Source organism: Malania oleifera, chromosome 11 (assembly GCF_029873635.1).
Source record: "Malania oleifera isolate guangnan ecotype guangnan chromosome 11, ASM2987363v1, whole genome shotgun sequence".
In the NCBI taxonomy this organism is placed as follows: domain Eukaryota; kingdom Viridiplantae; phylum Streptophyta; class Magnoliopsida; order Santalales; family Ximeniaceae; genus Malania; species Malania oleifera.
Genome location: NC_080427.1, coordinates 17,646,123 through 17,718,211, shown reverse-complemented (window position 1 = coordinate 17,718,211; position 72,089 = coordinate 17,646,123). Strand labels below are relative to the sequence as shown.

Below are 72,089 nucleotides of genomic sequence, written 5' to 3'. Positions count from 1 at the left end.
TACATATTTTCGAAGGATGAAAAAAATAATTTCTTTGAATGGTTGAAATCAATGAAGTTTGCTAATGGATATGCATCTAACATATCTCAATGCATAAGTACGAAGGAAGGTAAGATGTTAGGAATGAAAAGTCATGACTGTCATGTCCTACTTCAACGGGTTCTACTAGTCGTCCTTTATGAATACTTGACTAACAATATTTGCTCAACGCTGATTGAGTTGGAAATTTCTTTTTCTACAGTTGTGCTCAAAGAAATTAAGCTTAAACATACTTGAATGGTTAGAGAAGGACATTGTAATCATACTATGCAATCTTGAGAAAATATTTCCATCACCATTCTTCGATCTTATGGTCCACCTAACCGTCCATTTACCAAGGGAGGTCATCATTGCAGGACCAGTGCAATATCGTTGGATGTATCCAACTGAGAGGTAATTTTTATTATGCAACAATGTTCACATGATTTCCTCTGTTTATTTATATACGTCACTAATGCTATGTAAAATGTACAAGTTCTTGTCAACTTTAAAGCGTTATGTGCACAATAAGGCATGACCGGAAGGTTCAACCATTGAGGTATATATTGACAATGAATGTCTTGCATTTTGCTCAATGTATCTATGTGATATTGACACAAGGTTCAATCATGATGAGCAAAATGCAAACATTCATTGTAATGGTGAAGATGAAGAACCCATTAGCCTTGTATTTCGAGCAAATGTTCGACTATTGGGTGGATGGCTATGTGATTTCATTGATATAGAGGACCTACTAAAGGCGCATTTTTACGACCTCAATAATTGTGATGAAATAATTTCAGATATCGAGTACGTGATTTCTTAATCCATTCTTTGCACTTTATATATAGTTAGTTGACATTAACATGTACTATTGTTGCATATAGTGAACATAAAGTCAAACTTCTAAAGGAAAGGAATGTTGATGAAAGACATAAAAAAGAATTTGTCAACTTTTTTGGGAGCCGTGTAAGTAACAAATTTTATGTTAGTTTGAAGCAATGTAAAGTTTTTATATTGGTACGGTTAACTCATCTAAACTTCTTTTTACTAGATGAAAGTCATGTATTATAATAAAGAACCAACGACAGGTAAAGATTTGTACGCGTTGCCATGTGGTCTCGATCAACGAGTTAACCACTACAATAGTTGCATTGTCAATGGATTAAGATTTCATACGAAGTCTCTTGAACAGCATAGAAGAACCCAAAATTGTGGAATTTATGTGATAAGTACAAAAGGAGACGAGGATATTGACTACTTTGGTATCTTAAATTATATTATTGAGCTGAACTATGGAGTCAATAGACTCGTCAACTTGTTCAAGTGTGACTGGTGGGACATGGGCAATAAAAATAGTAGGATAAATATGGATGCCTACTTTATCAATGTCAATTTTAGTAGGACATGGTATCAAAATGACCCTTTTGTGCTAGCAATGCAGGCAAAACAAGTGTTCTACCTTAAGGACACAAAATTGAAGGGTGGATGACATGTGACACAAAAAATTTAGCTCAGAAGTTTGTATGATATTATAGAAGTTCCAAATGGGGATAAGAATGTCTTCGAGGATGTTTTCAAACAAGTTGAGCCATCTTTCAGTGCAACAACTCAATATGATTCCTGTGTGGCATCACGTAGTGACAATTATGTTGGTAAGGAAGGAGTTGATCCTATACCATTGAATAGAGTTGTTGCCACGACAGAACACGTAGGGACTGTTGACATGGGAATTGATGATGTACATGTTGACTTCATCAACAATGATGAAATTGATATCGAAGATGAAACAATGGTGGATTACTATACTGAAGAGGATGAGATACTAGAAAGTGATGATGATACTGATATGGAGGATTTGTAATCATACTACATTTCTTAGGGGGTAAGCATGTTATGTTATCATATTACATTCTATATATCTCATTTGTATAAGTAAGTGAAAATATATTTACTATAATTCTATTTAATATGCAATTATCTTATTCAATGTTGTGTATAATATTGCAGACATGGCACTAGGAGGCCTTCGAGGGCTGAGGCGTAGGCTATCCATGTAAAGACCTGGAAAATAATAGTAATTAAATAAAGAGGAAAAGGAAAATTTAAAGGAGGTAAAGCTGGGTTCGTCGATGAATGTCTTGGATTCGTCGACGAACTCCCTTATACGATTCGTGGATGAAGTTTAATGTTTCGTCGATGAAGAGATACCAAAAGGGGTGTTTTGGACCTAATGGTTCGCCGACGATATTCTTACCCGTCGACGAACTGCCTTCTTTGTCTCGTCGACGAAGCCACGTGTCAAGTCACCTATATATATATATATATATATATATATATATGCAAAAACCGGATTTCAGCAAGGAAATCAAATCCTCTTTTTTCTCTCTCTCTAGAAAAACATTTGCTCTGACTTCTCTCTACAAATCCGGACCCGTTTCTCCTCGGTTCAATTATCAAAAACTACCATCATGATCTTGGCGAGATTCTCTACAACTTAATCAGAGCAAAATTTCGATTTGAGAGGTTTGGGAACCATCCCAAAATCAGGGTAAGTAAGTTATTTAAGGGTTATTTGGTTTGTAGGTTTTTCTAAACCCATATTTGGTTTTAAATGTTGTTATACTGGTATTTGGGATGATTAAATTTGGGTGTTGTGAATTCAAGATTTTGGGGCTTATATTGTAGGCAGGTTAGAGAACCTAGTGGGTGTTCTCAGGAATTTAGGTAAATGATAAATAGTTTATAAATTCAGGAAATATGAGTATGGAAATTATTTTGAAAATTCAGTTGATTAACAGGGAAATATGTACGTGCATAATTTCAGGATTGTGAAATTATGAACGCTTTGGGCGTAAGTTAGAAATCAGTAAATGAGCCTAGTTTGTCAGGTAAGGAAAATATGTTATGCTAGGAATTTTAGAAATCTTATCAATAATATATATATGTTCGGGGAAATTTCTACAAAGTATAAATTATCTTCATTATCAGAAAATATATATTTCAGTATAGGGATTTTTGTTTATTTTGTTGTGTGGCATGAGTTAATATTAGAACAGTTCAGAATTTATACAGTTTTTTAGAATATCATGATTTACAATATTTTTGCATAGAAATATGTTTTACCAGATTTTACAGAATTATGAATTACAGTATATATACAGACAGATATTTTACAGACAGATTTTTTACAATATTTACAGAATATCATGATTTTCATAATTTTAAAACGATAACACTTATATATTACAATTTATTCAATTCAGATATTATAGATAAGATATTTTAGTTTATTTAGTTAAGATATTATAGATCAAATATTAAAATTATTTCAGTAAGATATTACAGTATTTTCAGATCACTTATATAGTATTATGGTTATTTTGAAATCATGATGAAACAGTAAGATAATTATATATACTAGTACAATACAGTATCCGACCTTGATGAATTATTTCAGTCAAATTTAGTCAGGAGAGCACGATATCGTTGCTATTTCAGATTAGAGTGCAACCACATATCTCATATAGTGTGTGGAATTTATGTCAACCATTCCTTTAAAGGGATTGCAGGCCCCCCTAGAAATCTGGGTTTAGGTGGCTGGTTTGACAAGAGAGATCAGTTACCGTGCCTGGAGGGATTGCAAGCTCCCTAGTATTTTGAGTTGAGCAGGCTGGTCTGATGATTGATAGAGTTTCAGTTGACTTATCCTAGTGTGTCACGCCCCGAACCCGAAAATGGGACCCAGGGGTGAAAATGTAATCTAACCTGTCTCTGTATCATACAAAACATCCAAAGATACATGACAAAGGATGAGGGTTCGACCTCGTGGGGTTCCCAGCCACCCTAAACAAATCCAAACACAATCATAGTACCATCCCAGAGTCTATACAAGAGCAAAAACAGACTATAACATACAACGTACAACTGGGTGCCCAACACATCCCAAAAAGGCAACCCACAAAAATACAATCCTAGCACTTACCTAAGCGCTAATCGCAGTACACCGGACACTACGCTCCCTACACCAGGATGCTAGTTCTGGTTACTCGAAGGACCTGTAAAAATGTACGTACAGTAAGGGTGAGACACCTCTCAGTAAGGAAGAATGCAGGTTATATCGGTGTGTGGCATATGAGTCTTATCATGACATACTACTATGCATATAATTCAACCGTCGAAACAATCAAAACCAATTCAAGTATTTTCACAAAACAAGCAATACAATCTGGTGTCGCCACACCCTTCGGCTTGAAGCCGGACTGTCTAGTGGTATTTCACACCCTTTGGTAAAAACTGGTGATCTGGTGATATTTCACACCCTTTAGCAACCGCCGGCAGTCTGGTGATATTTCACACCCTTTGGCGAACGCCAGTGCCCCTGGTGACCTGGTATAGCATCAGCGTTGAATCGGTGCAGATTTGGTGTTCACACACCCTTCGGCTTGAAAGCTGGCCGATCTTGTGGTACTGCGCACTCTTTAGCAAACTCCGGATTTTCAATCCTGGAACAATTCGGAACCTCGTTCCTATTTCACCAAAATACAACACATGCATGCTCATATAACCAAACAAAAACACACCCATTTGGTAATCTAAAATCATGGTTTTCCAAACATATACAGTTTAAACAAGTCAAGGCATGGCCATCCCCCATAACATAGTATAAATGAACATATACGCTCGGTTTTCAACAAAACCCAGGGATACAGCCCATTGCCCCACTTTTTCCCAAAACTATAATCATGAAAAACTCATAGTTTTCCCTATTAGATACCCCCAAATGAGTAGCCAAAACACACACAGGACCGTGAACCACAGTTTCATCGAGTCCGATTTCAAAAATAATCGATATAAACACAATTCTCCTTACCTTTTCCTCGAATAGCAAATCCCAAACTCCAAGGCCCCTAAACAGCGAACCGAGTTCCAAAACCTACAAAGCACAGTACAAAATATACTCACAAGACTGTTCTCTACTAAACTACCAGATCAGAATTGAAAATCGAGCCTTACCTTGATTTTTCGCCAACATCCAAAAATCTCCAAAACGAGATTTCAATCCGTAGAACTTGTAGAGAATCCTTCCATGATCCTCATGGTAACCTCAGATTCACGATTCTAATGACGATCGGCAAAGAAATCTAGAGAGAGGAAGTGTAGGGAGAGTTCTAGAGAGAGAGAGAGAAGATATTTGAGTTTCTTAATGGTTAAGCAATAAAATTTCTATTTATTGCCCCTTTGACTCGGGCAAACTCGTCGATGAGATGGTGTCCTTGTCGACGAGGCTCTATAGTCCTCTCGTCAACGAGACGGAGGATTCGTCGACGAATCCTGATATCATCGGTTTCCCAAAACTCCTCAGCTTCTCCTCGTCGACGAGCCTCTGAACTTCGTCAATGAGAGATGCATGGCCTTCGTCGACGAACTCTGGCTTCGTCGACGAAGCCTGTTCAAATACTAATTTTACCCCTCTCTTAATTATTTAAACCCATCTATCATAGTTCGGATTCTTACAATCTCCCCTCCTTACAAAAATTTCGTCCTCGAAATTTATCATCTCTCATTTACAACTCATACCACTGAATACACATACAACATTCTAAGAAGAAAACTGGCGACTACTACAGTGTAGCCCCCTCATACACATACACATATATACCCTCACTTATGGCGGAGGAATACCATGGTTACATATACAACCATCTCAAGAGTTCACAATACACACACTCCTGACGACTACCCCCCTACGCCAACCCAAAGTAGGTTAGCATACAAGTGCTCAAAATAACTGTGGATACTTCCGGTGTATTTCTGTTTCCAATTCCCAAGAAGCTTCCTCAACCTCATGGTTCCGCCACAATACCTTCACTAACGGTATTTCCTTAGTACGAAACTTCTTAACTTTACGGTCCATAACCTGAATAGGTATCTCCTTATACGCTAAAGTATCCTGAATTTCCAACTCATCGTAGCTGATAATATGTGAAGGATCCAACACATACCTTCTCAACATGGATACGTGAAACACATCGTGGACCCTCGAAAGTACTGGAGGTAATGCAATCCTGTAGGCTACCGGACCCACTCGCTCAAGAACCTCGAATGGTCTGAGATACCTCGGGCTCAACTTGCCTTTCCTCCCAAATCTCATCACCCTTTTTATCGGAGCGATACGCAGAAATACCTTACCCCCCACCTCGAACTCTAAATCACGGCGGTGAACATTTGCATAACTCTTATGTCGACTCTGGGCTTATCTAATCCTCTCTAGGATCAAACCCACCTTCTTAGACGCCTACTGTACAAGTTCAGGTCCTAATACCTGACGTTCACCAACCTTATCCCAACACAAAGGCGATCGACACCTCCGACCATACAAAGCCTCGAACGATGCCATCCCGATACTAGACCGGAAGCTGTTATTATAAGCGAACTCTACAAATCGCATAATCTATATCCAGCTACCACCGAAGTCTAACACACAAGCTCACAACATATCTTCCAATATCTGTATCGTCCTCTCTGACTATCCATCAATCTGGGTGAAAGTAAGCTTCATCCCAAATGCCTCCTGCAAGTTCATCCAAAATTGAGAAGTAAACCTCGGATCTCAATCTGATACAATGGACACCGGTACTCCGTGCATTCTCACAATCTCATCCACGTACATATCAGCTAGCCTACTCAAAGGATATCCAACCTTCATCGGTAAGAAATGAGCAGATTTTGTCAATCTATCCACGATCACCCAAATAGCATTCTGCCCGTGAAGTGCTGGTGGCAATCCAATCACAAAATCCATGGAAATATGCTCCTATTTCCACACCGGAATAGGCAAAAGCTGCAACGGCCCTACCGGCCTCTGATGTTCAGCTTTTACCTGTCGACACGTCATAAATTGCTCCACAAACTGAGCAATCTGCCTCTTCATACCAGACCACCAGAAGGTCTCGCGCAAGTCCCGATACATCGTTGTACTACCCGGATGTACCATATACAAAGAACGATGCACTTACTCCAGAATCGTCCTTCTGATCTCATCATCATTCGGAACACATAAACTGGTCCCAAACCTCAGCATACCTCCCTCAGAGATGTTAAACCCTGTAGCCAGTCCCTGCTGTGCCTTTTCCATAACCGATGTCAACTCTGCATCACTAGCCTACGCAGCTTTTATACGCTCAAATAAAATCGGCTGGACCACCAAACTAGTAAAGAAAGCCTGATGATCCCCGGATACCAATTCTATATCCGAGCTCTCCAGATCTCGTCTGATGTGACACTGAGTTACAACCACAAACACAATCGCAGGTCCTAACTTCCTACTCAACGCATCAGCCACCACATTAGCTTTCCCTGGGTGATAACTGATCGTGCAATCATAGTCTTTGATCAACTCTAGCCACTGCCTTTACCTCATATTCAACTCCTTCTGCATGAAGAAATACCCGAGGCTCTTATGGTCAGTGAAGATCTCACACTACACACCATACAGATAGTTTCGCCAAATCTTCAGTGCATATACAACAGCAGCCAATTCCAGATCATGCGTAGGGTAATTTTTCTCATACTCTTTCAATTGCTGAGAAGCATAAGCTACTACATTACCCTGCTGTATAAGCATACATCCCAAGCCCTTCAGAGACGCATCGCTATAGATCACAAACCCACCATCCCCCAAAGGAATGGTCAAAATCGGTGTAGTAACCAACCGATGCTTCAACTCCTGAAAGCACTGCTCGTAATCACTGGTCTACTCAAACTGTACTCCCTTCCTGGTCAATCGAGTCAGAGGCCTAGTCAGTTTAGAGAACCCCTCCACGAATCGATGATAATAACCCGCCAGTCTTAGAAAACTCCGAACCTCCTACACATTCTTCGGCCTCACCCAATCGACCACAGCATCAATCTTGCTAGGATCAACTGAGATACCATCACCAGTCACCACATGGCCTAAGAACGCAATCTGACTTAACCAGAATTCACATTTCTTCAATTTAGCATACAACTTCTTCTCCCGCAGAATTTATAATACTAACCTCAAATGATCCTCATGCTCTTCCGAACTCCTCGAGTATACCAGAATATCATCAACGAATACCACTACGAACTGATCAAGATACTCATGGAAAACCCTGTTCATCATATCTATGAACACCGTTGGAGCATTCGTCAACCCAAAAGGCATGACCAAGAACTCATAATGGCCATATCTGGTTCGAAAAGCCGTCTTCGCTACATCCTCCGATTTGACCCTCACCTGATGATATCCTAACCATAAGTCGATCTTTGAAAAGACCCACGTCCCGTGCAACTGGTCAAAGAGATCATCTATACGAGGTAAATGATAGCGATTGTTCACAGTTACCTTGTTAATCTCACGGTAATCAATGCACATCTGCATCGACCCGTCCTTCTTCTTCACAAACAATACTGGAGCTCCCCAGGGCAAAACACTAGGTCGAATGAAACCCCTGTTCAGTAATTCCTGCAACTACTCCTTCAACTCCCGAAGTTCCGCTGGAGCCATCCGACACGGAGCCTTAGAGATCGGTGCCTTGTCAAGCAATAACTCTATCGCAAACTCCACCTCACGATCCGGAGGTAAACCGAGTAAATCATCTGGAAACACATCCAGGAACTCGTTGACTACCCGAATGTCCTCGAGTCTCTACTCATCCCGCGACGGTTCCTGCACACAAGCTAGGTACCCCTGACACCCGTCCAAGAGTAACCTCCTCGCCTGCACTACCGACAGAATCTGTGGCGTTGAATGCACACACGATCCCACGAATTCATAATTTTGCCACCCAGGAGGTTTGAAAACTACTACCTTCCTACGACAGTTGATCACAGCATAACTGGAGAACAACCAATCCATCCCTAGAATGATATCGAACCCCGACATGTCATATACCACAAGATTCGCTGGTAGCAGCTTCCCCTAAATTACCACTGGGCAATTTACCAACATCTTCCCATAGAATGATACACTCCCAAATGGCGTAGTAACAGATAACACCTCATTTATGACTCGGGTCTCAACCCCACACCGTCCAACAAAATTCACAGATATAAAAGAATGGGTTGCACCCAAATCAAACAAAATAGAAGCCTTATTCAAAAACAATAATAAGGTACCTATCATCATGTTCCCTATATGCTTAGCGTCTACTGGAGTAAGAGAATATACTCTGGCGGGAGCTGTACTCATCTGAACGGTTCCCCAAGGTATCTGGTTGCTTCCTTGGTTTATACTGGATGTAGCCACGTCTCACTTTGGTGCATGACAATCACAAAACTTGTGACCTGGCTGGCCATAGTTATAGCAGTTACCCTCAAATGACCAACACTCACCCTCATACTATTTGTGACATTTGGTACAACAACCCCTAGTCTGGCTTATCTGAGAATCCTGATGCTCGGTATTCTGGCGGTAGCCTGAGCCCTTGTTCCTTTTCTTCCATGATCCCTAACGAGATCCTGTCTGAGAACCCGAAGGTACTATCCTCTTCCTCGATTCCTGATCCATCCCATCCTTTTGGATACTTGTCTCAATCATCGTGGCTTTATCCACCAACATTGGAAACCCGCGGATTTGAAGCATACCCACCAGTCTGCAGATACCCTTCCTCAAGCCTTTCTCGAACCTCCGAGTCTTCTTATACTCGCTCGAGATCAAACACGGAGCAAATTGAGACAGCTCTATAGCCGCATACCCCTGCACCGTCATACTCCCTGAGCCAGAGCGAAAAACTCAATCGCCTTTGCATCATGTATAGAAGCCGGGAAGTATCTATCGAAGAACACCTCCTTGAAACGGCTCCATGACATCTCCTCAGGACCACCCCTCTGCTTCTGTAGTAGATTCATCATAGTCCACCATCGACTGCCTCCCTAGATAGTTGGAAGGTAGTATAGAGGACTCGCTTCCTATCCGTGCAGTGTAGGACTTCCAGAATCCTCTTAGTTTTCTCCCCCCAGTCCTCTGTTATCGTTAGGTCAAGTCCTCCAGAGAACGTTGGAGGATGCATGTGTGTGAACCTCTCAATGGTGCACCTCACAGCAGTAGGAGAACGCTCGTGTCTTCTCACACTCCACCCGATCTCTCGTAACACCTGCCTCGTCAAACCTCGAGGCACAGAAGGGGACTCATCACTTGCAATCTCCTCGGAGCCACTTCCTCGGTCATTATCCTTGGGCTCCATTCTGTAGCACAATAGGAATCTATCAATATCCCTACAACACATACAATTAACACAATGATCTACAATAATTGTGTTAAATACTCCCTGCTAGGTTTAGGTCTTTCCTATCACACCGACACGAAAGTCATCAATGATCTGCCTTGCTTTTAATGGAATTGTCATTCCAGGAAAAACACGAAATATCATCGATAATTCCCGATCTATCAACCGAACGACCCTCAACCAACTCTACCCATGTCCAACATCCTATACCCTGGTATGTACTCTCAGCTAAGCCTAACCAAGTCTACAAGACTTAACAACCTGGTTGGCTCTAATACCAAGCTGTCACACCCCGAACCCGAAAATGGGACCCAGGGGTGAAAATGTAATCTAACATGTCCCTGTATCATACAAAACATCCAAAGATACAGGACAAAAGATGAGGGTCCGAACCCATGGGGTTCCTAGGCACCCTAAACACATCCAAACACAATCATATATACGTAGCGAAAAAAAGGTCTTACTATATACATATAGTACCATACCAGAGTCTATACAAGAGCAGAAACAGGCTCTAACATACAATGTATAACTGGGTGCCCAACACATCCCAAAAAAGCAACCCACCAAAATACAGTCCTAGCACTTACCTAAGCACTAATCGCAGTACACTGGCCACTACGCTCCCTACACCAGGACGCTAGTTTCGGTTACTCAAAGGACTTGTTAAAATGTACGTACAGTAAGGGTAAGACACCTCTCAGTAAGGAAGAATACAGGTTATATCGGTGTGTGGCATATGAGTGTTATCATGACATACTAACATGCATAGTTCAACCATAAAAGCAATCAAAACCAGTTCCAGTATTTTCACAAAACAAGCAATACAATCTGGTGTCGTCACACCCTTCGGCTCGAAGTCGGATTGTCTAGTGGTATTTCACACCCTTCGGTAAAAATCGGTGATCTAGTGACATTTCAAACCCTTCGGTAAACCGCCAACAGTCTGGTGATATTTCACACCCTTCAGTAAATGCCGGTGCCCTCGGTAACATAGCATCAGCGTTGAACCGGTGTAGATCTGGTGTTCACACACCCTTCGGCTCGAAAGTTGGCTGATCTAGTGGTATTGCGCACTCTTCGGCAAACGCCGAATTTTCAAACCTGGAACAATTCAGAACCTCATTCCTATTTCACCAAAATACAACACATGCATGCTCACATAACCAAAAAAAACCACACCCATTTGGTAATCTAAAATCATGGTTTTCCAAACATATATAGTTTAAACAAGTCAAGGCACATCCATCACCCATAACACAATATAAATCAAAATATACGCTCGGTTTTCAACAAAACCCAAGGATACAGCCCGTCACCCCACTTTTTCCCAAAACTGTAATTATGAAAAACCCATAGTTTTCCCCGTTAGATCCCCCCAAATGAGTAGCCAAAACATACATAGGACCGTGAACCACCGTTCCACTGAGTCTGATTTAAAAAAAAAACCGATATAAACACAATTCCCCTTACCTTTTCCTCGAATAACAAATCCCAAACTCCAAGGCCCCTAAACAGGGAACCTAGTTCCAAAACCTATAAATCACAGTACAAAATATGCTCACAAGACTGTTCTCTACTAAACTATCGGATCAAAATTAAAAATTGAGCCTTACCTCAATTTTTCGCCAAAACCCAAAAATCTCTGAAACGAGATTCCAACCCGTAGAACTTGTAGAGAATCGTTCCACGATCCTTGTGGTAACCTCAGATTCACGATTCTAATGACGATCGGTGAAGAAATCTAGAGAGTGGAAGTGTAGGGAGAGTTCTAGAGAGAGAGAGAGAGAAGATATTTGAGTTTCTTAATGGTTAAGCAATTCAATTTTTATTTATAACCCCTTTGACCCTGGCAAACTCGTCGACAAGATGGTGTCCCCATCGACGAGGCTCTATAGTCCTCTCGTCGACGAGATGGAGGATTCGTCAACGAATCCTGATATCACCAGTTTCCCGAAACTCCTCGGCTTCTCCTCATCGATGAGCCTCTAAACTTTGTTGACGAGAGATGCATGGCCTTCTTCGACAAACTCTGGCTTCGTTGACGAAGCCTGTTCAAATACCAATTTTACCCTCTCTTAATTATTTAAACCCATCTATCACGGTTCGGGTTCTTACATGGTGGGCCAACAAGAGTTAAGTTCCGCCAAAGGGCTGCACAACCCTGTCATGAGGGGTTAGATCATGATATACAGTTTTCCAAGGTAGTTTTCACACACACACACACACACACACACACATATATATATATATATATATATATATAGATTTACAGGATAACAACAGATATATTATACTTCTAGAAGTATGATTAAATAGAAAGCTAAGATATTACAGATATATTTTTCAAGCCACATAGGTGTGAATTATATTGTGTATTATTTTATAGGCTATCTCAGTTTCAGTTATTTATCATTAAATTATTTATGTAAACTCAGTTGCCACACACTAGTAATAGCATATTTCTTCTTACTGAGAGTTGTCTCAATCTAGTAAATTAACATTTTTCAGGTGATCCAACTAGATGAGTAGATGAGGCTTGAAGATAGGGAGGTCGGTTGCACTGCCCTATTTGTAGGGTAAATATTTTTAAGGAGAAGTATTTTTGGGTAGAATCCAGGAGTTTTGATAGATGAGATTGGAAAGATATGTATTTATGTACATATATTTTGGAGAAATACTGAATTGTGGTATTGTGTATATAGATTATACAGTATTATGTTTTCTACTGCATAGGTGTTTCCCAGTAATCATTACAAGGGTATCAGAGTTCATGATTATTGAAAGTAGAATAGGGATCCCAAGAGGGGGGTGAATTGGGTTATTAAAATTTCTTTTAAATTCTTTTATGAATTCTTAACCTTTTATAATTCTTTCAAAGATTTCTTGACATCTTTTAGAAATCACACAAAGGCTTAAGTTTTTTATTCAATCCACACCCACAACACAAATAAACAATCAATCAACTACTTCAACCAATCAACCACAATATAAGTAACCAATCAATATATGATATTTAGCTTGATTGTTTGCAGCCCTATGTATATGAATATGTAAGCCCTATTGAGAATGCAATTTGCCTTTCAATTGACAATCAATATAACATCCAATCACTCTTTTGAAAATCAGAATTCAAACAAACCTTTAGTTAATAGGTTTTGGGTTGTTAACCAATCAACGTACTCCCTTACGGTTTTCGCAAAATATTGATTAACCAACGTACTCCATTTCGGTTTCCACAAGCCCAAGAACAAATTAAGCTTTGGTTTATTTAATTTCCAATACACGTTGTTTTTATGATTGAGAGAATTATAGCATCCACACAGTTTATATTTTTCCTAGAATTTAAAGAGAATAAGGGAAAGAGAGTGACACCATTGTTTTTACGAGGTTCGGCTTATCCCCAACCTACATCCTCGCCTTAGGCAAACCACCTAAAGATTCTACTTTACTTGTTCCTTTCTGAGTGGAACAAAACCATTACAAATAACCTATTTTTCAGGAAGAGAAATCTCTCCAAGCGACAGCCCACGCTTGGTCCAACGATCAAAATCAATCTTGAATCGTCAAAGAACTACTAAACAAAAGTAAGAATCTGCGTACAACAACACTCTCAAAACAGAGCAAATTTGTACAAGTTAGAACACTTAATATACTTCAAAGCAAATAGTAAATAGAAAATACGAAACTCAAGGTTTAGATGTCACCAAAGGTTCTTTCTTATAGATAGAGAAAACTTAGTTGCAAAATAAGAACCAAGGCTTTTAATCAACCAGCAATTTCATAGAGTTCTCCCAGAAAGAGTGTAATCACGTACAGATTTAGGAGAGTATGAACGTAGAATGCTTTGTATATTTCTTAAGCGTATATTTTCATTGAGCAAGGGAGGTATTTATAGACTCTTTTGTGAAATAGTTTCCTTATTTACCAAGTTGACTTGGAGTGTTTGGTCAATTTCACAAAAGATTTGAAATCCTAGAATTAATTTTGAAAAGCCCTTTTAGTTTGAGTTTCAAAATTTCCTTGGAGTCAGTCGACTGACTCACTTAACTGGGACAAATTTTATGCAAGTCAGTTGGCTAGACATGCGGCTAATAGCATTCTATCTGTCCAAAAAATTATTTCAATAAATAGTCAGTCGGCTGACTGAACACAATTTAAAAATGGTCAATCGGCTGGATAGACTAGGGTGTTAGTTAGCTGACTAATCCTAGTTCAAATTTGTCAGTCAACTGGGTAGGTTTTTCATTCTTTATGTTTGTCAGTCGGCTGACTGAATTTAGTTCAAACATGGTCAGTCGGCTAGACAAACCATTCTTTTTCAAATATTTTCATTTTTGATTTTTAAACTCTAGTTTATTTATAAAAACTCAAATACAACTTTTTCAAAATCATTTTCAAGGATTTGTTTAAGAGATGGTCTCTAAGTCTTTTGATCCTAAAGAGCTTTATATATCTAAATAGTATTGGATAGAAGTACTTACAAATATCTTTCTAAGCATGAACTCATTTAGCTCTAAGTCTTCAAGTCTCTTAAAGGTCAACTTTACTTCAAGTCTCACTTAACCTTTAAGCTCTTCATTTATCTTTTATTGCTTCAATATTTTGAGAAGTTTTTTTTAATTTCCAATTTGCTTCCATGATCATGAGTGTGATTTTATTTAATCCTGAAATAAAGTCACTCAACAACACATGTTAAAATATCCTTAATTTGTTATCATCAAAACAAGATTGAAAAGTCTTGTTAGACCAATAATCTCCCCCTTTTTTATGATGACAAACGAGGAGCAAAGATGAATGTTTCTTTGAAAAAGCCCCCCCTCACTATAAGTATATTGGACCATTTGAGATTCTAGAACGAGTGGCTCCGGTGGCCTATGGGATTGCACTACCACTTGCGCTCTCAAGGATCCATGATGTATTTCACATATCCATGTTGAGGAGGTAAGTGCCGATTCCATCGCATGTTATTAGTTACGAGTCCTTGGAGATTAGGGATGCTTTGGCATATAGAGAAATACCAATTCAGATTCTTTCAGAAGCTGCATACCAAGGAGATACCGCTAGTGAAGGTTTTGTGGCAAAGTCACGTGGTTGAGGAAGCTTCTTGGGAATTAGAAAGGAAAATACGCCGGAAGTATTCGCAATTGTTCTAAGTAGTAGTTAGATAGCAGGGTCGGTATAGGTATGTATGTATGTATGTATGTAGTACTCTGTTATCGTAGTAGTATTGTGTGGTTAGTCTCTAGAAAAGTCTTATATTATTGTGAGCTCCCGAGATCGTGTACGTATGTAATCACGGTATTCCTCCGTCATAAGTGAGGGAATGTATGTATCGTAACGGGGCTGCGTATAAATTGCCGCCGGTTCTTCTTAAAGTGTGTATGTAAAGCAGTATAAAAGAGTTCGTAATGAGGGATTGCAAATTTTAAGGACAATTTTTTTGTAAAGAAGGGAGGTTGTAAGAACCTGAACCGGGCTATATGGATTAAATATATGAAAGAAGGGTAAATTGGTAATTTGGGTAGGCTTCATCGACGAAGCCAGAGTTCATCGACGAAGTCTCTTCTGTTCTCAGTGATGAAATTTAGGCTTGTCGACGAAGAGATGCCAAGGGATTTTAGAAAATCTGGAATCTAAGGCTCATCAACGAGGCCATCGCCACATCGACGAAATTTCTGGTGGACTCATCGACGAGGACGTCGTCTCGTCAATGAGGTTGGCCGAGTCAAGGGTGCTTTAAAATATCATTGGGGTTGCTTTGGGAGTAAGAAAACAAATTCCTCTCTCTCTCTCTCTCTCTCTCTCTCTCTCTCTCTCTCTCTCTCTCTCTCCCTAGAATTCGAAGGTTCTCTCTCTCTCTCTCTCTTCAATTTCTTCACGGTTCGTCGCCTGATTCGTTAATCCGACGTTACTGCGAGGATCAAGGAAGGATTCTCTTCGAGAATAGCGGATCGGAATCTCGTTTCGAGTATTTTCGGGTTTTGGCCCAAAATTGAGGTAAGGCTCGATTTTTATTTCTGTTTTGAAATATGTGTAGTAGTACAAATTGTAAGGAAGTATTGTTTTGCGTTGTTTAGGTTTTGGTGTCTCGGTTCGTAGTTTTGGGTGCCGTAGAGTTCGTGGTTTGATTTTAGGTTAAGGTAAGGGGATTCAGTTTATATCAGTTATTTTTGAAATCGGGATCAGTAAACCTGTAGGTTACGATCGTATGTATGTTTTGGGTACTTATTTGGGAAAATCTATCAGGTAAAATGCGAGATTTTCGGGTTACAGTTTTTAGGAAAATTTGGGGGTTTCGAGTAGCATCTCTATTTTGTTTAGAAAATCGTATGTTGTATTTTAACTGTACTATTGAGATGACCGTACCTATATTTGTATTAAACTGTATGCTTCTATTGGAAAACGATATGATTTACGGTATACCAAATAAGTGTGAAATGTATGGTTATATGTAATTGTTCCAGGTATTTTGTAAAACAGCTAGTGGCAACTAATTACCGTACGCTAATAAGTATAGGAATGTGAGTTCCAAAATGATTTCAGGTTTTGTGAAATCAACTAGTGGCGGCTAATTACTATATGCTGAAACAGCTATGTTGCGGCTAATTACCGTACGCTGCGCCATGTCTCGGCTAATTACCATGGGTGAAAGTGTCCGACTCTATATCTTAGGGTGTGAAATATCTCCTGTGTGTTCCGGCTGGTCATCGATGGGTGTGAGCTACACCGTACTAGCAACAATACCACTGTGAGGCTTCAATTATTGCAGGGTAGTGCTTGAGTGTGATGACACTAATCGTATGTTTGGGTATCGTATGTACTGGAATGGATTTGTGAAAATATTGGAACTGTATGGAAATGTTTCAAACTGTATTGTATTGCATGGCGTTATGATTTATGTAAAATAACACAGGTATGCCACACACTGATATAACCTATTTTCTTCCTTACTAAGAGGTGTCTCACCCCGAATGTATATACAAATGTTTTCAGGTCCTTCAGGTAGTCGAAACTAGCATCCTAGCATCCGGAAGCGGGGGTGTCGTTTAGCTACATTTGGTGCCTGATTAGGTACGAGTTTGTAACTGGATTGTCGTGATGGTTTTTGTAGACACCCCGGGTGTGTTTTGTAGTTATGGGAACGTATATCCTAGTGTTGTATAGACTCTGGTATGGTATGTTACATGGATAGAATGAATATTTTCCACTGCGTATTTCATGAGTATGGATGTGTATTCGTATGTTTTAGGGTAACCGTGTACCCCACGGGGCTGGACCCTCATTCAGTATTGTATCATGTATGTTTTAATTGATACAGAGACATGTTAGGTTACTTTATTCACACTTGGGACCCATCCGCGGGTTCGGGGCATGACATATTGCATTAGAAATTAATTTTTATTTGCATTTGTGTTTGATTGAGTTTATTTTAAAGTTGCATGTTTGAATTGCGTACTAAGGTTTTGATCTTTGAGCTTGTGTCCAAAATTTTAAGCGTAGGATTTCCGTTTCTCAGTGTTAATTTCATGTGCATTAGGATTTAGAATTTAAATTGCATGTAATTTTAATTTGTCAAAAGAAAATCTCAAACAATCCAGAGAACTCGAATCTGAACTATGTTCAGTGCCCTTTTGTTTCTTATTTTCTGATTGGAATTACGTAAAATTTGAGATTAAACTACATTCCCTGAGGACACAATCTAGCCTTTGGGCTAAATATTATATGATAGAATTCCTATACTTGTGATAGCTTCCGAGCTGTTCATTTTTTTGAGTGAGTCATACACAGTAGCTTTGTGTGGGCCACGTACTAAGAATGATAAGGAGGGATTCTCAGTACACAGTGAGGAGGCTGGATAGTAAAAGGTGTGATGTGGAGATGTGCATTTCAATTATAGATGTGCGTGCGTGAATGTGAATTGAATGTATGGCAACTGTGATGTGATGCGGTAGACATGCATGCAGATTATGGGATTAGTTTCACGTTGAATGTGTGTGAGCTTATGTTCGTGAATTCAATTACACAAATAACTAGAGCGAGGTAAAACTCTCCGCTCGAGGACTTACTGAGTAAGGTGAGTGCCCTGGTATGTATCAGTTGTAACCGCACCCAAATTAAATCAGGTAAGGTTACAAACAATATCAGAGCAAAGGGACGTTACATGTATGGGCGTGTAATCTCCCCAATCCTCAGGAACCTTAGTTGACAAATAATGTTTGCAAAATTGTGAGTACAATCTGCTTGTGTTTTGTTAGTTGCTCTTGATTAACAAACAACTATATTTTGTATTTACTAAACTCTTCTGCCATACATTATTATAGTTTATTCCATCCTTATTGATAAGTGTCTCACCCCAGCAAATTAATCAATTTTCAGGTTCTTCTGGTGATCGAGCTTAGAAAGCTCTAGGGGCAAGGTTTAGTTTTGTGTATGTGAGTGGTTGTAAGAACTGTTATATGTATAGTTTATGCTTTAAATACTAGTTGTGTATTGTGGAGTGAATGGATGCACTTTTTGGGATGTATAGAATATAACTTTGGTATTTTATTTGTGGTAGTTATTTATTATTTTCCGTTGTGTGATTGATATTATGGTATCAAAGACGTGTGAATGATCACATAACACCCTGGGCCCCACCTGGTGGGTCGGGGGTGTTACAAAGTGGTATTAGAGCTTTAGGTTGTTAGGTCCTGCAGACTTTAAGAGGATTAATACTAGAGTATAGGTTCGAGCTAGGATAAGGATAGGAAACAGGTAGATTAGGATATTGTAAGGACTTTTGAGTTTTTGTTTTGTAAGCTTGGGGGCAAAAATTCCTTGATGGTCCTCTATGTTTTTCTGAAGCAGTAGCTAGCTTCAGAAAATCACTGTAAATCCATCAACGGTGATGCTTCCGAGCAGAGAGACTAGAACTTGAAATTAGAATTCGAAGGTTAGGATGGTTGATTTATGAAGATGAGCCTTTGAAAGAGAATTTTGATACTTTAAGTGTTGTGATTCGATGATTGAGGTTAATTGGGTGTTTGATGTTTGATTAAGGATTTGAATATTAAACTGGTTTCTTTGCTTTATAACTGTAGCAATTATATTAAGATGTGGAAATTCTAAACTCGCCTCTATACTATCTTTAGGATGAAGGCCAGAGGTAAAGACGTGGATGCTGGAGGGGAGAATGAGTTGGGAGCTTCCAACGGGGATGATATTGAAATCTCCAGACTACTGCGAGGATTAGCTCGGTAGGTTAGGGAAGAGATTAGGCAAGACCCCAAGGGATTGAGCTGCCCATCTATGAACCATGGTTGTTCGATTGATCAATTCACCCACCTAAAACCCTTTGCTTTTTTGGGTGGCACTGACCCAATCATGGCCGAGACTTGGGTGCAGGAGATGGAGAAGATACTAATAGTGCTGAATTGCACTGAGGAACAGAAGGTTTCGTCACCTTCAAGCTGACAGGAGAGGTCGAGCGATGATGGCAAGTGGTGAAGCTACTAGAAGAGCAGCGAGCAGTACCCACGGTTATGACCTGGGGATGTTTCAATGAGGTCTTCTATGACCAGTATTTCCCTGCCACTACCAGGAATGTGAAGGCGGAGGAATTTTTCAACCTGACTCAGGGGCACCTCACTGTTCAGCAGTACGCTGCTAGGTTCGTGGAGCTTTCTCGCTTCGCTCCTTTCATAGTCCCTGATGAATACCAAAAGGCAAGGAGGTTTGAAAGAGGACTGGAACAAAGGATCCATGAGCATGTGGCATGCTTGCAGATACAGGACTTCTCAGAACTAGTGGATAAAGCCACCGTAGTAGAGTCGAGTCTGTAGAGATGTGCAAAAGTGTCAGAGCGGAGGAAGAGACTCATGTCTCCCAACTTCCATGTAAATGTAAAACAGGGTTCAAAAAGGGGAGACAGAGATACTGGGGGTTAGAGGCTAGTTAGGGGTGATCAAGGCTATCGGGGTAACTCAACACCCTCTTACTATGCGAGGTGTCATCAAAGGCATTGGGGAGAATGCCGGGGTAAGGGTCCTATGTCTTACCGGTGCGGCAAGTATGGCCACATGGCTCAATATTGTTGTGAGCCGCTGGGCAATGCACCCACTTCTAATCAAAACTAGGGACCATCAAATAATGCACCTGCTCCTGAACAGAATTGAAGGAACAATCTGGTGCCACGTAGCGGACCGGCACGTGTTTATACACTTGCCCCAGCTGAGACAAACACTGCTAGAGGCGCAGGTAATTTTTTTATGTTTCAAATAAATAATAAGTTTCATTTAATTCTGAGTGATGCAATTGTTCACATGCTAGAATAAATTGAAATGTGTGAAATGTGGTTAGTTAACTTCTAAGTATGTGAAAAATGATTAATTAACGAATTTTGAGGACGAAATTTTGTAAGGGGTGAGAATATAGTAACTTGAATCCAAAAAATAAAAGAAAATAAATAAAATAAAAGGGAAAATAAATAAAGGAAAGGAAAAAAAAATAAGAAAAAGGATGAAGATGGTTTGGTTCAGCACCAAACCATCGACGATTTGAGGGCTTCTCAGAAAAACAATGGACGATTTAGTCTTCTTAAGGCATTTTAAAAGCCAAATGTCAACGATTTCGTCAAACACAGAAAAACCGTTGACAATTTCTTGCGGGGCAGCTCACCTCTAAATAGAAGTTCACTCATTTTTTTTAGGAAAATCATTCCTCTCTCTCAGCTCCGAACTCCTCTCTCTCTCTCTCTCTCTCTCTCTCATCCCTCACGTGACTCTCTCTCATATCTACATGCACTCGAAGTTACCCTCGCTCCCAGATCACCTCTCTCTTCTCTCTCGGGTTGCCGGATCAGTTTCGACGGCAAGTGCAAAAAGCTAGGGTTTTGCTTTCCCATTCATTTTGGGTCGTTTTCAGAAAAAACATGTAAGGGGGAATAAATTATAACAACTTTTTATTAAATTTGAACTGGTTAATTTCGAGTATATGAGCCGTATAATTATAATATGATTTTTTGAATGGTTAAGCATTTGAAAATGATGGGTTTTGAATATAATTCATATTTAGGGAAAAACCGTGTGGCATGAGATTAACCTTTCATAATTAACTGGTTGTAATACTGTTTGGTTGTGGATACTATTTGGTGGTGAATACTATTTGGTTATGAATACTGCCTAGTGATGAATATTGTATGGTTGTGAACATAAATGTGCATGTGAGGTTTGTTTGTGAAAGCTTTGTGAGAAGTACGCAGTAGCTCTGTGTGGGCCACGTATTGTGAAGTACGCAGTAGCCCTGTGTGGGCCATGTACTGGGTACTACATAGTAGCTCTGTGTGGGCCACATATTGAGAAGTACATAGTGTCCTGTGTAGGCCACATACTGAGAATGATAGAGAGGAATGTTTAGTACGCAGCGAGGAGGCCGGATAGTAAAAGGTGTGATGTAGATATGTGCATTTCAATTATGAATGTGTGTGCGTGAATGTGAATTGAATGTATGGTAACTGTGATGTGATGGGGTAGACATGCATGTAGATTTTGTGATAGGTTTCACGTTGAATGTGTGTGAGCTTATGTTCATGAATTCAATTGCACAAATAACTAGATCGAGGTAAAATTTTCTATCCAAGGGCTTACTGACTAAGGTGAGTGCCCTGATATGTATTAGTTGTAACCGCACCCGAATTAAATCGGGCAAGGTTACAAACAGTATCAGAGTAAAGGGGTGTTACATGTATGTGCATGTAATCTCCCCAATCCTCGGGAACCTTCGCTGTTAAATAATGCTTGCAAAATTGTGATTACAGTCTACTTGTGTTTTGTCAGTTGCTCTTGATTAACAAACAACTATGTTTTTTATTTACTAAACTCTTCTGCCACATAGTGTTATAGTTTATTCCATCCTTACTGAGAATGTCTCACCCTAGCGAATTATTCTTTTTTTATGTCCTTCTAGTGATCGAGCTTAGAAAGCTCTAGGGGCAGGGTTTAGTTTTGTGTATGTGAGTGGTTGTAAGAATTGTTATATGTACAGTTTATGCTTTAAATTTGGTTGTGTATTGTGGAGTGAATGGATGCACTTTTTGGGATGTACATAATAGAACTCTAGTATTTTATTTGAGGTAGTTATTTATTATTTTCCTCTATGTGATTGATATTATGATATCAAAGATGTGTGAATGATCACATAACACCTCGGGCCCCGCCTGGCGGGTTGGAGGCGTTATAGGCGATTGTTGTGTTCTTGTTTACAACTCAGAGAAAAACTAATTTGATATTTTGTAACTCAATCTCTTAATCAGTTCTTGTGATATACTTTGAGCTTCAACTTTCATATTGTTATTTTGAAGTATTATTTTTGAATCTAACAATTACTAATCTGCTCATTTGAGGAGCTTTTCATTGTACAAGCAAAGTTTTTGCTGTTGTTGTATTGTTTGACGATTCAGGATTGTTGGATCATTGCCTAACGAGAAGGGATTCTCGTTAGAGAGGCGAACTCCACCTTTGAGGGAGAGATGTTGTAACTTCACCTAGTAATGAAGTTGGTAGAGGAAACCTCTCAGTGGATTGCTAGAGGTAAGGACATAGGCTGCAGGCGAACCTTGTAAAAACAACGGTGTTCAGCTTCTTCTTCCCTACACTTTTATTTTCTGCAAGATATAACCTGTGTGCTTGATGCTTATTTTCATAAGATCTTGCTGAATATCATGTTTTGGTGAATACTAAACTTTGTTGGATGTTTGAGAATGTGTTTAAGAATATGTTGAAAAGAAAAATAGTGTTGAAAGTTGTGAACTTGCTACATATACTTTTGAGATAAAAATATATATCAGATTATTTGATCAAGGAGTTGAATTGAAAACTCAGAAAAGATTACAACTTTGATTTCATTAGCAAATTATCTAAGATTAATTAGTTGTTAATTAATCTTCAAAGTAAAGCTTAAGTTCTGAAGTTAATCAAGAGATTTTTAGAAATTGTTTTTGAAGGGAAATATTATCCTTGAATCTGAACTTAATATTGATCATTTCATTGAGATATGTATTAAATCACTGAATTCATTCTTCTTAATTATATTGTTGTAAATTTTATTGATTCAAACTAAAAGTTATATTTTGAATACATGGTTAACTGAATGTGTTAATATTGTAAATTCAGATCTTGTATTGATCTTACATTCACATTGAATACTTCCCATTGATATAGTACAATAGCTAATAGAAATAGGATTTGTGTTGGAAAGGGTTAAAGTAAATAATAAATTTCACAAATATTTTTTAAAGAACCCAATTCACCCCCCTCTTGGGAATACATCCTAATTTCAGAATTTAGTTGGGACTCTTGAAGAGCTTACTAAAGCTGTTAATTATTTAATGGCAGGTATTTGAGATTAAAGATTTAGGAAAGACAAAATATTGTTTGGGCCTATAGATTGAACATGTAAATGGAGGAATTCTTTTCATCAATATAAATATATTGAAAAGATATTAAGACAATTATATATGGACAAAGTTCATCCTTTGGGATATCCAATGATGGTGCTATCACTTGATGTTAAGAAGGATCCATTTCGATCTCATGATGAGGGGGAGAAATTACTTGGTCCTGAAGTACTATATTTAAATGTTATTTGCTCTTTGACGTATCTGACCAATTGTATAAGACCCGACATTGCATTTTCTGTAAATTTACTTGCAAGATATATTTCTACTCCTACTCGACGACACTAGAATGAAATTAAGCACATTCTACGCTATTTGAGAGGTACATATGATTTGGGTCTATTCTACTCATTTGATTCCAAATCTCAACTAGTAGGTTATGCATTTTAACTAGTAGGATATGCAGATGCTGGATATCTATTTGATCCTCATAATGCTAAAACTCAAACTAGATATATATTTCTTTACGAAAAAACTTCTATATCCTGGAAATCAATAAAGTAGACGATTACAATGACATCCTCTAATCATTCTGAAATACTAGTTATCCATGAAGCTAGTAGAGATTGTGTGTGGCTCAGATAAATGATTTATCATATCCAAGCAAATTATGGTCTTCAATCCATCAAGGATGTTCCAACAGTTTTATATGAAAACAACGTTGCATGTATAGCTCAACTAAGAGGATGATACATAAAAGGTAATATAACAAAGCATATCTCTCCAAAATTCTTCTATACACATAAACTTTAGAAGAATGGTGATATAGATGTTTAGCAGATCCGATCAAGTGATAATGTAGCAGTTTTGTTCACCAAAACTTTGCCTACTACAACATTCAAGAAATTGGTTCATCTCATCGAAATGAGACATCTTAAAGATTTTAATAGAAAGAGTTAATATATGGGCGACATTCAATGGGGAGTGTTATGAAAACTAAAAAGGTTTAATGTCTACCACCCCTTCGTTTTTCCACCCCAATAAATGTTTTGCTATCCTTATTGCCCTATAAAAGGACACCCTCTTCCTCTCATTTGTGACACACACATTGCATGCTTGTATACACATTTGCATACTTTAAGTAAGTAGGAAGAAGAGGAGAGATAAGAAAAAGGAGATATTTTGTATAAGGTTGGTTTCAAATCATCTTATAATTCCTCTCGAGATAATGAAGTTTTTGATTCCATCCGCCCGTGGAGTAGGAGTTTTTTCCCGATTTATCTTTTTTTTTTTAAAATATATTAAATAACACCTTTTTTGGGAAAATAATTCCCGGAACGACTCTAACGTAATCTCGCTACTTGAAGTAGCGAGATTTGCCATGTATCATTCTGGAAATTATTTTCCCAAAAAAGATATTATTTAATATATATTTAAAAAAAATGATAAACTAGGAAAAAATTCCTACTCACTCACCCTCTCCTTTCTGTCATGTTCAGCAAAGTTTTTTGTTGTTTTATGGCAACAATGAATCTGATAAGAGTAATAAATAGATAATAAATTCTTCTATGTATTTTTTTTTTTATTTTTTCGTTTGCTTTTGTTTTCGTTGTCATGTTCCAATGCCCTTTGAAAAGTCCAATCCAAAATGACCAATTTTCTCTCTTATTTTTTTTAATAAAAAAATTTATTTTAAAATTTTCATAAATAAAAAAAAATGATAAAAATTGCAGAAAATAAAAAAAATAAGAAAAAAAAGGCCCAACAAAATAAAAATTTAAAAATCACAAAAATAAAAAATTGAGAAAAATATTTTAAAATTTTTAAAACTTGCAAAAATATTCTAAAAATTGAAGAAAATTCTAGAAAAATTCTAAGACTATTTTTTTGGAGTTAATTTTGGTAAATTTTTAGTGATTTTTCTTGGATGGTTTACTTATTGTGTATCTTGCCTGCCGCATGAATGCATGGTTTTTTTTTTTCTTTAAAAAGTGTGCGTGTGTGTGTATACCTAGTGCATGTGTGCACTATTCCTATGAGGAATATTTAAACATTGAGATTCTTTAATTCTTGATTGTTTCCTAAAAGGTGGAGATTCTAACAAAATTAATCATTGTCTTTCTCATTAGTGATTCAAACATGCACGATTTGATTGGTTTTGGGGTTTTGGATTTTGTCACGAAAGCTTAGCTCTGCCTAGATTGTAAACCATTATCTCTGGATTCCCGAAGATATTTAATGTCACATAACTTCTTTCTTTTTTTCTTTAATTTATTGGAAGTATGATGCTTTTTTGTTTTTCATTTAAACAATTGTTAGATGCTTTTAGGACATTCAAACAATCGTTTCATACCCATATGGCGTCGCAATCGTTGCCGTCTTCGGCATCGAGTCCATTGATGACTTCTAACTGAAGAGGGCATTGGAACAAGGCAACGAAAACAAAAGCAAACGAATAAATAAAAAAAAATTACACAAAAGAATTTATTATCTATTTATAACTCTTGTCAGATTCATCGTTGGCATAAAACAACAAAAAACTTTGCTGAACACGACAGAGAGGAGAGGGTGAGTGAGTAGGAGTTTTTTCCTAGTTTATCATTTAAAAAAAAATATTAAATAATATTTTTTTTGGAAAAATAATTCCCGGAATGTTGGCATTCCGGGAATTATTTTCTCAAAAAAGATATTATTTAATATATATATTTTTTAAAAAGATAAATCGAAAAAAAACTCCGTGGAGTAGGCATAATCAAACCATGTAAATTTCTATTTTATCTCTATTTATTTTCTTGTATCTTTTATAACAATAATTCACTTTTAAAGAATTATTAAAAGATGTTACTCTGCATTTTCCCCTTAAAACATGAGCGAAAATGGATGAATGAATTAGCGAATTTTAATTAAAAGATACCATCCCTCAAAACATGTGCACAACCGTTGGATGGGGCGTGGCCGCTGCTACACAGTCGTCTTCCCCAGAGTTGTGGCATTCACAGGCAATAGGGAAGGGGGAAGGGGGGAGGAGGACATGGGAGAACTTTCGGTAGTGGCGGAGCTTCGCGAACATGTTGTTGTTGTCATTCTTTGCTTCTACATATTCCCCTTTCATCTCTCATTTTAATTTTTTCATTCTCTTAATTTGTATGCCTCTGTCTTTGTGGTTGGGTTAATGGGTATGCAATATTTTAAAACTTAAAAGGAAGAAATGGAAGCAGAGAATAGGAATACAAAGGGGCAAGACGCACAGTGGGAGGAGAAGAGGTTGGCTAGAGGTGAGATTTGCTTATAAAAACATAAAGAGCATGAGAGAGGGAGAGAAGAGACAGAGTTGTGTGGGTGAGCTTGGAAAATAAGTCCAAGGGCACCGCTGGATGGAGGCCAACATAGAGGAGAGAGAGAGAGAGAGAGAGAGAGAGGGGTTAGATGATCAGCTCTACATAACGATGTGGACGGGATGTGGGTTTGCTTTTTTCGTAGGGATTAAATCGCTAGACCATCCAAAAAATCATTAAACCATTCAATGACTTTTAATCGTGACTATACAACCACATCATCTATTGTATGCAATGCCGACTAAAAATTGCCGCATAAATGAGCGAGTTTTAGTTAAAACATGTGCACCAACTATGTTTTGGATGCATTAATTATTAAAAAATTATTTAATTTAAATTATTAAAAAATAATTTTCAAAAGTAGGGAATTTTTTTTTTAAAATTTGATCGTAACCTAAATAAATGGATGGGTGACAAGTCATCTAATGAGGCCTGTTTGGTATTATTGCTATTTTAAGTTTTCTATTTTTGTTTCTTTATAGTGAAAAAATAGAATATAAAAATATATTAATTTATATTGTTAGTTTTCTATCTTTGCTATCGATTTCAGTTATTTGCCAAAAAAAAAAAAATTTTTTTTATGATTTTTAGTTATTTTGGTGGTTCGAAATTTTAATATTAAAAAATAATTTTTGAATTAAATTATTCATTTTATAAGTTTTTAAATTAAAATTAAAATTAAATGATTATATGCATTTAAATATAATCAAAAGAAAATATACATTACTTTTTTAAAAAATAATAATAAATATAATTACAATATATTTCATTATTTTTCAATTGTCATGTCTAATAAAATTTTTATTATAAAGTAAAATAATTATAATAAATTTTTAATTTTATTATAGTAATTTTTTTAATATGTATTATTTGTAATTTTATAATATTAATTATATTTTATAATATTATTTGATTTAAAGATGGAAATGAGTATTTTAAATTAAAATTTTAATTTGTATTAGTTTTAGAGATATGGTTGCTATTTTTAGTTTTTTAATTTTTATTCCTATAAATTTTTGCCGTGATACCAACGCCCCTAGAGTGTTGACCCGTTTTGCCACTTTAACCCGGATCCATTTGCAGCATGAGTCGGGAGTCGGGTGTACCTTTGTCCTTGGCTCCTTGCTTTTTAACGCCTCCGTTTTGTCTCTTACTCTTTGCTTGCACTCGACACTCCAGGGTTTTATCGTAAACCCTAGAAATCGCAGCTCCAGACGCAGTTATTCAATCGAGATTCTTTCTGCGAATCAAAAACCCTACAATGGGAGGAAAATGCCCTCACAGGAAAGTCAAGAAGAGAAGATATTCTCACAAGACATTTCGCCGCTCTAAATTCCTCCACAAAGATATCCTTTCTGTGATTTTTATCCTTTTTCCTTTCCCATCTTATTTCTATGCACCTTCATGCATAATTTTCTATGAATTTCCTGTATTTTATTTTTACTCCGTTTTGTTTGTCGTGGAAATTTCCTCTATAGTTTTTTTTAGAAGCATTTTTATCATGTTTCCTTGACCTTGGATTGATCACGGGAGGACGCTGTGTTCGAGGAGCTTCAGAAGACTGAGAACGAAAAGAAACCCTTACCCTTGGATGATGACCTTCCTGGAATGGGCCAATTTTATTGCTTACACTGCGAGTAATTTTTTTTTCCTTTCTAACTTTTGAATTTTTGATATGGGCTTAGATTTTAATTTTTTTTTTGTCGATCCTTTTATTATTTTATTGATATAAGCTTTTATTTATTTATTTATTTATTTTTTTGTGATTTCAGTCGATACTTTTCGAATGTGTCAGTGAGGGATGAACATTTCAAGACAAAGCGCCATAAGAAGCGGTAAACAACTCTTGATTTTTCTATCCTTATCTGTTGTAGTTTATTGCAGCGCAAATTATGAATTAACACTTGATATTAAGAGGACATGCTCAGAGGTAAGTGTTCAGTTTTTCTGTTATTGGATTGTGTCAAACTCTTTTGAACACCTGTAACAAAGTAGTCTAGCGTTTTTTTAAGGGAGTTATGCATAGTGTCACGGGCTGAATATTTCACACCTTTGTGAAAGGACCATGCAGCGCTAGCTAAACCCCTCTTGTTTAACTAGCCAGCTTATTGTTTACCACAGCTCATCCACAAAATACTTCCATCATCATTCAAGCTAATATTAGTGGAAGCAGTAAGCAACTTATGAAAGTAGTGGCAAGTAAGTAGTAAACATTGAAGTAACGCAATTCATTAGCAACACCTCCGTTAACATTGTGTGTGTAGCGAAGGAGGCAAGTAGGTTAAACACATTGACAATAACTAGTGAGTTTTACAAGTTGATGAACACTCATCCTCCCCTAAAAAACCTTTCTATGCTATTCTCACTTTGGCACTAGAAAACATCAAAGTAACTGAGGAGCCATACTATCTTTTTTAGCATAGGGAAAAACTACTACTAGAAAATTATCTTACGCTAGTATTTACATGACGGAAACTCATCCCAAACGCACGAGACAAGCGGTCATAGACAAGCATAATACCTTGAACAAGCTTGGCTTGTGACGCTCCCTCATTTATGCGGTCGACGTCCTCATAGACTTTGACGCTAGGTATACTTCAACTTTGTCCACGAACGATTGCATATCTTCCACAGAAACCCAACTGATTTCTTCGTCATCAAAGTCTTTCCACTTCACTAAGAATTCCTGCCGCTTCTTCCTTGAGAATGTGAACTCTCTGTCTACAAGGATGTCTTCAACTTCACGTCTGCTAGGTTGCATTGTCTTCATATCTGCTCTGATTGACTGACTTCTACTTGGATCTTCTGTATTGGCGTTGAATGGCTTGAGGCAGATGACGTGAAACACGAGATGCACTTTCATCCAAGTTGGAGGGTTGATTCAGTAAGAGGCCTTACTGACTTTGGCCAAGGTGGGGACCGACCCTTCATATTTACGAAGTAGTCTCCTATCTTGTTCCTGTAGTGACTTGATCTGTTCAGGATTGAGCTTAACAAACACCAAGGCTCCTACGTTGAAGTGCTGTGGTCTTCTCCCCTGATCTGCCCACTTCTTCATTCGCTTAGAAGTTTTCTCTAGGTAGGCTTGGGCAATCTCTGTATTCTGTCTCCATTCTCTGGTGAAGATATACGCCCTGAGACTCTTTCCTCTGTATGACTTGTCCACTGTGTGAGGTAACAACGGATGTTGGCCTCTAACAAGCTCAAAAGGGCTCTTGTTAGTTGTTATGCTCCTTTGGACATTAAAACAGAACTGAGCCACATCAAGTAGTTGCACCAAATTCTTCTAATTGACGCTGACAAAATAGCGCTAGTACTCCTCTAGTAGCCTATTGAATCTCTCCATCTGTCTGTCTGTTTGTGGATGGTAACTCGAAGAGATTTCAAGCTGTGAACCGAGGATTTCGAAAAGTTCTGTCTAGAAATTGCCGGTGAATCTTGAGTCTCGGTCACTAGCAATATCGTGGGGAACTCGCCAATACTTCACAATGTTTGTGAAGAACAAATGTGCCGTCTCCTCTGCCGAACGTTACTTACTTCGAAAACTTGTCTATAACCACAAGTATATACGCTGCATCTCCCATTTTGGGCAGGTTGGTGATGAAGTCCAGTGAGGCACTTTCCTATGGTTTGGATGGTATTGGTAGGGGCTCTAGCAGCCCTGTAATCTTCCTTTGCTCTACTTTGTCTCGTTGGCAAGTGAAACAAGTTCGGGTATAATCAATCGCATCATCACACATGTGCAACCAATAATACCTTTGTTTTAGTAAAGTCAAAGTGCGCTGCCATCCTAGATGTTCGACCCACATGGTATCATGACACTCTCTCAACAATGTCTTCCTTAAATCCCTAGCTTGTGGCACAAAGAGCCGGCTACCATGGATCATTAGCATTTCGTCTTCCATCCAGAACTGATGTGCTTTCCCCTCTTCGGTTAGCTTCGTAAGGTTCTTCGCAACAGGATCTTTGGCTAAGTTTGCTTTGATGCGCTCCCACATCGTCGTGGTAATAGTATTCACAGTTAGGTGTGTTACCATTTGCAAGGTCTCTAGCTCGGTCTTTTTACTCAGTGCATCAACAACTTGGTTTAGGCGGGGCCCTTGTGCTCAAAAGAGAAATCAAATTTTGTCAAGAATTCTTACTATCGGCCCTGCTTGGGTGTCAACTTCGGTTGTGTGAAGAAGTGACTAACATCCGAGTTATTCGTTTTTACCACAAACCTTGATTCAAGTAAGTAATGCCGCCACAAGCGGAGACAATGTATCACTGTGAGCATCTCTTTCTCTTGAGCTGTGTACTTTCACTCCGTTTCACTAAGCTTATGGCTCTCGTATGCGACAGGATGCCCTCCTATTACAAGACTCCTCCAAGGGCGAAGTCTGGTGCATCTATCTGCACCTTGAAGGGTTTCATTACATCCGGAAGAGCAAGTACCGGATCTCTCATCATGGTATCCTTAAAGTCGTCAAAGGCTCCCTGACACTTCTCCGTCCAATTTCACCCGACCCTTCTTCAGTAGTTCTGTCATAGGAGCAGTTTTTTGCAACTACCCCTCTACAAACTTCCTGTAATAGTTGGCAAGGCCAAGAAAGAAGCGCAGCTCCTTCATTGTTGTTGGGATCTTTCATTCTTGAATCGCTCTTACCTTCTTCGTATCCATCCTGATATGACCTTACTCAATCGCATGACCAAGGAATTTGATGCTCCGCTGAGTGAAAGAGCACTTCTCTTTCTTCACATATAGACTATTCCCCTTCAACCTATTGAACACCTTCCGTAGATGCTCTTTATGTTTCTCTAGAGTGGAATTGTAGACAACAATATCATCCAGGTACACTACGACAAACTTGTCGAGGTACTCGTGAAATACTTGGTTCATTAAGTTACAAAATGTTGCAGACGCATTTGTCAACTTGAATGGCATCACCAAGAATTCATATGCCCCATATCACGTCACACAAGTTGTCTTTGGCTCAAGTTTAATGAGGTACATGACATGACTCAGTTGATCCAGCAAATCGGCAATCAACAGAATAGGATACTTGTTGCGCACTGTCACCATGGTTTGAAATCGCGGTCGCAGGTAATGTCGCGTAACGGTCACGGGTGTCGCGGGACTCGGGACACACGGGTGTTACGTAATAGGAAGCAGGTGTAACGGTTGTGAATTTTTTTCACGCATGCACAACCATGCCAAAATCGAAAAATAAGCATGAAATCCATTAATACATGATTTTTAATGAATTTTAAAGGTCTTCATTCAACCTACAAATGTTTTTTAATAGGCATTATGATTTTTAGATTAATTTTAGGGCGCTGTTTACAAAAAAAAAATATATTTTTTATAATTTACATTACTTTAAAATTTACAATTTAATAAAATAAATATGGAATTGTAAATCTTACAATTTAATTATTTAAATGATAATAGACTTGAACTTGAGTCACTTAAGAGTTGAGACTTGACTAATTGTGTACAAATTAGAATTTATTATTAATTGTAGATCTAATATTAAATTATTAATTGTCAAGGACCTCAAGGTATTAAAAAAAAAAATATGTAGAATATTAGTTAATATTTTTTTTACTAAATCTGTACTCTAAGTTTCTAAGTTCTAAGTTTTAGGTTCTAACTCTCTAAGAGTCTAAGTAACTCTATAAATTTTATATTTTAAAAACTTTATACTATTTTTTTAATTTTAATTAATAAATTCTACTTATACAATCATTATTAATTTACAATTGTTAATTTGTATTCTAATTAAATAATAAATAAACTAAATTTATATACTAATTATATTATAAACTGAAATTATCAAACAAAATTTATAATTTATATACTAATTAGTAATTAAATAAACTGAAATTTATAATTTATATAAACTAGAAATTGAAATTATAAAACAAACTAAATTTAAAACTGAAATTTACAATTTATATACTAATTAAATGAACTGAAATTTACAATTTATATACTAATTAAATAAACTGAAATTTACAATTTATATAAAGCAATAAAGCATAAATTGAAATAATAAAACAAAATAAATTATTAAGCAATAAAGCATAAATTGAAATAATAAATTACATACCCACTGGCCACCACCCACTACCCAGTTACAACTTACCCAATACCCAATACCCAATACCCACTCCCGACTCCCACTCCCACGAAAGTTGCGAGCCTGCGCTGCGAGAGAACTGCTAGCCTGCTGTAGCTGCAACCTGTAAGCCTCCAAATTTTGGAGGAATCGAAGATTTCGAATGGAGGAATCGAAGGCTTGCTGATTTTTGTGTTCTTGGACGAAGGAGATGAATGACGGACCGAGGAAGACAAAGCTGTACGATGCAGATTTTGGGGGTTTTAGGGATTTCGAAGCTTCAGATCAGTAGATCAAAGCTGTACGTACGAAGGAGACGAAGAATCGAAGAGTAATTCAAGTGAAGAGGGAACTAAACTCAACTTGCAGACGACAGATGTAAGGGTTCGAAGGCTCGAAGCTGCTTTTCGGTTCTTCGGACTTTGGAGGATTCAAATGACGATATTAGACGAAGGAGAGACGCACAAAGTGGAGCAGATTCGAGGAGACAAGGTACGCTGTAAGGGGCTTTCGGCCGTGACGTGGAGTAACGGACGTTACGTTCCGTAACGTTAGTGTAACGGCCGTTATGAGCAGTTACGGAGACGTAACGGCCGTTACTCATGTGAATTTTTGGCTCGCCACTAATGCGGCCTGTAACGGAATCGGTGACCTGTTTTTCCATTATGTAACGGCCGTTATTTAATACCATGACTGTCACCTTGTTGAGCACGCTATAGTGTACTCACATCCGCATGTTTCCATCATGTTTCCTTTGAAACAACATCGGTGCTCCGAACGGTGCTTTGGAAGGGCAAATATATCCCGCTTCCAACAATTCATCAAGTTGTTTCCTCCACTTTGCTAGCTCTGGAGGCGTCATCTGATATGACCCCTTAGCAGGTGGTTTCACTTCTGGTAACAACTCAATCTCATGCTCCATACCTCATCGTGGGGGCAAGTTATGAGGTAGCTTACTCGACATCAGCTCCTTGTACTCATCCAACGCAGCTTGGATGGTCGTAGGCACCTGCTTTTGGCCTACTTTTTCATCTACCACCACTGTGGCTAGATATGTCTGCTGACCCTTTCTCAACCCCTTCTTGAGTTGCATGGCTGAAAGGACTTCTCATCGTCTCCTTTCTTTGCAACAGCTTGCACCATGTCCGGGTGATCTCCCATCAGACACAAGGAACCAGCAGAAGGCATCAACACTACCTTTGTCCCCCTCAGGAATTCCATTTCCAAAATGACTTGAAAGTCATCGATTGACACCGTTGTAAAATTTGCATGACTTGCCCACTGTCTAAGTTTCATAGTCACTTACTTGGCTACTCCCATCGTAGGCTAGGCTACAGAATTCTCCGCTTTAATGCGTCCTGTATCTTTCTCCTAGGATAAGTTGAGTCTCCTTGCTTCTGCCTATGAAAAAAAATTATGAGTGGCCCCAGTATCCACCATAACGCGGGTACTTTTCCCGTTGATACTCAAGTCCACAAACATTAGTCCTTTTGCTTTTGTAACTTTCGGTGCTTTCGCTTGCTTTTCCAGTGCGTTCATTAGCCACATTGCACCCATCCTTGGGTTATCTTCCTCCTCTCTATCACTTTCCACTACCTGCTCTGTAGTGGAAGCTTGTAAGGCATTAAGTGCTGCCTTGTGAGGGCACTTAAAAACTCTGTGAGGGCCTCGACACAAGTAGCATGAAATTCTACTCTTTCCATTGGGTGTGTTGAACCCTCGAGACGATGAAGCTTTTTTTGAAGTTGATGTCTTATAGTCGGCTCCCCCACTTTTGGGTTTGCTCTTCTTGAAAGACTTTCCACTATTTCTCCCTATGCAACTCTTTGGACGAGGCAGTATCATCACGAGCATAGTCAGTTAAGCGTTTCGCAGCAGCTTGTGTGGTAAACAAGTCTTGAACTCTTTGCCTATGAAGTTTTGTTCTTGCCCACGGTTTCAACCCCTCAAGAAAATAGAATAGCATATCCTTTTACAACATGTCCTTGATATCCAACATCAAAATAGAAAATTGTTTCACGTATTCCCTGATTGACCCAGCATGCTTGAGGTCCTTCAGCGTTTTTCCAGCATTGTACTCAACATTCTCAGGAAAGAATTGGGTCTTGAGCTCTCTTTTCAAGTCAGCCCAACTATCCACAACACAACATCCATTTTCAATTTCATTGTAGTAGGTACGCCACCACAGTTTGACTTCACCAACTAAGTACATGGTCGCAGTATCCACTTTTACCTATTTTGAGTCCGTCCTCATAGTGCAAAAGTACTACTCCATATCAAATAAGAAGTTCTCCAACTCCTTGGCATCACGGGCACCCCCATACGTCCTAGGTTCTAGTACCTTGGTCTTGCTAAACCCTTTAGTGTTAGAGTTTCCCATAGCAAGAATCACAAAATTCACCTTTGCAGTCAAATCAGCCATTTGAGCTTGCAAGGTTTCCACAGTATGATGAAAGTCCTTTGACATTTCACCTATCAAACTTGCTTGATGCTTTTGTGATCCCACTACTTCATCAACAAGATCCCTCAATTGGGCCATCTCCGTGGCCACATTGTTGGCTGCCGTCTCAGCTTGTGCTTCTTGCACACTAATTCTCTCAGCATTGGTTGGCAGCATTGGTTGGCGCCATGGTCATTTACCAAAGCTTTCCCAATCCCACTACAAAGGCAACTGAATTTATGTAGCAACTAACTGAGCTCTGATACCAAGTGTCACGGGCCGAATATTTCACACATTTTGCAAAAGGACCGTGCAGCACTAGCTAACCCCTCTCGTTTAACTAGTCAACCTATCATTTACCACAATTCATCCACAAAACACTTTCATTATCATTCAAGCAAATATCAACGAAAGCAGTAAGCAACTTATGAAAGCAATGGCAAGTAAGCAGTAAACATTGAAGCAATGCAATTCATTAACAACACCTCCGTTAACATTGTGTCTAGCGAGGGAGGCAAGTAGGCTAAACACGTTGACAATAGCTAGTGAGTTTTACAAGTTGATGAACACTCACCCTCTCTTAAAGAGCTTTCTATGTTGTTCTCACTTTGGAACTAGGAAACATTAAAGTGACCGAGGAGTCATACTGCCTTTTTTAGCATAGGGGAAAACTACTACTAGAAAATAACCCTATACTAGTATTTACATGATGAAAACCCATCCCAAACGCACTAGACAAGCGGTCACAGGCAAGCATAGTGCCCTGAACAAGCTCGGCCCATGACAAGGCATGCTGATGGGTTATAGGGTTATGGACATATGTGGATATATTACCTATGAAGGAAGCTTAGACTTCATATTTGTATTGGTTATCTGGGGAAAAAGTTTTGTTGTTTGGAAGGAAGCTTTGAGCTGTTATCTGTGCACAGGTTCAATGGAACTGTTTGATACTTTACACCATCTTGCCCGGGTTAGCATGCTCCATTGCATGCTAAAAGTTTTGAATTTGTGCCTTTTTTAGCTATTCTATGCCTTTTGTAATTTTCTAGCTACTTTGGAGTAATATTTATGTGAGAATATTGAGCTGTACTTTTGCTTGAAAATTGAAGTTGTGCTTTCAGATAGACTTTGGTCATTAGAACTACATCAAAAGATTGAGGAACAAAGTAGTTAAAAATGTTAATATTTTTTAGGCTTAGTTTGGCACTCCTTCAGTTGATGAAAAAGGAACTTCGAGAAATAGCTGATGAAAAGGAAATGATTCAGGTTGTAAAAAGTTGTTTGACCTCCTAATAAAAAAATAGCTGTTGAAAGGAAATGTTGATACGAACTATATGTTATGTACATAAGACTAGAATGGAATCAAATTTATCCCTTGATTTGTGCATATTCTTATTTAATTTTTTGTTCAATTATATTTTCACGCCATTCCATTCCTTGGAATAAACGTTCCATTTGGTTTGGGAATTAGGGTTGGAGTAGAATTGAGATTTTCACCTTGATTCCTATTCCCAATGGGGTGGAATCACATTCAATTGGTTTCCCTTGTAAATGGAATGGTGATTCCAAAAGAAAATTATATCCCATATTAAATACTAAATTCCAAAAAACACATGTTGATCATCTCTCAGCTGAACCACTGCTGGTAATAATAATAGTAATAGTAATAATTAATAATAACTATTATAAAATTTATAAAATAACAATAATGACTATAGTAACAACAACAATAATAAAAAAAAACAACAAATAATATCAATAATAATTATTGTAAAAATAATAATAAAACAATAATTTGTTGTTGTGAGGTCCCCCCTAGAAAAGCCTTTTGCTTGGTTGGTTTTGCTTAGTAAGATAAATACTAACAACTTGTTATTAACTAGGAGAACTATGAAGGCTCTCTCCCCTGATGCATATGTGCTCAGTCACAAGAACTCTGAGACAGCTTCTCACCTTCTTTTGCAATGTGAATTTTCTTGGAGAATATGGAATATGCTTTTTGGCATTATGGGAGAAAGCTGGGTTTGCCCTCCCTCGGTGGAAGTTTTTTTAGAAATATCCTTCATAGGCTTTGGTAGAAGGAAGGATAGGGCAACTTTACGGAAGTTTGGTTTTTTTCCAGTATTATGGGGATTATGTATGGAACGTAATACTCGGATATTTTCCCGGAAAAAAACTTAACCAGATGCTGGTTTTGGAAAAAATTAAGTACTTGGCCTCTCTGTGGTGGTTATGGGTTTTTTAAAAGGCAAGCTTTCAAGAGTTTCAAAGAGATTGGAGGAATATGCTGACTTGATAATCTCTTTTTTCTTGGGTTTTTTTATTTGTTTAGTCTTGGAATGTCTCAGTTTGTCTTGGGAGATATATCATTCTCCTTCTTGTAGATTCTTTATCTATTAATGATATCTTCTTTTGTTGTAAAATAATAATAATAATAATACAACAATGATAGGAATAATAATTATTATTGTATTATAAAAGCAATAAAAAAAATAATAATAACACCACCACCACCAAAAGCTACAAAAATAAAACAAAACAACTAATAATAAAAACAGTAATGAACAAGAGGAAGGAGAAAGAAGAAGAAGATGATGAACCCCCAGGGTGTGGTTTAGGTGGTAGTGTGAGCTGTGGGAGTGCCTCTCATGAGGTCAGGTGTTCAAACCCTCCTGGACTCATTTCCGCCCCTGAACTCCTGAATTTACCCTCCCTTTAGAGTTGTGGGGTCAACTTCAAGAGGCGCAGGATTAGTCACGTGAACTGTAAAACGGACACGTGGATACCCGGTGCGTAATCCAAAAAAAAGAAGAAGATGAAAATAATAATTGTAAAATAATAATATAAAAATAATAAGAATAATAATAAATATAAAAATAAAAATAAAACTTTATTAATAATATAATAATTGTTATTATTGTAATAAAAATAATAAAAAATAACAACAATAGACATAATAATAGTTTTTTATTATTATTTGTTTCTTTTAAAAGATAAGAAGAAAATCCAAAAAAAAATGTTATTATTATTATTAGAAAATGTAAACGAATATTATGATCCAAAAAATGCCAAAATTTTCAATAAAAATAATGTTGAAATGAAGTCATATATTTGAAAAATTACAAAAATTAAGTAATTCTATATTAGGAGTATTTTTGAAAAATTACTTATTTTTCATTCCAGTAAAGTTAGCATTGAATACCAAACTGTATAAAGGAATCAAAACTGCTTCCAAAAGCCAACACAGTAATCACATTCCCACAACAATCCATTCTTGCCTTGATTGCTTTCCCACTTTAATTTCATTCCGCAAATAAAACTGTGGGTAAGTGATTGGCACAAAATCTGTAAGTTGGCTGAAATGTTTGAAATAACCAAAATTGATGTCATTTTGGGACTCCCAATGTTTGGGTAACTTTGTGAGTGAAAAATTTAGGGTCATCGATAGAATGGAATAATTTGTTAGAAAAAAGTCAACTTTTAAAAGCATCAAATCTGTGAAAAAGGTAGCTTTTTTAAAGCTTAAATTTGTTATTGAACTTGTTGCACCCAACTTCTACTTTTCAAAAAGGGGACCAAACTCTCACCCTTAAGCCCTGTCTTTGGGTCTCATCTTAAGATGAGTAAATGGGATAGAACACCTCACATGCAATCAGTTTGTGTGATTTACATGGGTGTTACAGTCTGTGGTAAGCAAGTGCAGGGGTTCATCAGAACTATTTGATGCTCTACATCAGTTTGCCTGGGTTAACATGCTCCATTGTGTGCTGGTAAAATTTTCAATTTAACCACAAACAAACCAAGCCGTAAAACACATATGGACTATTAAAAAACTTACATATGTGGGTAAAATTTTGAAGCTATGCCTTGTTTTTAGTGATTTGGTGCATACAAGTTATGCTTTCTGATGCAGTTTGGTCATTACAAGTACGTTGAAAGATTGGGGCACAAGTTAGTTAAAAAAAAGGATAGTTTCTTTTTCCGGTAAGAGAAAATACCATAAAGACCGACACAATGTAAAGAGAAGAGGAGAAGAAGTCCTCACCAATGGTAATGACTATAAAACAATCAATTGAAAAATTAGAATAGAGCTGACTTCCAATCTATTTGAAGGATAGACAGCAATATACCCCTCCCAAAAAATAAAAAATTAAAGGAAATAAAACAGTGGACACAAAAGAAACCAAGAAAACATTCTATCCCATAAAAAATTGGGACAAAACAAGGAGGACAGATTTTAGGCTTAGTTTGGTCTCCCTTCGGTGATGAAAAGGAATTTTGAGAAGGAACCAATTTTGGTTGTTGAAAAAATTGTTTGATTTGCTAATGAGGAGTTATTGGAAAAAAAGTTGATATTAGCTATATGTTTGGCACATAGGACAAATGGAATAAGATGAAATGTATCCCTTGATTTTTGCATATTCTTCATTCAATTCTTCAACTCATTCCATTACCATCCCATTCCATGCCATGGAGCAAAGATAATGTGAGTGAGCTGTAAGTTGGCTGAAGTGTTTGAAATAACCATTTAGCTGTCATTTTAGGAGAGACATAAATAATGTGTGTGAATTTTGTAATGTTTGAAAAGAAACAGCAACATTGATAATCTATTAGAGAAAAAAGATAACTTTTGTCTTTTAGTAGCATCAATTTTAACTTTTTATTTTAAAGCTCTCCAAAAAAAAAGCTAGTTTTTTAAAAGCTAAAAAAGCTGTTATCTAACTTGTTGCACCCAACTCTTTTACTCCCTACAAGTAGAAGCTACCATGAACGAGGGGCAAATTGACCCCAAAAGCCTTGTCTTTGAATCTTATCTGAAGATGAGTATATGTGATAGAACACCTCGCATACTATCAATGTATCATTTGCTTGGAACCTACACTTGGTGATGAGAAGGCCCACGTGTAATCTGATTACCTAGATGGCTACATGGATGCCAGTGAGTAGCAGAGCATTATCCTTTGATTTGGGCGAATTATCAGTTCAACGCTGGTTGTTTTTTGATATTCTTCCCCATTTGTTTCAGGTTCTTCCCCATTCGTTTCAGGTTACGTCATCCCCTACCCCAGCCCCTGCAAAACAATAAATCACAATGACTAAAACTGCCAAAAAAGGGAGATGGAAGAAGAGGAAAAAAAGAGATTAGGCACCCAACTTGTCTTCCTACCAAACCTGTGCCTTGAAAGCATTGATTTGGGTAGAGTCAGCCTCTGAGCTGTGAAGCCTAGTTGTGAATCTTCTTATTCAATTAGGCTTAATTGAACTTCAAAAACTTGTGTTTGCTCATATTTTAATTATATATGGTGTAGGGAACAGGCATTCTTGCTCAAGAATACCTTACCTTTTGTGTAAAGTTCAATCACTGTGTACATACTTATATTTTACATTAAAACTAGAGTAATTAAGAGGTCTTTGTCTCAAAACTCTACCTTGGCTTGAGAGCATCTTCATCTAGAAATTAAATTTTTTATGTAATTGATAGTTTATTTCAACAACTCCCTTGTTGATGCAGTGTAAAGCAAATGATGGGGCCTGCACCCCATACTCAACTTGACGCGGAGTTAGCTGCTGGGATGGGTATGCCAGATAATGGTCCAAAGCCTATGTCAATGTAAGCTTTCAGTTTTTGTCTCCTTCATATTTGTTTCTTCAAAATGTTCTGTATGCTACCTACTAGAGTCTTGATGTCAAAAGACATATGGTGTTGTAACTTGTAAGAATTCTCTCTTCTATCTAATTATTTGTATTACTTAAAAAATAAGTTCACAGAAATATTTCTTCCCTCTCTTTTTTGGGAAACAAAAATGTTAAAGATCAAGTTCTGTGTGTGAGGCTGGGTATGGCGTTCATACTAATTAATATTTGACACAATTTAGTGGTGGGGATTGACCTAGGTTATAAATGTGGACATATTGGGTTGAGTAACATCCCTGCCCATCATTTTATTGTGAGCCCTGTAGGGAAAATAGTATCTTTGAAAGGGTTGCAATGTTTTTCTCCATATTGGTAACGTCAAGACTGACTTTTAGAAAAGACATCATTTCAGGTAAGTTGGTTTTGGAAGTTGCATTTGTACAATGTGCAAATTGCAATGAAAACTTCTCAATCCATGCTCTCCTCTCTCTCCCCCTTGGGTTTTGAGTGGATTATATGATAATCCAGATTTCTAGGCTTATTTATGTAAAATAGGTGATTTGAAGTGTATTGAGATGAGGATAAAGAACTAATTCCTAATTATGAGTAAGGGAAGCCACTGTTTCAGTTAATGCCTCTATACTATTTTTTACCCCTTCTACCCCATTTATGAAAGGGTGAGAGCCTAGCATTCACTCTTTCCTTCCCACCCAAAGAAAATCCCTGTTCCTCCCCCTCTCCCTCCCCTCCCCTCCCCCCCCAAAAAAAATCCGCATCCATCACGCAAAGTTTCATGGTTTTACCGACGATGCCAGATGTTCTTCCCATCTTCATAGCACCCTTCTTCATCCCTCTCCTCTCATGTCTAAATTATCTGTTGATTGCATGAGTTTGGGGTTTTAAAATTTAAATTGTAAGGAGATCGAGACATGGGATTGAAAGTTCAAGAATTTTCCTAAGGGGATGAGCTTGCTTTGCCAAGGCATTCTGTTAAGACTCAGTTCGGAAGGTTTCATTGGTAAGCTTACTCTATTTTCCTCACCATCCAGGGATTTGTTTTTTATTATGTTAGTAAGGCCATGATTGTCCTTGTCTGTGATAAAAAAAGTTATGTATATATATTTAGTTTATAATTATTATATTCACTGCAAAAAATGTTCTTGAGTGTATTTTTCTTAACAAGGAAGTTTCAATTTTTCCTGAAAATGTTATTGGAAGATTGTATATTTTTTATTTTGATTTTATTGATAAAAATGCATTTTTAATGTTATTGACAAATTCATTTTTGCTTGCTATAGATAGTCAGAAATACTTGCGCAGATATTTATTGAAAAGACTGTATTTTGGGGTATATTATCTAAAAATTTATTATGTTGCATTCTGTTCATTTTTTTTTTGGATTAGAAAATTTTTTTTTTGAAGGATGAAACAAGTTGCAATAATAGGAGGATAAGATGTCCTTTGAAAAGCAAAGAGCAACAACCAAAAAAATTACAAGAGAGCTGCCTTCGAATCCCTTTGAAGGTCAGACAGCGACAAACTCCAAAAAAATCCTATCAAATTGGCCAAGAAAAATGCCAAGAAAACAACTCAATCTCATAGGAGACTAGGAGGGGTTGTGCGACCCTGAAATATTTCTCACAATCTTCTCTATCAAAGGTTTCATAAGACAGCAAGGGATGCATTGGCATAAAATGCAGCCCTTTTTACTTGAGCCAAAATCCAAACATCTCATGACCAAGAGATCTCCTATGTTCCAAGGCGTCAACCAATCCTCATCGAAACAAGAGACCATTCCAGTGGTGGGTTGCAACCTGATAATGGAGGAAAATGTGGGTGTTAGTTTCATTGGAATTGTCACACATCAAGCACATATAAAGATTGGGAGACTTGTAGGAACTTCGTGTCTGTAACAAATCATGCATATTAATTCTATTGAGAGTCACAGTCCAAATGAAGGTCTGAATCTTAGAAGAAACCTTTGCCTTCCAATGATGTGGCTCCAAGGGAAGAAACTGGGAGAAGGGGTTTTAAAGAGGCGGATGAAAACAGGTTTTGAATTAAAGAGACTTGAAGAATTTACCTCCCAAATCCTCTCATCAACCTGCGGAATGGAGTAAAACGATCTAACATAGTAAGCAAGGTGGTAACTTGTTGACATCTCTTTTATGGATATTCCTAAAAATATGGAAATCTCATGAAAGAGAGCACCCCCCAATCCCCTCTTAGAAGAATAGTTCATAGGTGCATTGTGACGAGTACAGGGCTTAATCAAATGAAGCATCAGCTGCAAGGTATCCTCATCCACCCAAACATCCTCCCTAAAATGAACCCTATTGCCACTACCCACTTTAAAATAGCCGAGAGGAAAGAATAGAGACGCCATTTGGGAAGCACACTTCCGGAGGCTTGCATGAGAACTAATGTGGTTTCCTCTAATCTCCATCCATTTTGATGAGGCCTATTTTTGCTTTTTATCACCTTGCGCCATTGGGAATTAGGGTGCACTTGATTCGATGGCTAGGCTAGGCTAGGCTAGGCTAGGCTAAGGATTCTTAGCTCATCTTTGATGCAACAAACAATAGAATAGGATTGGACAAGGAGGGGCTTTAGTTCATGTTGTGAAAAACGAATTGCACCGCGGAATAAATTGATCTTACAACGCAGCACTCAACAGTGAAATATACAAAACAACAATCATATAGATTATAATGAAAGCAATGACAATGACACAAAGAAGTACGTGGTTCAGGAATGCCTATATCCACGGAGCAATTGGCAGTGTTTTTCTTACTTCTCGTGTCCAAAGACATGAACATTCAGAGTTACAACATATACAATGTTTATATAACCCTTTTGGAGGTTTTTCCTTCGAAACCCAACCTATACAACGTCCCAAAATTCAAAATTCGAAAACCAGGACTGGGAACCCAAGCCAAACCGTCGACGGTTTTAGACATACTGTCGACGGTTGGATACTGGGAGCAAACAGTAGAAGTAACAGGCTCAGAACCGTCGACGGTTATAGAGAAGCTGTTTGACGGTTTCCTCCTGCAAACTTTAGTTGCTGTTTTCTTCGATGTTTTCTCATTGTACATGCATTCCACTCAATATATGAGCCACATATCACAACAGTTCATTTATGTAGGATAGGAATGGTCAATCCCCACCCATTAGTTGGTGATGGTCAGGGCATAGGTGGACATATTTGCCCATGTGTTCTTCCCCATCCCCAACACTCCAAGCTCCCCTGCATCCACGGCACCTAGAGCTCCTCCATCGCCAGCTTCTTTGCTTCCTGTGACGCACAAAACCTTGTTACCTTCATCCTTCCTACCCCAAAAAGGCATCGTATCAAGACCCTCCTTGTTCTTCCTAACTTGAGCTCCCCTTCTTTGATGAGTTGTCACTGCCTTCTTTCCTCTAATTGGACCTAGATTTTTTGATGCTCGGCCTGGACGCACTCCATCATGCAATTCAGTCATTGTTCATCCATGCATTTACTTAAATGCTCGATGAAGTTTCATGAAGCTTCTACAACATTCAACGATGAGCTGATTGGTGCGCATAGAAAACACAGGTGTAGAGCACAAAGCTAGAGCTTTTCATCGGCAAGAGATTGCGACATAGAGAGATGATTGAGAAAGAAAATTAAGGTTTGATGAGAGATATTTCAGAGATCTGTGGAGGGATTGCAGCAAAGAGGGAGATCATTTAAGTTGAATAGAGAGAAAATTAGGGTTTGATGAGAGAGATTTGAGACATCTATGGAGGGATTGCGATGGAGAGGGAGAAATGGTTTTTAGAATTTTGATTTTGAATTTTGAATAATTATATTTTAATATATTTTTTTGTTAGAAGGTATTTTGATCTTTTGAATGATTAGCTTATTCTGCCATAATTCAAACATGGAGTAGGATAATAATCATAGCTAGTCCAGTTCTGTCCAACCCAGTCCAGTCCTGCAATAATCTCTAAGGGGAAACCTTCACAACCATTTACCTATTAGAGATGATTTTGGAAAGCACGTGGCCAAGCCCCAGCCTAAGGAAGCAGCTAATTTAAGGAGAGACAGCCTGCCAAGGTTTTAAAACTCTCATAAGCCGCTGCCACCCAAGTTGATACCAGCCACCCCCTCTTGGACTGGTTGATCTTCAAACCCAAAATCTTTAAGAAAATTTTCAAAAAAATTATAACCTTTTATTCTTAACTGTCTTCTTTGAAAAATCAGTCTAATTGGGAATTCAACTGAACTTTATTTCATTCTGAAAAGACATGCCTGAAAATCTCTGTTTGGTTGAGAATTTGACAGTTGTATCTTGACAATGCAAATTCTTTATTTATTTGCTTTTATAGGTTCTTTTTTCTTTTAGGTCGGGGGTGGAGTGGGTTCAGTAAGTATTAATATTTGAGGAAGAGAAAATGAGAAATTACAAGTCCAGTGGCATTTTTAAGGCATGATATGTTTCTACTAAGGACAGAAATTTCTGGAAAACTGGCTAAAGGAAAGAAGCTTGGTAACTTTTTCTGGACATAATTTATGTGTTATCCTTGTGATGGAAGGAAGATTTGAACATTTTTATCTTTCTGTATTTCTGAGACATTTCATAATATTTAATGTGTTATATAGGCGATTGGTGTCTTAGCTAAGGAAACCCTGTTTCCTTTAAAGTAGCATTGCGTTTTGCTCTCTTTGCTGTTTATAGTAATGACTAGGTGACATGCGGGGTGGGTTTTGTTAAAGGCGTTGTGAAGTGGTTGGAAATCAGTCTCCTTTCCCCGACACATTACTTATTGCTTGTTCTTCATAACCCAGTAAAGCAGCTGCAACTATTACTTTTCTAAATTTCTAAGAGAAGCACTCACATGCAATACAACGTTATTGTTTGGTAGGGTAAACATTGATTGCTTGGATTATTAGCGACTGATTGAGCTCTCAAAAGAGGATCACACAAATGTCTGATGCAGTTCTGCAGAAGGATAGGTTCAAGGCTTGGGAGAGGTTTTGGGTTTTGCTGATCGACTCTTTTGTGTTTATTCCTTTTTATTTTTTTATTTTTCTCCGTATGCTACCTGAAATTTTGCCTTAAGAGTAAAAACCCTTGGTTTGCAGATTTGTTTTGTTGTTTAAGGTGGGGTTTATCTTACAAGTCAGATATAATATGATCCAACACTGTAATATATATATATATATATATATATATATATATATATATAAATAGGGAATTGTACTTTCTGTCATGCATTTCTCTTTTTATTTACAGTATTCTAAAATTTACGTTTCGTTTGCCTCGATATCTTTTGTGGTTGGTCTGCCTCCATCAAAGGAAATTTTCTGTGTGGTTGTGCACCTGATTCTCTGGTTCTCACCCGCTTTTCTTGTTTTTCACTTCACTTTATGGTTCATGACTGATGTTGCCTTTCATTAATTTAGAAATGGGAAGCATTTCAAGAATTGATTCACTGATTGAAGAAAAAATTTATCGAAAGCCAATTTAAATTTTCTTATCTCCTAGTTTATTCTTTGTTGTATTTTGAATTGTTTGCAGGCGTGATTAATGGATTTGGTTTCCCTAAGCTTCAAAGATAAATCAGCCACCATGACCAAGTCTTAACATTATTTTGGGGTGAGAAAGAAAAACAAAAGGTTGTGCTTAGTTTCATAAAATTTTATGAAACTAACATTCATCGACTAAGTATTTGTCACACAACGAAATTGAAGCTATGGAGAGAAACAAATGTCCTATTTAGTTGTAGAAAATATTTTTTAATTTTTGATTCATTAGCTTGTTTAGAGAATTATAAAAGTTCAAGTTATTTTTTTTTAATAGTTTTTCAAGATTTGTATCTAAAAAATAAAAGATAAAGGTTTTGGTTGTAGGAAGCAGTTTTTTATTTTTATTTTTTATTTTTTATTTTTGGACTTCAAAATAATTATATAAAAATGCAGTTAGGTTTTATTTTTATTTTTATTTTTGAAAAAAACAAAATTTATTGTGAGCCTATTGAGACACCTCTTCATCCGTCAACCCTCGAGTGAAAATATGCATGTATGGAACTGATCCTGTAAAGGCATATAGGTAGTTGATTAAAATAAAAAGCGCCAGTAGATTTGGTCCAGCTATTTACCAACTTTTAAGTACTCTACAAGGGCTAGAAATGGTATTGTTGAGATGTTCAGCCCAATTCCTCTTCAACCCAATCTTATTTTTTATCCTACTAAACATTACCTTGAGGTCTTAATTCCATTTTATGGTTCTAAAATGTCAGGCTTGGGCAGAATTCTACATGTTAGCAAGTTCACCAGCCCTCTCAAGTTTGAAAAATTGAAGAGTGTTTGGCATATCCAACAGGCAAAGCATATATAGAGAACCATTTGTTGAGACACCAAATGACATAAATTAGCCGAAGGGAATGACATAAATTAGCCGAAGGGGAAAAAAGCCTAGGCTGGAAACTAGAATAATATGCATAAGAAAAAAAGGAAGAAAGAAAAGATAGAAAGATAAGTTAAATTGCACGTCGAAATAAAGAAGTCAAGAAATAAGATTGATGCGATCGTTTCATATTCTTCTTAGCCATAGCCTTATGACATTCTTCAAAAAACATGTTCTGACTAGGCATGACTTTGCATTTAAGAGTCTGAATTAAGGTCGCAAAATTTTATAAAAACTAAAATAAGTAGTAGATCAACAGCTCAAGGATCTCAACCCAACAAAAGATAATAGAGAGATTATAAAGCTTTAGGGTATTAAAAAACACTAGTGAATTGCACTAATCTGGTTAGCCAACATCCACAAAAAGCAAATAAAAATCACCGAAGATTTCAAAGCCCTAATGTTCTTGAAAAGGACCTATACACCTCTTTAATAACTAAGTGTGTGTAAAATGAATTGTATTCTAAAGAGTTTAGGCCCTATTCCATTTCAAACCATGGTAAAAAAGGCAAGTGTTTCCTTGGGCCAACTTTGAAAGCGTCCCATATTTTAGAAATTCAAAGGCTCGACATTCCTTTTTTATTTTTATTTTTGGGTTCAAATGAGGCGAATTAGTGATACATTTGAAGTACTCATTGGTCGTCATGGAAAGTGAAACTTTTTAAAAGTATTTTTTTATAAATATTTTCAAATTTTCATTATCATATTTACTTTGATTTCAAAGATAGAAGAGAAAACAAATTTGCTATCTTCTAACACTTACAAAAGCAAAATGGAAAAATAAAAACAAATGACAACATTTTGAAATTTATGTATCTAGTAGTAAATTTTTCTAATTGATAAATTTGAGTTTTCATTTCTAAAAATCAAAGAGGCACACGATTTCAATGAGCAACTTAGGTCTTAGTTTAGGCCTAGTTTAGGCTAGGGCATGAAAGTTTCAAGCCTACACTAATTATCTTTTGATGCATTGACCTCTCTCTCTCTCTCTCTCTCTCTCTCTCTCTCTCTCTCTCTCTCTCTCTCTCTCTCACACACACACACACACACACACACACACAAATGCATGAAAAAGGTCATGATTTGATTATACACCCCACTACTTGATATATATATATGTGTGTCATCAATCTTCTTACTTGTTAAATGTTGTATAACAGGGTATATAAAGTTAAGTTGCACTTGGATGAATGAAATATGGGTGTTGCAAATAAGATATTATGTATTGGGTAGATTAGGTAAATCAATAGGTACATCATAACATAATGGAGAAAAAATAGTGAAATATATTAATAATAGATCATACAATGTTAGATATTTGCACAACAAGAATCAAATTTTTTTACCAAAAGAAGATATCTTTTGAGGAAGAATCAAATGCAAGAGAGGCATGTCAAAGGTTGTCATCTCTAGAGTCACTCTTTTTCATGCACTCTTTCTTAGATAAGGAATCTTGAATGTAAATTCATCTAATGTAAAAAATATGCAAGCATAATGTATTTATAGACATTGCAGTAGGTATGATTCACTTATATGTTTGGGCATTAAGACCCAAAGTTCAAGTCCAAATATGAAAGGAAATCCTACTAAAAAACGAACTCATTCCTAAAGTTTCATATAATCATATTGTTCCAATAAAGAATTAAAGCATTAGATCAACTTTTTTATTTATTTATTTTATGGTTACAATATATAAGACTCTAAAGCCTTTGCATGATTTTTCATACCTGTTAAGCCAATTAGCATTATTATCTTTTCACCTGCAACACATCAAGTGCATTCGAAGAGTGTCTTTTGTCACTACACTGCATAGTTTGCATTAGGCTGCATCATAATGTTGTCTTAATGCATGATAGTATCTGTGCTTTGTATTCATTAAATATGTAAGAACCCGAACCGTGAGATGTGGTTTATTATGTAAAAGAGGGGTAAAAGTGGAAATTGTATAGACTTCGTCGACGAAGCTAGTGAAGAACTCGTCGATGAAATTTAAAGGTTCGTCGACAAAGAAAAGCCGAGAGGCGGAAATTGGAAATATCAGGATTCGTCGACGAAATTTAGTCTTCGTCGACGAAATACCTGAAGACTTCATCGATGAAGACATCAATTCGTCGACGAACCCCCTCGGGTCAAAGGCCTATAAATGGATATTTTGGGGTTGCTTAGCTCCTAAGTTTTGAAATCCTCTCTCTCTCTCTCTCTCTCTCTTTCCTCGATTACTTCGCTGTTTGTCATCAGAATCGTAAATCCAAGGTTACTGCGAGGATCAGTGAAGGATTCTCTACTTTTCTAGTGGATTGGAATCTCGTTTCGAAGGATTTCGGGTTTCGGGCTAAAATCGAGATAAGGCTCGGATTTCGTTTCTGTTTCAGTATATGTGTAGTAGTGTGGATTGTAAGCATGTATTGTACTGTGGTTTGTAGGTTTTAGAGTCTAGGTTTGTAGTTTTGGGGACCGTAGAGTTTGTTGTTGGATTTCAGGTTAAGGTAAGGGGATTCTGTTTATATCAGTCCATTTTTGAAATCAGGATCGGTGAGCTTTTAGGTTACGATTGTATGTATGTTTTGATTACTTATTTAGGGAAATCTATTAGATAAAAATGCGAGATTTTCGGGTTACAGTTTTTTGGGAAAATTGGGGATTTTAAGTATCATCTCTATTTTTTTGGGAAAACTATTGGTTGCGTTAAAACTGTATTGTTGAGATGATAATCCATATTTGCATAAACTGTATACTTGAAATTGTAAATGATATGATTTGTCGTAAACCAAATAATTGTGATATGTATGGATGTATGTATGTATTTGTTCCAGGTATTTGTAAAACAACTATGTGGCGGCTAATTACCGTACGCTGAAATGTATAGGAACGTGAGTTCCAAAATGATTCCAGGTTTTGTGAAATCGGCTAGGGGCGGCTAATTATCGTACGCTGAAACAACTATGTGGCGGCTAATTACCGTACGCTATGCCAGCCATGTACTGGTTAACTACCGTGGGCGAGAGTGGCCGGCTCTATATTCAGGGTGTGAAATATCACCAGTATGTTTTGGCTGGTCACTGGTGGGTGTGATCTACACCGTATGTAGCAATGGATTCACAGTGGGCCTAGGTTGTCGCAGCATAGTTGTACATGTGGCAATGTAATCGGGGTGAGACTAAGTGACTTTGTATAGTTGCGTATATAGGAATGTAATCACTATTGGGCCTGAGTCGTAGATCTTCGTAGTTGCATATGTTGTAATGTAATCACTGTGAGACTAGGTGACCTTTTGTAGTTGCGTATGTAGCAATGGATTCACTATCGGGCCTTGATCGTCGCAACCTAGTTGCGTAGGTAGCAATGTAATCGCTGTGAGACGAGGTGACCTTGTGTAGTTGCGAAACTGGTGTGACGACACTGACCGTATGTATGTATGTATGTTTTGGGTATCGTATGAATTGGAATGGTTTTTGTGAAAATACTGGAACTGTATGGAAATGTATGAAACTGTACGAATTGTTTCAAACTGTATCGTATGTATAGTGTTATGAAGTATGTAAAATGACACTGATATGCCACACATTGATATAACATGTTTTCTCCCTTGCTGAGAGGTGTCTCACCCTGAATATATATAAATGTGTTTTAGGTCCTTCGGGTAGCCGAAACTAGCATCCTAGCATCTGGAAGTAAGGGGTGTTGTTTAGCTACTGCTAGTACCTGTTAGGTACGAGTTTTGGTATCCAGGTTGTTGGGATGGTTTTGTAGACACCTGGGGTATGTTTTGTATATGGGAAGGTATATCCTAGCTTGTATAGACTCTGGTATAATACTGGTTATGTATAAAAAACCGTATTTTGCTGCGTATTTTTGATGAGTATGGACGTATGTATATATGTATATAGGGCATTCGTTCACCCCAAAGGGTCGGACCCTCTTTGTATGAGGTATCATGTATGTTTTAATTGATACAGAGACAGGTTAGGTTACTCAAATTCACTCTCGGGTCCCATTTCCGGGATCGGGGTGTGACATCTTGGTATCAGAGCTAACCAGGTTGTTAGGTCTTGTAGACTTGGTTAGAAGTATTGATGTGTACATGCCAGAGTATAGGATATAGGAAATGGTAGTGTTGGTCGAGGGTTGTTCTGTTGCTAGAACAGAATGTGTCGGCGATATTCCGTGTTTTTCCTGGAATGACGATTTCAGTAAAGGCAGGGCGGACCATTGTTGGATTCGTGTCAGTGTGACGGGACAGGCTTAGACCTGTGAGAGTAATAGTTGACATGATTAGGACTATGATTGTGTTAACTGCGTACGATATAGGAATTCTAACCGATTCCTATTCTGTTTTCAAAATGGAGCCCAAGGATAATAACTTGGAGAGTGGCTCCGAGGAGACGGCAAGCGATGAGTCTCCTTCTGTGTCTTGTGGTTTGGCGAGACAGGTGATCCGAGAGATTGGGCGGAGTGTTAGGAGACGAGAGAGTTCTCCTACTGATGCGGGGTGTACCATTGAGAGGTTCACACGTATGCACGCTCCAACATTTACGGGAGGACCTGATCCGATAGTGGTGGAGGACTGGGTTGAGAAGACCGAGAGGATTCTGGATGTCCTCCACTGCACTGATGGGTAGAAGGTCTTGTATGCTACCTTCTAGTTGACTAAGGAGGCAGGGCGATGGTGGACGGCGGTGAGTCTGCTTGAGAGGTAGAGAGCTGGTCCATCTGGTATGGCGTGGGGCCTTTTTAAGGAGGTATTTTTCGAGAGATACTTTTCGATCTCCATTCGGGATGTAAAAGCTGATGAGTTTTCAGGCCTGATGCAAGGAACTTTGATGGTGCAGAGGTATGTTGCCAGATATATCGAGTTATCTCAATTCACGTCGTACTTGGTTCCGAATGAGCACGAGAAGTCTCGGAGGTTTGAGAGGGGTCTGAGGAAAGACATCTTCCGCCTTGTGGGGATGCTGCGGATCCGTGAGTTCTCTGTTCTGGTGGATAAAGCCACCATAGTTGAGACCGAACTTCGGGGAGATAAGGTAGTGCAGGTTCAGGGAAAGAGGCCAGTGTCTTCTGGTCCTCAGAATAGCCCTCGACAGGGTCAGTGGAAGAAGAAGAAGAACTACAACTTTGGTTATCGGCAGAAAATCGAGCAGTCGAATGCTTAGGGGGATCCATCCTCCGCACCATGCGCTAGGTGCCATAAATGGCACAATGGCGAGTGTCGACCATTTTGGGGTGTATGCTACAACTGTGGTAAGTCGGGCCACATGGCAAAAAGCTGTCAGGAATAGAGTAGGAATATGCCTGCACAGAACCAGAACTGTAGGAGTAATCAGGTGCCTCAGGGGAATTACCAGGCGACCACGGCTCCGGCGAGAGTATATTCACTTACTCCAGCAGATGCGGAATAGTTGGGAATGTGGTGACAGGTACCATGTTATTGTTTTCAAATAGAGCTCTTGTTTTATTTGATTTGGGGGCAACCCATTCGTTCATATCTGCTAGATTTGTGAAATTGTGTGGGGTTGAAACCCAACTTTTGGTTGAATGTTTGGCTGTGGCCACGCCAACTAGCAGTATAACGATCTGTAATAAGGTGTTAGGAAATTGCCCGATTATGATTCAGGAGAGACTGCTACCAGCGAATCTTGTAGTATACGACATGTTGGGTTTCAACGTCATACTGGGAATGGATTGGTTGTTCTCCAGTTATGCGGTGATTGACTGTCAAAATAAGGTAGTAGTGTTCAAACTTCTTGGGAAGCAAGAGTATGAGTTCATGGGATCGTGTGTGCGTTCGACGCCACAAATTTTATTGGCTTTGCAGGTGAGAAGGTTACTCTTGGACGGGTGTCAGGGGTACTTAGCTTGTGTGCAGGAACCACCGCGGGATAAGTTGAGACTCGAGGACATTTAGGTAATTAGCGAGTTCCCGGATGTGTTTACAGATGATTTACCCTGTTTACCTTCGGATCGTGTGGTGGAGTTTGCAATTGAGTTGCTACCTGACAAGGCACCGATCTCTAAAACTCCGTACTGGATGGCTCCAGTAGAACTTCGAGAGTTAAAGGAGCAGTTGTAGGAATTATTGGACAGGGGTTTCATTCGACCTAGTGTTTTGCCCTGGGGAGCTCCAGTATTGTTTGTGAAGAAGAAGGACGGGTCGATGCGGATGTGCATTGATTATTGTGAGATCAACAAAGTGACAGTGAACCGGTACCCTTTGCCTCGTATAGATGATCTCTTTGACCAACTGTGGGAAACACAAGTCTTTTCAAAGATCGATTTGCGGTTAGGATATCATTAGGTGAGGGTTAGAGCAGAAGATGTAGCGAAGACTGCTTTTCGAACCAGATACAACCACTATGAATTCTTGGTTATGCCGTTTGGGTTAACTAATGCACTGGAAGTGTTTATGGATATGATGAACAGGGTATTTCATAAGAACCTGGATCAGTTTGTAGTGGTGTTCATCGATGATATTCTGGTATATTCGAAGAGTTCGGAAGAGCAAGAGCACCATTTGAGGTTGGTACTACAAATTTTGCAGGAGAAGAAGCTCTATGCTAAACTGAAGAAGTGTGAATTCTGGTTGAATCAGGTCGCGTTCTTAGGCCATGTGGTGTCTAAGGGCGGTGTCTCAGTTGATCCTAGCAAGATCAAAGCTGTAGTCGACTGGGTTAGACCAAAAAGTGTGTAGGAGGTTCAGAGTTTTCTAGGACTGGTGGGTTACTATCGTCGGTTTGTGGAAGGATTCTCTAAATTTTCTGGACCTTTGACACGACTGACTAAGAAGGGAGTGAAGTTTGACTGGACTAGTGATTGCAAGCAGTGTTTTCTCAAGTTGAAGCACCGACTGGTTACTGCTCCAGTGTTGACCATTCCTTCGGGGGATGGGAGTTTTGTGATTTATAGCGATGCGTCCCTGAAAGGTTTGAAATGTGTATTTATGCAACAGGGTAAGGTGCTAGCTTATGCTTCTCGGCAACTTAAGGAGTATGAGAAGAATTACCCTACGCATGACCTAGAGTTAGCTGCTATTGTTCATGCTTTGAAGATCTGGCGACACTATTTGTACGGTGTTCAGTGTGAGATTTTCACTGACCACAAAAGCCTCAGGTACTTTTTCACCTATAAGGAGTTGAATATGAGGTAGAGGCGGTGGCTAGAGTTGATTAAGGATTACGATTACACAATTAGCTACCATCCGAGAAAAGCTAACGTGGTAGCTGATGCATTGAGTCAAAAATCAGAACATGTAGCAGTATCTGCAGTTGTAACTCAGCATCATGTCAAGCAGGACCTGGAAAGCCTTGGCATGGAAATGGTGTTCGGTGATCATCAGGCTTTCATTGCTAGCTTGGTGATTCAGCCGACTTTGTTTGAGCGTATTAAAGCTGTGCAGGCTAATGATGCAGAGTTAGTTGAGATTGTGGAGAAAGTGCAGCAGGGTTCGGTTGCGGATTTTAACAATTTTGATAGAGGTGTGTTGAGGTTTGGGACTAGACTATGTGTTCCAAATGACGATGAGATTAGAAGGACGATTCTGGAGGAAGCGCATCGTTCTCTGTATATGGTACATCCCAGTAGTACGAAGATGTATCGGGATTTGCGCGAGTCCTTCTAGTGGAGTGGTATGAAGAGGGATATTGCCCGGTTTGTGGAGCAGTGTCTGACGTGTCAACATGTGAAAGCTGAACATCAGAGGCCGGCAGGGCCGTTGCAGCCTTTGCCTATTCCGATGTGGAAGTGGGAGCATATTTCCATGGACTTTGTTACCAGATTACCGACAGCGCTTCACAGGCAGAATGCTATTTGGGTAATTATGGACAGGTTGACGAAATCTGCTCACTTTGTACCTATGAAGGTCAGGTACCCTTTGAGTAGACTGGCAGACCTATATGTGCATGAGATAGTGAGAATGCACAGAGTTCCGATGTCCATTGTTTTAGATCGGGATCCGAGGTTTACTTCTCGATTTTAGAAGAGCTTGCAGGAAGCATTGGGGACGAAGCTTACTTTTAGTACAGCGTTCCACCCCCAAACTGATAGACAGTCGGAAAGGACGATACAGATCTTTGAGGATATGTTACGGGCTTGTGTTTTAGACTTCGGTGGTAGTTGGATTCAGTTTCTACCACTAGTGGAGTTTGCCTATAACTATAGCTTCCAGGCTAGTATAGGGATGGCACCGTTTTAGGCTTTGTATGGTCGGAGGTGTCGATCTCCTTTGTATTGGGATGAGGTGGGTGAACGTCAGGTTTTAGGACCCGAACTTGTACAGCAGGTGTCTTAGAAGGTAGGCTTAATCCAGGAGAGGATTAGATCAGCTCAGAGTCAGCAGAAGAGTTATGTGGATGTTTGCTGCCGCGAGTTGGAGTTTGAGGTATGGGGTAAAGTATTCCTTAGAATCGCTTCGATGAAGGGAGTGATGAGGTTCGAAAGGAAGGGCAAGTTGAGCCCGAGGTATATCGGACCATTCAAGGTACTTGAGCGAGTGGGTCCAATAGACCTCCAGCACTTTTGAGGGTCCATGATGTATTTCACGTATCCATGTTGAGGAGGTACGTGTTGGATCCTTCACATATTTTTAGTTATGATGAGTTGGAAATTGTGGATACTTTAGCGTATGAGGAGATACCTGTTTAGGTTTTGGACCGTAAAGTTCAGAAGCTTTGTACCAAAGAGATACCGTTAGTGGAGGTATTGTGGTGGAACCACGAGGTTGAGGAAGCTTCTTGGGAACTACAAGCGGAGATACGCCGGAAGTATCCACAGTTGTTCTGAGTAGTAATTGGATAGCAGAGTCGATATGAGTATGTATGTATGTATGTATGTATGTATGTAATACTCTGTTATTGTATTGTATTAGTGGTTAGCCTCTGGGAGAGTCCTGTTGTATTGTAAGCTCCCGAGGCCACGTATGTATGTAACCACAGTATTCCTCCGCCATAAGTGAGGGTATGTATGTATCACGACGGGGCTGCGTATAAATGGCCGCCGTATTCGTATAGTATGTATGTATTGTGACAGTTTGGTTTCGCTTCAGAGTGAGTATGTATGAATGTGTTTGTAATAAGAGATTGCAAATTTCGAGGACGAAATTTTTGTAAGGAGGGGAGATTGTAAGAACCCGAATCGTGAGATGTGGTTTATTATGTAAAAGAGGGGTAAAAGTGGAAATTGTACAGACTTCGTCGACGAAGCTATAATTCGTTGACGAAGCTAGTGAAGAACACATCGACGAAATTTAGAGGTTCGTCGACAAAGAAAAGCCGAGAGGCAAAAATTGGAAATATCAGGATTCATCGACGAAATTCAGTCTTCGTCGATGAAATACCTGAAGACTTCGTCGACGAAGACACCAATTCGTCGACGAACCCCCTCGGGTCAAAGGGCTATAAATGGATATTTTGGGGTTGCTTAGCTCCTAAGTTTTGAAATCCTCTCTCTTTCTCTCTCTCTCTCTAAGTTTTGAAGCTCTCTCTCTCTCTCCTCGATTACTTCGCCGTTTGTCACTGGAATCGTAAATCCAAGGTTACTGCGAGGATCAGTGAAGGATTATCTACGTTTCTAGTGGATCAGAATCTCGTTTCAGAGGATTTTGGGTTTCGGGCTAAAATCGAGGTAAGGCTCGATTTTCGTTTCTGTTTAAATATATGTGTAGTAGTGCGGATTGTAAGCATGTACTGTACTGTGGTTTGTAGGTTTTAGAGTCTTAGTTTGTAGGTTTGGGGACCGTAGAGTTCGTAGTTGGATTTCGAGTTAAGGTAAGGGGATTCTGTTTATATCAGTCCATTTGCGAAATCAGGATCGGTGAGCTTTTAAGCTACGATTGTATGTATGTTTTGACTACTTATTTAGGGAAATATATCGGGTAAAAATGCGGGATTTTCGGGTTACAGTTTTTTGAGAAAATTGGGGATTTCAGGTATCATCTCTATTTTTTTGGGAAAACTGTTGGAACTGTATTGTTGAGATGACCGTAATCCATATTTGCATAAACTGTATACTTGAAATTATAAATGATATGATTTGCCGTAAACCAAATAAGTGTGGTATGTATGTATGTATTTGTTTCAGGTATTTGTAAAACAACTATGTGGCGGCTAATTACCGTACGCTGAAATGTATAGGAACGTGAGTTTCAAAATGATTCCAAGTTTTGTGAAATCGGCTAGGGGCGGCTAATTACCGTACGCCGAAACAGTTATGTTGCGATTAATTATCGTACACTGCGCCATGTACCGGTTAACTACCGTGGGCGAGAGTGGCTGGCTCTATATCTGGGGTGTGAAATATCACCAGTATGTTTCGGCTGGTCACCGGTGGGTGTGATCTACACCGTATGTAGCAATGGATTCACAATGGGCCTAGGTCGTCGCAGTGTAGTTGTACATGTGGCAATGTAATCGGGGTGAGACTAGGTGACCTTGTGTAGTTGCATATGTAGCAATGTAATCACTATTGGGCCTGAGTCGTAGATCTTCGTAGTTGCATATGTAGTAATGTAATAGTTGTGAGACTAGGTGACCTTGTGTAGTTGCATATGTAGCAATGGATTCACTATTGGGCCTTGATCATCGCAGCGTAGTTGTGTAGGTAACAATGTAATCGTTGTGAGACGAGGTGACCTTGTGTAGTTGCGAAACTAGTGTGACGACACTGACCATATGTATGTATGTATGTATGTATGTTTTGGGTATCATTTGAACTGGAATGGTTTTTGTGAAAATACTGGAACTGTAAGGAAATGTATGAAACTGTACGAATTGTTTCAAACTGTATCATATGTATAGTGTTATGAAGTATGTAAAATGACACTGGTATGCCACACACTGATATAACCTATTTTATCCCTTACTGAGAGGTGTCTCACCCCGAATATATATAAATGTTTTTCAGGTCCTTCGGGTAGCCGAAACTAGCATCCTAGCGTCCGGAAGCGAGGGGTGTTGTTTAGCTACTGCTAGTACCTATTAGGTACGAGTTTTGTTATCCAGGTTGTCGGGATGGTTTTGTAGACACCTAGGGTATGTTTTGTATATGGGAAGGTATATCTTAGCTTGTATAGACTCTGGTATGATACTGGTTATGTATAAAAGACCGTATTCCGCTGCGTATTTTTGATGAGTATGGACGTATGTATGTATATATATAGGGCATTCGTTCACCCCACGGGGTCGGACCCTCTTTGTATGAGGTATCATGTATGTTTTAATTGATACAGAGACAAGTTAGGTTACTCAAATTCACCCCTGAGTCCCATTTTCGGGATCGGGGCGTGACAAAATATCTACTCACTTAATAATAAGATATTAATATGAATTAAGCAATGGTCAGGTACAGTCTAACATGAAATTTTTTGCTTGTTGATTTTGTGGGCCTTTCGATAACTTCTCAAACATGTATTTTGAATCTAACGTGGTGCTTTTGGGCCATCACTTACACCTTATGTGTAGGACTTAAAATGTACCATGCCAAATTGGGGGCTTTGAGTGATAATTTGCATGTAACTTAAAAGAGCATTACAATAAATTCGCAATAAATGTTTGTAAAGTTGTTAGTGAGAGTAACAATTTCCTTTGCCTATTACTTGCACAAAACTATAATATGCAAAATAGTATTACATCGGAGAGGAGTTAAAACCTCATTTCATTGTAGAGGACGTTGGATTCCAAAATAGGAATTGAAAACATATAGGAAATGAGAGGTTTGTGTATCCTCTTTTTCTTTTCTTTTCTTTAATGTTTTTTTATTTGCTTTTTTTATTTTTTATTTTTTATTTTTTGAGTTGTAAAATTTTGATTGGATACAATTCATCTACAAGGGATTTAAAATTTATTAATCATAATTATATGAAGTACCATTTTAGCACTTGATGTTGAATGATATATTTTGGTCTTGTTTGTTATAACTATATTTGCTCTTGCCCTTTGGAGGATGTATCTAATAATGGGGTTTCCCTCGAGAAACTTGTAGGACACATTTTCACCAACAAATTTGATATGCACTAGTTGTAAAAATTATATATTTGGTTTGAAAGAATAGAATCAAATTTATCACTTGATATAATCACTCTCCATTTAAATTTTTATTCCATTCTTTTCTTACTTCATTTCATTTCGCAAACCAAATATGTAGTTTTAAAGAGTTAGAACCATCCATTTCTCTTCATAATTGCTACAAATTTTTTGGTTGGGGTTTAACCTAATAACACAATTTGAGATTTTATAGTTGTGTTAATATTTTATTGGACTCATTATTTAAAATTTTCATAAATTATGAGCACTAGGGATGTGTATTTTTTAAACTACTTGTGCACCTTTTTCTTGAATATTTAATTTGTGTTGACATGTATTAGGCTTTGGGCTGAAGCCCAACCCTTATTTACTTGTACTATACTCTTATTACTTGTACTGCACTCCTATTTACTTGTACTGCACTCCGTGCCTCCTATATAAATAGACACCCATGTATACTCTTAGACACAAGAAATATAATTATACTTGTTTAGTATTTCTAACATGGTATCAAAGCCACTGCTCTAAACTTTTCTTAATAGTCTTGTTTTTTTTGTGTTGCTCCTTCCCTATCACGCTTCCGCTGCCGTCAAGGAACCACACCACAAACCATTGCAACCTCTGTCGCCACTGTGCTCATCACTCCAATCAAGCTTCTGCAGGTGCCATCAAGATCTTCGTTCGCCGATCTACTCATCGGCGGAAACCAGGACGTCATCGGAGCTCGCACGCGCCCGCATGTGCCGCCGTCGTGTTCTACTTCAGAGTCCATGCGCCAATTGCCTGCTGCCTACATAAGCTCCACACGCCTGTTTCATCCTACCATGTTAGCCCTAGTTGACATCATCACGCCAAGTTAGCTTGCCATATTAGAACGTCACGTTAGCATTGTTGGCTGTTGACCAAACCGTTGACCGTTGACTTTCAAGGGTTGCTTTTTTAGGCCAGGTTCTCCTTGCCTTGTTTTTTGCGTAGATTTCATTTTTGCAATCTATTTTTACATATTATGTCTCTAAATGGATAAAAAGGACATTTTTATTCCTCGCCCCATCAATACTACATTGGAGGGGACTAGGAATTATTTATTTTGGTCTCAAGCTATGCGCAGTTTTCTTAAGGGTCACATGCTTTGGCAATATTGTGCTAGTGCAATCACTATTCCTATCAAGTGAGCAGCTGAAGAAGATACTGCATTTATTGCTTGCATAGTTGAATGGGATAGTCATAACCATATGATCCTTACTTGGCTCCGGAACACTTCTATTCCTTCCATGTCCAATCTGTTGGGTAACTTTGATGATGCAAAATATGCATGAGATATGTTGGCCAAATGATATTTCACTTCTCATGGATCCATTGAATATTAGTTAGTGGTTGAGTTGCATTAGCTCCGACAAGAACTAGGGCAATCTGTCGATGGCTACTATGATCAGTTTCGCTTCCTTTGGGACCAAATTGACCTTTCTGATTTAACTTGGGCATGCTCAAAAGATGCTCAACAATATACTGCTGTTCGAGATGAATTCTGTCTCTATGAGTTCTTAATGTCACTTGACAAAGCTTGTGAGCCCATTTGAGGTCAACTTCTTAATTGTAGTCCTCCTCCCTTTCTTGGTACTGCTGTAAATGAGTTAGCTGGAGAAGAAGCTCGTCTTACAACCCTTCAAGCCCAGAATAAGCTGAATGTTCTAGCTATTGCTCCCTCTACTCCCACAAAACAATATTCACAATAAGGTTTTGATGCCTCTAGCTCTCACAATCGTCGCAAGTAGTCCAACAAAAAGTTTTGCAACTATTGCAAGCTTCCTAGCCACACTATTGAGACTTTTTACCATCGCAACAAATCTACTGCAGCTGTTTCCAATTCTGAGCCTACTCCACCAATGCCTTCTGTCTCAGCTAAGTCTTAGTCTTCTAGATCCTCTATCCACCTCTCCTTAACTGAACTTATAACATAATAGCTCAAGCTATTCGTATGGCTGGTAATGCATCTCTTTCCAGTGATCTCTCACTCTTGCCTGGTAAGTCTCAATCTTGGCTCTTTGATTCTTCCTGTTACAACCACATGACACTTCACTCATCCTTATTTTATAAACTTGACCCTACACCACACCCTCTAAATATTCATATAGCTGATGGTTCCATTTTACATGACAATAGTCTAAGGTTTGTTTTGACCTCCAACCTTTCAGTTCCTGGGGTTTTGCATGTACCTGACCTATCCTATAATTTATTCTCTGTGGGACAATTAGCAGAACTAGGTTATCTCCTTACCTTTGACTATTCTAGATGTATTGTGCAGGATCCAAGGATGGGGCAGGAGCTTGGAACCGGTCCTATAGTTGGGCTTATGTTTCCCGTGGACAACCTTCATTTTCCACCTGTTGCTCCTATTTCTATTGCTGCTGCAACCGTTGTGGTTTCTTCTTTACCTTCTCTCACACTTTGGCATTCTCGTCTTGGTCATGCACCCTTTTCTCGGGTACAACACTTAGCTTCTAGGGGTCTGTTAGGTCCTGTGTCCAAAGACAATTTTGATTGTACTTCATGCCGATTAGGAAAACAACCAGCTTTACCTTTCAATATTAGTGAATCTGTCACTAATAGTGAAATTAGAAATAGCTTCCCAAGAGAGGGGGGGGGGGTGAATTGACTTTTAAAATTTTCTTTTGATTCCTTTTGAGATACCTTAAACTTCCTTTATTTCTTTTAACCAATTCTTGACTTGTTTGTTTAATTCTTTAATCAATCGAGAACTTAGTTCCTTTATCCAATCAATAACACAATTAAGCAACCAATCAATTAAACAATATCTTCAAGCCAAACAATCAATTTATTTGCCAAGTACAAGTTAGACAACAAACAACCACACCAAGATATAAGATATTCAACACTTTGGTAATATAACAACTCAAGATGGTTGTTTGTTTATATTTTCCAAATTTGAACCAAGCCCTATAGTGAATGAGAATTTATGCTTGCTGATGTAAAGCCCTGTATAGATGAATCAAATCACTCTTTCCAAATATTTAGAACTCAATAAACTCTTGGTAAATTTATCTTTGGGATGTTAACCAAGTAACGTACTCCCATAGGGTTTCCCCAAGATATGGTATAACTAACGTACTCCCTTTCGGTTTCCACAACCCAAATCAAAATTAAACCTTAAGTTTTTTTGATTTCCAAATATATGTAATTTATATGATTTTCAAATTTAAACCATCCACACAATTTAAATATGCTGAAAATAAAGAATAAGGGAAAGAGAGAGTGAGACGGAGATTTTTACGAGATTCGGCTTATACCTAGCCTACGTCCTCGCCTTTGGCAAAAACCACAAAAGGATTCACTAAACTTGTTCCGTTGACGGGTGGAACAAACCTTTACAACACTCCTTCACTAGGCTAGAGCCCGCCTCTCTAAGCAATATCCCCTTGCTTAGCCAACGATCCAAACAACCCTTGGAATCGTCAAAGAACTACAAGAAGCAAGATATAATCTGCGTACAAGTATACTCTCTCAAAGAGCAAGTTAGTACAATTTCAGCACCATGTACTTTGAATGTAAAATACCAATATGAAATACAATGAAGCTCAAGTGTAAAATTCACCAATATCCTTCTTAGATTAGGATTAGAAGTAGGAATTCAAAGGAGGAAGAATTAGCACTTTAGAATTTCTCAGCAAAATAGATTTGCAATGAGTGAGCAAGAGAGCTTTTGGAAGAACAAGAGTGCTTTCAGCTTTATAAATAGAATTTTCAATTCTTGGATGTGTTTTGATTTGCAAAACCATGTATTTATAGGCTTTCAAACTTGTTTCCATGTTACAAAAATTTCATTAAAATGTTTCCCAAAATTTTAGACAGTTTGGATCTCAAACGGTTATTTTTTAAAACATTAGAATTTTAAAAAAAATTCCTGTTGAACAGTGTTCAGATGTCTGAAGTGTCGAGGTCAGACGTCTAAAGTTTCTTAAACCCTTAAAAAATAGAACTGGATACAGGGTCAGACATCTAAAGTCAGGGTTTAGACGTCTAATGTTGCAGGTTCAGTCGTCTGAAGTCGCAAGTTCAGTTGTCTGAACTTGCTACAGAACTCTCTGCCTGTTCTGTCTGTTCTTTGTCAGCAGTGACCCAGTTTTAGTGTTTTGGCTATAACTTTTTCTGTATAACTCCAAATTAGGTGTTATTGGTGTCAAAAGAAAGCTAAGAGAAAATACTAAAACTTTTATGTTAACAACTTTTTAAAATAAGGAATTTTTGATAGAGAAAAATTTACCTCAATGCGGCTGTATAAAAACTGACAGCAAATGGAAAAACTTTTTTTGATGCTTTTCATTCCAAAAATGACTCTAACCTTTTTAAAATAATTTTTGACCTTATAAAAATATTTTCCAGATATTTTAAAAAGTATCTACGTCTAATTTAACCTAAAAGCTTCAAAATATTGCAACAATATTTTAAACATTTAAAGTACTTACATGAAAACTTCTAAAACTTTTCTCATTCTAGGTTCTTGAGTCTTCATGCTTTGTTTCTTCAAGCTTCCATCTTTTCTTCAAGCTTTCATATTCTTTGAGCTTTCTCACTTTGCTTTTCTTTGGCTCTTTTGACTTTAATATGTCTTGACTTTCAACAACTCATTCATGTCCTCATATTCTTCAAGGTTTCATATATCATCTTTAAAACCATGCTTTGACTCTTTTAAGCTGCATTCGATCCTCTTGAGCACTTTGACCTTTGCTTTCTCATATATGAGCCCTGAAATATCATTACTCACAAAAATACATTAAATTTCACTTGTTTGTTAGCATCAAAACAAGATAACAAGTTTTTAAGCCTTGTAAGGCCAACAAATAGCATTTTTGAGTTAATTCATTCTAGTGTTTGGGGACCTTCTCCTATTACTAGTATTGGTGGATCTAGATATTTTGTTATCTTTGTTGATGATTATTCTCATTATAGGTGGATTTTTCAAATGAAATCTCGTTTTGAATTACTACCAATCTATAGTAACTTTGCAAAAATGGTTGAAACACAATTTTCCCAACGTATCAATATTTTTTGATCTGATAATGCTCTTGAATATACTCAATTTTATTTTCAAGCCATTTTGCATTCCTAGGGCACTATACATAACCTAACTTGTCCAGGTACCTCTTAGCAAAATGGTAGAGCCGAACGAAAACTTCATTATATTCTAGACACTATTCATGCTCTCATTTTCTCTGCCAAAGTTCCTGCTCCTTTTTGGGGTGAAGCTGCTCTTCATGTTGTTCATACTATCAATCACATTCCCAGTCCTATCATCCAAAATCAAACTTTGTTGACCTTATGGGTCATATCCCGTTTTGATTATGACAAATCCAAGGTATATCACTTGTGTGCTTAGTACTTGAACAAATATTTCTGAGATGGCACGAAGAGTGGAGGTACTGTCAAAGCCATAAGGAGCTGAAAGATCAATTCATTAAGGATATTGTTTGGCATCATATAGAGCAAAAGGAATGAAGACTAATTTTTCTCTATTGTATTTGCAATTAAATTTTTGGGTTTGTAATTATTATGGTTTGTAATAATGCACTGTATGCATGGTAGGATCTTATGCTCAAAGGCCATAGACTGACTTTAGGTCCCCAAATTAAAAATATAACACTTACACAAATAGGGATACTCTTTTGAGGTCAGAATTAGGGCACAGTCTGACTTTTTCAAAAGGCCTCGGTCGACCGACCACTTTGCGTGTTAAACGCTCAGTCGACCAACGCTCGGTAGAATGACTAGAAATGAAAGCACCAGCCATGGTCACCTGAACCCTCAAACGAGTACTTTTTACTGTCCATGGCCGACCGACCAAATGAGCTAAAAATAGCCTGGTCGACCGAACCAACGAAGGTTCGGAAAATCACCTTTGGCTCAGCCAACGGGCCATATGCTTAGTAGCCCGAAACCTTAAATGATTTTAAATGCTTGTGAGGGCTCAGCCAACCAACGTCTTTGCTCGGCAAACCGAACTGACATGATCAGTTGACTGACCCTTATTTCAGTCGACCAAACCTTTCTGTTTAGTTGAATAATTAAACTCTTAAACTTAATTAATTTGTCATTAAATTTTTTCAGAAATACCGGCCTTGTCCCTAATGGTTATATTTTTGGGGCATTCTATATATACCCCTTCATTTGGCCATATTAACGATGGATTAGCATATTGATTAGCAAATTTTTCTCTGAAAATTTTATTGTGGGAAAGCTTTTCATACTCTCATATTATTACAAGCATATTGTTTAAAACTCTTTCTTATACACATTTGATCATATTTTTAGAAAGAGTATATTTCCTCACCTTCTTCACTTGCATATTGTTTGTATTTCAAAACTAGGTTGAGTGTGCATTGTCATGAATAAATTTCATAGTACTCCCAAGCTTAAACTCTCTCATACTTGCATTTGATTGTGTATTGAATTTTGAGAGTGAGCTTAACATTTTTCCCATTGTATTTTATTTGTAAATATTGGATTTTTAAGAACTTTTCATAGCTTGAGATCTTGCATCCTTATTGCAAGTTTCATAAGCTTGCTGGGTGTTTTTGATAAAATATTTTTGCAAGCTAAGACCCTAAATATCTGTTGTGCTTTACATTTGAAATATATTGTTGAGATATTTGATTAGGGTTATTAAGATTATCTGATTGTTCATACTTTGAATACATTATCTTGAATCAAAAATCTCACTTACTCACACATAAACATGTAGATATACATTCTATTGTGAGTTGATGTACTGTATTATCAAGATCTCACTTGAGCATTAAGATCATATCATCTGTGAGTGTATTTGTGCATATTGTAGTACATATATGCTTGTATAAGAAGCAAATTTATTTGTACATAAATTCATTATTAACTATTGTAATTCCCAACGTGTGATCATCGGAAGAGGATTGCACTAGCCTATAACATGCACCAGATAGTTCAAAACCAGTTAGGATGACCCGTTGCACCGTAAGGTGTAAGTTGTAAAGGTTGGAGTCAACTCTGTAAATTTGACCTGGGGTATTCCCTCGCCTAGTAAGGAGAGGTGACTGTAATCGGTGTTGCTCCACCTATAAGCGAGCAATTAGAGGAAAGAATGCTATCTGGGTGATCGTGGATAGATTGACGAAATCTGCTCATTTCATACCGATGAAGGTTGGCTATCCTCTAAGCAGGTTGGCAGATATGTGCATGCATGAGATTGTGAGAATGCACGGAATACCAGTGTCCATTATGTCAGATTGAGATCCAAGGCTTACTTCTCGATTTTGGATGAGTTTGTAGGAGGCTTTGGGCATGAAGCTTACTTTCAGTACAAAGTTCCACCCCCAGACTGATCGATAATCGGAGAGGACGATACAGATCTTGGAAGATATGTTGCGAGCTTGTATGTTAGACTTTGGCGGTAGCTGGATACAGTTTATGCCAATAGTAGAGTTCGCTTATAATAACAACTTCCAGGCTAGTATTGGGATGGCACCATTCGAGGCATTGTATGGTCGAAGGTGTCAATCTCCCTTGTGTTGGAATGAGGTTGGTGAACGTCAAGTGTTAGGACCTGAACTTGTGCAGCAGGCATCTGAGAAGGTGGGTTTGATTCAAGAGAGGATTAGATCAGTTCAGAGTCGGCAAAAGAGTTATGCGGATGTTCTCCGCCGTGATTTAGAGTTTGAGGTGGGGGGTAAGGTATTTCTGCGTATCGCTCCGATGAAAGGGGTGATGAGATTTGGGAGGAAGGGTAAGCTGAGCCCGAGGTATATCGAACCATTCGAGGTTCTTGAGCGAGTGGGTCCAGTAGCCTACAGGATTGCACTACGCCCAGCACTCTCGAGGGTCCATGATGTGTTTCACGTATCCATGTTAAGAACGTACGTGCTGGATCCATCACATGTTATTAGCTATAATGAGTTGGAAATTGGGGATATTTTAGCGTATGAAGAGATACCTGTTAAGATTCTGGATCGTAAACTTCAAAAGCTTCGTACTAAGGAGATATCATTGGTGAAGGTATTGCGGCGGAACCACGAGGTTGAGGAAGCTTCTTGGGAACTGGAAACGGAAATACACCGGAAGTATCCGCAGTTGTTTTGAGTACTTGTACTTTATCCTACTTTAGGTTGGGATAGGTGGTTTATTGTTGGGAGTGTGTGTACTGTGAACTCCTGAGATGGTTGTATATGAACCACGGTAATCCTCTGCCATAAGTGAGGGTATGTATGTGTATATGTATGTGTATGGTGGGGCTGCGCTGTAGTAGTCGCTAGTTTCTTGTCAGAGTTGCATATATGTGTTCGGTTGTATGTATGAGTTTATAAATGAGAGATGGAAAATTTTGAGGATGAAATTTTTGTAAGGAGGGGAGATTGTAAGAACTCGAACCGTGATAAATGGGTTTAAATAAATAAGAGAGGGGTAAAATTGGTATTTGAACAGGCTTCGTCGATAAAGCCAGTGTTCATCGACGAAGGCCTTGTATCTCTCGTTGATGAAATTCAAAGGCTCGTCAACGAGGAGAAGCCGAGGGGTTTTGAAAAATCAGAGATCCCAGACTCATCGATGAGGTCCTTGTCTTATGGATGAGAAGACTATAGAGCCTCGTCAACGAGGACGCAATTCGTCGATGAGAATTGGCCAGGTCAAAGGGCTATAAATAGAAGTTTTTATTACTTCTCAACTAAGAAACTCAAATATCTTCTCTCTCTCTCTCTAGAACTCTCCCTACTCTCTATCTCTCTAATTATCTTTGTTGTTCGTCGCTAGGATCATAAATCTGAAGTTACCACAAGGATCATGGAAGGATTCTCTACAAGTTCTACGGATTGGAATCCCGTTTCGGAGATTTTCGAGTTTCGGCTAAAAATCGAGGTAAGACTCAATTTTCAATTATGATCCGATAGTTTAGTAGAGAACAATGTTGTGAGTATATTCTGTACTGTGATTTGTAGGTATTGGAACTCGGTTCGCTGTTTAGGAGCCTTAGAGTTCGGGAATTGTTATTCGGGGGAAAGGTAAGGGGAATTGTGTTTATATCGGTTATTTTTGAAATCGGACTTCGTGGAACTGTGGTTCACGATCCTGTGTGTGTTTTGGTTACTCATTTGGGGGGATCTAAAAAGGAAAACTATGGGCTTTTCATGATTACAGTTTTGGGAAAAAGGGGGCGACGGTCTGCATCCCTGGTTTTGTTGAAAACTGAACGTATATATTGATTTATACTGTGTTATAGGGATGATCGTGCCTTGACTTGTTTTAAACTGTATTGTTTGGAAAACCATGATTTTAGATTACCAAATGGGTGTGGTTTGTTTGATTATATGAGCATGCATGTTTGTGTGTGATTCGTTTAAATGCTAGTAGGAACACGGTTCCGAATTGTTCCAGGGACTGAGAGTGTCCGACTCTATATCCAAGGGCGTATGAAATCACTAGCCATAGATTGGCAGAGGTTCGACTCTATATCCGAGGGCGTGAACCTATTCCGGCAGATCAGGCCAAAGGGTGTGGATCCACCAGTTAGCGCCGGTTTGATGCCATGGGAGTCGAGAACTAGCCATATGCCGGTGGCGTGGTGTTCGCGGGTTGGCTATGGGCCAACGCTGTATATCGCGGGCCAACTTCGGGCCGATGGGTGTGATGACACCGAGATTGCTGATCATGTGTATGTGTGCGTGTATACACTGTGTAAACTTAGTACTGGAACTGCATTTAACTGCGTGTAAGTTGCATCATGATAATACTCAAATGCCACACACCGATATAACCTGTGTTCTTCCTTATTGAGAGGTGTCTCACCCCTACTGTACGTACATTTTTACAGGTCCTTCGAATAACCGGAACTAGTGTCCTGGTGTAAGGAGCGTAGTGGTCGGTGTACTGGGGTTAGAGTTTGGGTAAGTGTTAGGACTGTATTTTGGTGGGTTGCTATGTTGGGATGTATTTGGGCACCCGTTTGTACGTTGTATGTTAGAGCTTGTTTCTGCTTTTGTATAGACTCTGGTATGATACTGCATATATATATAAAATAACCTTTTCCGCTGCGTATATTCTGTTGTTTTGGATGTGTTTAGGGTGCCTGCGAACCCCATGGGGTCGGACCCTCATCTTTTGTACTGTATCTTTGGATGTTTTATTGGATACATGGACAAGATAGATTACATTTTCACCCCTGGGTCCCATTTCCTGGTTCGGGGCGTGAGAGAGAGAGAGAGAGAGAGAGAGAGAGTTATGAAAAATGAAATAAAAAGATTAGGTTTCCTTTTATAGACCCCTGTAGGAAACTGTCGACGGTTTCCTTGAGACTGTTGAAACCATCAATGGTTTGGTCTCATACCAAACCGTGTCCACCCAAAATCGTCGACGGTTTTTATGAGATTTCTCAAACCATTGACGGTTTAGTCTTTGTACCAAACCGTTTCCTTTCTTTTCTTTTTCTTTCTCTTTTCTTTTCTTTTTCTTCATTCGAATTCCTACAACTCTTATTTACTTGTACAACACTCCGTGCCTACTATATAAATAGGCACCCATGTATACTCTTAGATTCAAGAAATACAATAATACTTGTTCAATATTTCTAACAATTTGAGTATTAATATGTGAATAATGAAGAGATAGATATACATGTTTTGAAATAAATGAACTAAAAAATGCAGATTAAAAATTTTCAAATTTCTATAATTAGTAAGTAGAGATACATTTAGATGGACATTAAATTCTATCTTCGTGTTAAAATCTGAACCAAACGAAAAAGAAAATTTATTTAGTTAAAAAATTAAATTAAATTCATACTATAAAGAGCATTATAAATGGTATAAATTATTTAGTGGAGACAAACATTCTTCATTGTTTAATTAAATTTTAAATTGTAGTAAACATAATAGATAATTATTTTTGTCGTCCTCCAAAACTATTATAAAGTGTATAACATAATTTAAATTAATAATAATCTACTTTTAAAAGGTAAATATTAGAGATAAAGCTATAGGCTTAAAAGTATGTTGTAAATAACAAAGATCAAACTTATTTGATATTAGAATAAACTTACGACCTGACTATTAAATAAATAAAATTTATAATTCTAAATATTTTAATTATATATATATATATATATATGTGTGTGTGTGTGTGTGTGTGTGCAATAATAATAATAATGTAATTTAATTGCAATGATGAACAAATTACATATTTACTAATTCATAAAATAAACAAATGCTTAAAAAAAGATAGTTAAACATTCAGTTCAAGTTGCTTTTTTACTTCTTCATTTCAACACTACTACATTCAAAGTCTCTGTTTCAACTATTTATTTTTTCTTCTTTTCAATTAATTGAAAATTTATTAGACTTGAATAACATAAGGGTACCTAGGTTTAAAATCACCCTAGTCTTGTATTCCACCAACTCTTTCAAAATATAGTGTTAAGGTTGGAATATCTATACACAGACTTTATCTAGTAAGCACTATTATCACTTAAAACCTTTACTGATTTTAGACCTAACCAAATATATATATATATATATATATATAATAGTTCACATCATTCACTCAACTTTATGGAATTCAATCAATTTCTTGTGATGCATAACAACTTTTGGAAGTGAAATTGTCAATACAGAAAAACCAATATTTCAAGTAGAACCCAGGAAGGGAAAAAAAGTCGCAAGACAAGATGTGGGCAGGACATGGTACGGTACGACGACTATGACGACTCTATCCGCATACTTCCATTTCAAAACAAAGACAGCCAAACGCCCCCATGCAATCATCTTCTTCCCGCCCTACCTCGTGACTTCTGCCGACCCCTTGTCTGGACTGCCGTCTGATGCACTGCTGCACTTCCATCACCGCTAGCTAGCTACTTCTGGTGAACGGGTTCAAAGACCCTCCGCCGCCCCACCCCCCACCCCCCTCCTCCCCTGCTCCCCTCAAGCTACTGCCTCTCTTTAAGGCTCCCTGCACAGGGGCAACCACCCGTGAACCCAACTCAATAATGTTGTTCCCTTGTCATGAACCTCCACACACACACACCCAGTTGCAATTTGGATTGATTAGTATTAAATTCCTTCATTTAACCTAGGGGTGACTTTTTTTTTTTTAGGATAAAAGAGGATGACACCTCATTTTTTAATTTTATTAATAACCATTATGATGAAAGAATATCGTGGAAATAAAAGAACACTTAGGGCTTACAAATAACTAATAAAACACTCCATGCATTAAATCAAACAAAAGAAGAAAACAATCTTATACCAATACTAAAAGGAAACCAACTAAACATACATCATATAAGCTGTACTCATTTTATCCAATTTATACAAACTTTTGATAACTTTAAGAAGTTAACTACTACTTGTAAATAAACTATTTCTCACCATGACACCTTGTCGAGCCAATGCATCTGCTACTTAGTTTGGTCTACTCACTAATTATTTGAAGTCAATTAATTTCATAATTTG

General features: G+C 38.0%; 1 protein-coding gene across 2 annotated transcripts; it reads left to right on the top strand.

The window, feature by feature from the left end:
• Nucleotides 1-28,072: 28,072 nt before the first annotated feature.
• Nucleotides 28,073-47,120, top strand: LOC131168560 (uncharacterized). Of its 2 annotated transcripts, none has more exons than XM_058128081.1 (5): nt 28,073-28,327; nt 28,510-28,618; nt 28,754-28,816; nt 41,035-41,133; nt 46,706-47,120. In XM_058128081.1, exons 1-5 carry the CDS (start codon nt 28,243-28,245, stop codon nt 46,713-46,715), a joined length of 366 nt encoding a protein of 121 aa, XP_057984064.1. In that variant the 5' UTR covers nt 28,073-28,242; the 3' UTR covers nt 46,716-47,120. The 2 variants fall into 2 exon arrangements, with proteins under 2 accessions (XP_057984064.1, XP_057984063.1); XM_058128080.1 differs by lacking the exon at nt 46,706-47,120 and adding an exon at nt 46,050-46,397.
• The last annotated feature ends 24,969 nt before the right edge of the window (nt 47,121-72,089 follow it).

Coding starts and splice junctions, on each gene's coding strand:
- LOC131168560 (XM_058128080.1), top strand. CDS start 28,243: ATGGGAGGAAAATGCCCTCACAGGAAAGTCAAGAAGAGAAGATATTCT. Junction 28,328..28,509: donor CTCTAAATTCCTCCACAAAG/ATATCCTTTCTG, acceptor TGGATTGATCAC/GGGAGGACGCTGTGTTCGAG. Junction 28,817..41,034: donor ACAAAGCGCCATAAGAAGCG/GTAAACAACTCT, acceptor TTGTTGATGCAG/TGTAAAGCAAATGATGGGGC.